General features: G+C 28.4%; 1 protein-coding gene across 12 annotated transcripts; it reads left to right on the top strand.

The window, feature by feature from the left end:
• Positions 1–15,142: 15,142 nt before the first annotated feature.
• laza (lazaro) lies at positions 15,143–47,732 on the top strand. 12 transcript variants are annotated; one of them, XM_075304460.1, is made up of 3 exons: positions 15,143–15,720; positions 33,878–34,184; positions 45,946–47,732. In XM_075304460.1, the coding sequence occupies exon 3, from the start codon at positions 46,399–46,401 to the stop codon at positions 47,509–47,511; it is 1,113 nt and encodes a 370-aa protein (XP_075160575.1). In that variant the 5' UTR covers positions 15,143–15,720; positions 33,878–34,184; positions 45,946–46,398; the 3' UTR covers positions 47,512–47,732. The 12 variants fall into 12 exon arrangements, with proteins under 12 accessions (XP_075160575.1, XP_075160574.1, XP_075160572.1 ...); XM_075304459.1 differs by having other exon boundaries at positions 15,143–16,518; XM_075304457.1 differs by having other exon boundaries at positions 15,143–16,518; positions 33,805–34,184.
• The last annotated feature ends 24,357 nt before the right edge of the window (positions 47,733–72,089 follow it).

Raw genomic sequence — 72,089 nt, 5'->3', positions numbered from 1 at the left:
GAAACTAAATGAACTCTTTCTTGAATAGGCATTTATCGCATTTATCGAATGAGGTGTTAGGTCAACAAATGGAGTATGATGAGTAGTAGATTTTAAATTTCGTTCATCGGAATCATCACTACATTTTTCAGAAGAAACCAATTTCCCAATTCCAATATTACAAATCACAAGCCATTTCTGCTCATTATTTAAAGCCCTTCTAAAATGCTCACCATAATACCGACATTTGACTCTCTAACTTTGTAACACTACGCGTTAGCATTTTATACTCTTTATGCAAAATTTATGATTAATTCATTCAATTAAATTTAAATTAAATAAAATGGAAAACTGAAGATCATATTTAGCATGCAAGTGTCTTTATGTAGAAAGCTTAGATAAAAAGCTTTTAAATAAGCGAAAAACCAACAACTCAGCGTATTTCCCTATAAAATAACATTAACTGTTAATTAACATTGGTTGAAGTTGGTCTGATATCAACAGTTGCTGAGAGTCCATAATACCATCTCACACATGCTACAATAACACCTACAATAGCAGACATCTTCTTGGTTTCCTCATTTCAAATCATCTCATTTAGTCAAGATTTCTTGTAAAATTCCCATTTCTCAGTATAATACCAAGCTCACGTACACAGTTATCCATACAAACTATCCTACTTTTATTTGTCATTGATTGATTTTGTTTCTTTCCTGCCAATGATTTTTTTATTGAAATTGATTAATTCTTCTCAACACTCCCATGTTTACTATTTGATTCGCAATATCAGTGAGTGAACTTTAATATTTGTTGCATTCATTGTTTACATATTTGAATGCAATTGCACCTGTGTTTTATTTACACTTCAAATTAGAGGTGTGCACGTGACACGAAATTGTCGTGACTCACGAAAATTTTCGTGATTCGTGCGTGAGTCGTGAGTCACGCTTATGACAACAGCGTGAGTGTGCGTGAGCGTGATTAACAAACCAAAATGTCGTGCGTGAGCGTGAGTCACGAAAATAATATCTTCGTGAGTGTGCGTGAGTAACGAATTACACTCACGAAAATATTCCTGCTCACCAACATAAAACGCTTAAGAGTTAAATTCAATTACAATTTTAGTGACACCTGGGATGTTAAGAGTTTAATAACACTCTCGATTTTAATAATGCTCATGTTTTCAGACACTTCGGTAAGGTAAATTAATCATAAAATTATTCGTGAGTCACGGTATTTTTCGTGAGTCACGACTTTTCGTGCGTGAGTGTGCATGAGTACAAAATTTTCTTTTCGTGAGTGTGCGTGAGCGTGAGTCCTACCAAAAAATATCGTGCGTGAGTGTGCGTGAGTATGATTTTTCAGTCGTGAGTGTGCGTGAGCGTGAGTAAACTATTACTCACGTGCACAACTCTACTTCAAATGTCAAACTCATAACTGTTAAAGTGTTGGCTTCCTCAAATATTTCTGAGTGGAAAAATGAGTTGCCATATCAACGGTAAAGTAAACCTAAATATGAACAACTTTACAATGAAATAGCGATATTTATAATTACTGTCCAATGCTATAGCAAATTGCAATCATAGTTATTTTTAATTTAGAAAAGTACTGGCAAGCAAAAATAATCTACCAAAAATTGGAGAAAATTTTACAAAAAAAAAAACAAATAGAAAATTTTATTTTATAGAAAATTTTGTCAAAATTTTATTTCTAAAGAAAATTTTGTCAGAAATTTATTTCTATAGAATATTTTATCAAAATTTTATTTTTATAAAAAATTGTTGTCAAAATTTTATTTCATTAGAAAAATTTTGTCAAAATTTTATTTCTATAGAAAATGTTGTCAAAATTTTATTCCTATAAACATTTTTGTCAAAATTTCAATTCAATAGAACATTTTGTCAAAATTTCAATTCAATAGAAAAGTTTGCCAAAATTTTTTTTTCTATAGGAAATTTTGTCAAAATTTTATTTCTATAGAAAACTTTGTCAAAATTTTATTTCTATAAAAATTTGCTCAAAATTTTAATTCTGTAGAAAATTTTGTCAAAATTTACTTCCATTGACAATTTTGTCAAACTTTTATTTCAATAGAAAATTTTGTCAAACTTTTATTTCAATAGAAAATTTTGTCAAAATTTTATTTCAATAGAAAATTTTGTCAAAATTTTATTTCTATAGAAAATTTTGTCAAAATTTCAATTCAATAGAACATTTTGTCAAAATTTCAATTCAATAGAAAATTTTGTCAAAATTTTATTTCTATAAAAATTTGCTCAAAATTTTATTTCTGTAGAAAATTTTGTCAAAATTTACTTCCATTGACAATTTTGTCAAAATTTTATTTCAATAGAAAATTTTGTCAATATTTTATTTCTGTAGAAAATTTTTTAAAAATTTTATTTTATAGAAAATTTGATCTAAATTTCAATTCTATGGAAAATTTGGGTTAAAATTTGTTTCTATAGAAAAAATGGTCAAAATTTTATTCCTGGAGAAATTTGTTTGAAAAATTTACTGGTAGAGAAAATTTTGTCAAAATTTTATTCGTATAGAAAATTTGGTAAAATGTTCTACCTTAAAATTTAAAAATTTTCTTTCTACAGAAATTTTTGTGAACATTTTATTTCTATAGAAAATTTTGTCAAAATTTTATTTCTATAGAAAAATTTGTCAAAATTTTATTTCTATAGAAAATTTAGTCAAAATTTTATTTCTATAGAAAATTTTATCAAAATTTTATTCCTAAAGAAAATTTTGTCAAAATTTTATTCCTAAAGAAAATTTAGTCAAAATTTTATTTGTATAGAAAATTTTGTCAAAATTTTATTTCTATAGAAAATTCTGTCAAAAGTTTATTTCTATGGAAAATTTTGTCAAAATTTTATTCCGAGAAAATTTTGCCAAAATATTATTTCTGTAGGAAATTTTATCAAAATTTTATTTCTATAGAAAATTTTGTCAAAATTTTATTTCTATAGAAAATTTTGTCAAAATTTTATTTCTGTTGTTGTTTTTTGATTTCAGCTTAAAACCATGCATTGGCTAAACTACAAGTGTAGCTTAACCATAGGGCAAAGCCCTATAGACTGCAAGATGGTTGGATGGACGCACGTTTCGGAATTACCACATTCCTCATCAGCATCCTCTATTTGCAGCAAAACTATCAACCAATTATCAGAATAAATTCAGACAGTTCATTAAGCCCAAAAGTAAACCACACTTGAACCGTCCGAAAAAAGGTTTTACATGAATAACAAACCCAGCCAACTGCCCTCAAATCGATGATTTGACGGTGGCAAAGAAAAGGCATATGTTTGTACGAATTTATTTCGGCTTAAGCCGGCTATCATGTAATACCTTTTTTCGGAAGGTTCAAGTGTGGTTTACTTTTGGGTTTAGGGAACTGCCTGAATTTATTCTGATAATTGGTTGATAGTTTTGCTGCCGAAACGTGTGTCCATCCAACCATCTTGCAGTCTATAGGGCTTTGCCCAAATAAATTTGACAAACATTCTTTTCCTCTGTTGGCAAAGCTACAATTGTTGTTTAGTCAATGCATGGTTTTAAGCTGAAATCAAAAAAAAAAAAACAACAAAAACAACAAAGATTAAAGAAAAAACCAACAATAACAAAACAAAACGAAACGAAACGAAAATTTTATTTCAATAGAAAATTTTGTCAAAATTTTATTTCTATAGAAAATTTTGTCAACATTTTATTTCTGTAGAAAATTTTATCAAAATTTTATTTCTATAGAAAATTTTGTCAACATTTTATTTCTGTAGATAATTTTATCAAAATTTTATTTCTATAGAAAACTTTGTCAAAGTTTTATTTCTATAGAAAACTTTGTCAAAAAATGTTTTACTATAAAAAATTTGGTCAAAATTTTATTTCTATAGAAAATTTTGTCAACATTTTTACTTCTATAGAAATTTTTGTCAAACGTCAGTGTTTGACACCAATGAACCATCTATGGACGGACCATTGTATAATCTATGCTCCTAGCTACTTTGAATATCTACCACCTACCTGTTCCAATATTTACTCTCATACTCATCGTTGGGCATTTTCATTAAAAATTCTTCACCAATGTGTCAATTCCAAAACAAACTGTTGCCATGAGTGACAACAACAATCACTTTTAATGAATGCAATTGTCACTTGAGTGACCGGTTGACATTTTCATTCACACAATAACGAAGCATCAAGATGCCATAGGCAACACTACCGTGTGTCAACAATGATGATCGTCAAAAGACAAAAAAATCTTTCCTTTCCCATTTACTATGCCTTCCGGTACAATGAACATTTAACACTTTTTAATGTCGTAAACACCAAGTTTAGGGCTTATCTTACGAAATTATGATAAGCTTGCATTTTACAGACGTATGCCAAAACCCATCACTCTATATTTCAGATAGATAAAAAACAAAAAATATTTTCTTCATAATAATCGTGGTAATTTCCCCTTGCCAATGTTCTTTGATTTGTTATTAATTTGTTTTACAATTTCATTAAATTTTCATGAACATTTGGCAATCTTAATGGGTGTAGAAAAAATAAATGAAGACGTTACGAAATCGTATATTGTCGATTCAACCCACATTTTGCGTTTTTTTATATCTGCTGCACTGTGACGTAGAGATGTCGCCGGAATAGCAGTGGTAAATACTATTGCCGTTTGGTTATCATTATTTATCTAAAGATGTTTTTTTTCGATACGCAGAAATTTTTTTCATACAGTGGGAGATAATTTTGTATAATCGGTGCTAATGTGTATACAATATTTTGACAAAATTTTCTATAAAAATAAAATTTTGGCAAAATTTTCTATAGAAATAAAATGTTGACAAAATTTTCTCAAGAAATAAAATTTTGACAAAATTTTCTATAGGAATAAAATTTGGGCAAAATTTTCTATAAAAATAAAATTTTGGCAAAATTTTCTATAGAAATAAAATTTTGGCAAAATTTTCTATATAAATAAAATTAAAAAAAAAAATCGCTAAGAATAAAAAGTTGAAAAAATTGTCTCCGAGAATAAAATTTTACAAAATTTTCTGTGAAAATAAAATTTTGACAAAATTTTCTATAGAAATAAAATTTTGACAAAATTTTCTCTAGAAATAAAATTTTGACAAAATTTTCCATAGAAATAACATTTTTATAAAATTTTCAATAGAAAAAAAATTTGACAAAATTTTCTATAGATTTTAAATTTTGACAAAATTTTCTATAGAAAATAATTTTTGACAAAATTTTCTATAAAAATAAAATTTTTGACAAAATTTTCTATAGAAATAAAATTTTAATAAAAATTTCTATAGAAATAAAATTTTGAAAAATTTTTCTATAGAAATAATATTTCGACAAAATTTTCTATAGAAATAAAATTTTGGCAAAATTTTCTATAGAAGTAAAATGTTGACAAAATTTTCTCAAGAAATAAAATTTTGACAAAATTTTCTCAAGAAATAAAATTTTGACAAAATTTTCTATAGAAATAAAATTTGGGCAAAATTTTCTATAGAAATAAAATTTTGGCAAAATTTTCTATATAAATAAAATTAAAAAAAAAAATCGCTAAGAATAAAAAGTTGAAAAAATTGTCTCCGAGAATAAAATTTTACAAAATTTTCTGTGAAAATAAAATTTTGACAAAATTTTCTATAGAAATAAAATTTTGACAAAATTTTCTCTAGAAATAAAATTTTGACAAAATTTTCCATAGAAATAACATTTTTATAAAATTTTCCATAGAAATAAAATTCTGACCAAATTTACTATAGAAATAAAATTTTAACAAAATTTTCTATAGAAAATAATTTTTGACAAAATTTTCTATAAAAATAAAATTTTTGACAAAATTTTCTATAGAAATAAAATTTTAATAAAAATTTCTATAGAAATAAAATTTTGAAAAATTTTTCTATAGAAATAATATTTCGACAAAATTTTCTATAGAAATAAAATTTTGGCAAAATTTTCTATAGAAGTAAAATGTTGACAAAATTTTCTCAAGAAATAAAATTTTGACAAAATTTTCTCAAGAAATAAAATTTTGACAAAATTTTCTATAGAAATAAAATTTGGGCAAAATCTTCTATTGAAATAAAATTTTGGCAAAATTTTCTTTAGAAATAAAATTTAAAAAAAAATCGCTAAGAATAAAAAGTTGAAAAAATTGTCTCCAAGAATAAAATTTTGCAAAAATTTTTGTAAAAATAAAATTTTGACAAAATTTTCAATAGAATTTAAATTTTGACAAAATTTTCGATAGAAATAAAATTTGACAAAATTTTCTATAGAAATTAAATTTTGACAAAATTTTCGATAGAAATAAAATTTTCCATAGAAATAATATTTTTATAAAATTTTCTATAGATATAACATTTTTATTAAATTTTTTATAGAAATAAAATTTGACAAAATTTTCTATAGATTTTAAATTTTGACAAAACTTTCCATAGAAATAAAATTCTGACCAAATTTTCTATAGAAATAAAATTTTAACAAAATTTTCTATAGAAATAAAATTTTAACAAAATTTTCTATAGAAAATAATTTTTGACAAAATTTGCTATAGAAATAAAATTTTCGACAAAATTTTCTATAGAAATAAAATTTTAATAAAAATTTCGATAGAAATAAAATTTTGAAAAATTTTTCTATAGTAATAATATTTCGACAAAATTTTCTATAGAAATAAAATTTTGAAAAAATTTCTTATAGATAACATTTTGACAAAATTTTCCATAAACAAAAGATTTTGACAAAATTTTCTCTAGAAATTTTGACAAAAATTTCTATAGAAATAAAATTTTGAAAAAAGTTTCTATAGAAATAAAATTTTGGCAAAATGTTCTATAGAAATAAAATTTTGACAAAATTTTCGCTAAGAATAAAAGGTTGACAAAATTGTCTCTTACTTATTTTCTTATTTTCTGAAAAAATAAAATTTTTAAAAAATGTTCTATAGAACTAAAATTTTTAAAAAATATTCCATAAAAATAAAATTTCGATAACATTTTCTATGGAAATATAGGTTTGACAAAATTTTCTATAGAAATAAAATTTTGAAAAAATTTTCTATAGAAATAAAATTTTGTTGTCAAAAAATGTTTACATCTTCTTTGTCTTCTCTAACAATATTACCATATTTTCTTTGTGTATCCTTTGATCAATTATTCTATTGTCGTTTTGCTACATCTCTTTTCTCTCAGTTTGATCTACATGTCGCTCGGTTTTCTATTGATTTGATTTGTGGTTTTTGCTACATTTCAATACAGATCATTTCAAGTGCAATTTAGATCATCTATCACTTGGGGTATTTCTTTGATAGTTGATATAATGAGTGTACACAATTAGTTTTGCATTGGTGGGTGGATCGAGCGGCGGGGGGGAGCTTCTATCACTTTGGGATTATTATATATATCTGCTATTTGCCTTCAATGTTGTTCTGTTTATTATTGAATATCAATTTGTTCTCAATTTCATAATAATTTGAGTGGTCTATTTCATTATTTGCTGAAATACAGATTGTTCTATAGTGTTGTTTTTTTGTTTTTTGTTGTTTTTGTGGTCTTCGAGATGTTCGAGGCTTGAAATAAACCAGAGAAGCCTTAGAACTAATTTACAACTGAAGACGAGAATACATATGAACTCTTCATAATTAGATAGAGTTTGAATAGCAAATACGTTGAGAGACAGTGGGACAAATGTTGATAACTAGATATTCCCGTAGGGGCTTTTCTTGATAGTCTAGTTATATGGATTTCAACAGACGGACGGACGGACATTGCTAGATCGACTCTGAATTCTACATCACGGCCAAGAATATATGCACTACAGACTCCATCTGAGACCGTTATTTCGATGTTTGATGATGAAAAAAAATCGAAAGGCCAATTTTCCAAAATTTTAAATAAATCGAAAATTTGATTCTTTCATTCTTCATATAATCCCTTGTTTGTATACCCTTCAGTGCTATATTTTCATATTTTGCAATCAGTGAAAATTTGACCCACATTTAGCTAGAAAAATATGAATCATTGGTTTCACCATTTGGTTTCATCGTTAACTTGTCCAAATTCGCCTACAGCGTCTCATGACTTGGATTATTTGCATGATAACCCACTCATTTACTCAAATCAAGGATTGTTACAATTTCCTTATGAATTTGCAAATCAAATAACAGAGACTAGAGTACTACAGCAAATCCGTTTCATTCACTTCATTGCCTTCTTCTTAGTCTTCTCTGCAGCAGTAAGCGTCAAAGTATTTTTTATCACTTTATTCATGCGTCCATTCCTTCCAACGACACGCTGTCTCTGCAGGTGTGGTGAATTGTAATCATTATAAGTCAACACTCTTCTCGCAATGCACTTTCTTGAGAAACTTTGTCTTTTACAACATCTCGTCATTATTTGATGACCGATGGCATGGTGGCGGACATGTAGTCAATCAATTGGTGTTGTTGCACAGACATTTCATGTCAGGAATGTGTTGCAATGTTGACAGATTTTTTGCTTTATGCCACATTCGTGAGTGATGATTAATGACATTTGATTTAATCAATCTCTGCGTCTTACATCTTCTAATCCACGAATAACATAAATTATATGAGTGTTAACAGTTAGTAGCAATAGGGGAAAAAATCATACATGCCGTTTTGTTAAACTTTTAGCATAGTTACAGTTATAGGTCAATCGTAAATTGGTTTTGCAGTCATCAAGTGAAAATATGCCATCGATAAAACGAAGAAATTCTCTCAAAGTCACAGCTCATTCAATTTTAAGACTCTCTCTCGAGAGAGAAAGACAAAGAGATGTCTATCTTAGAAGTAATACCAATTCATGATAACTCTCTAAAAAGACTGCATTACATGTGTTGGAGAACATACGAAGGAGAATCGAGATGAAGCAATGATATCTGCGAGAGTCGTAGAGTGTACTGTGTGGGGTGGGCAGTTGAATGTTAGTATTGAATTATTTGGTGCAAGGGATCTTTAACGATAGAGGAGAAACACATCACAGAATATCTCTCACCAGATATATTGGGGACAATGCGAACAAACAACACCAAAGGTGTGTGCGTTAAAATATCAAAGTGGTTTATTTGAGAGTAAGGTGGTGCTCACCGTTGTAGAGATTTGATGTAAGTTTATCTTCAAAGAGTTGCCAAGAGATATTTTCAATACACTCAGAAAACAGTGAAACCATCAGAAAGGAAACTTATGGATAATTTAAAAAAAATTAGATTAGGTTTCTATAGAAAATTTTGTCAAAATTTTATTTCTAAAGAAAATTTTGTCAAAATTTTATTTCTAAAGAAAACTTTGTCAAAATTTTATTTGTATAGAAAATTTTGTCAAAATTATAGTTCTATAGAAAATTTTGTCAAAATTTTATTTCTATAGAAATTTTTTGTAAAATTTTATTTCTATAGAAAATTTTGTCAAAATTTTATTTCTATAGAAAATTTTTGTAAAATTTTATTTCTATAGAAAATTTTGTCAAAATTTTATTTTATAGAAAATTTGTCAAAATTTTATTTGTATAGAAATTTTGTCAAAATTTTATTTCTATAGAAAATTTTGTCAACATTTTATTTGTATAGAAAATTTTGTAAAAATTTTGTTTCCATAGAAAATTTTGTCAAAATTTTATTTCTAAAGAAAATTTTGTCAAAATTTTATTTGTATAGAAGATTTTGTCAAAATTTTATTTCTATAGAAAATTTTGTCAAAATTATAGTTCTATAGAAAATTTTGTCAAAATTTTATTTCTATAGAAAATTTTTGTAAAATTTTATTTCTATAGAAAATTTTGTCAAAATTATAGTTCTATAGAAAATGTTGTCAAAATTTTATTTCTATAGAAATTTTTTGTAAAATTTTATTTCTATAGAAAATTTTTGTAAAATTTTATTTCTATAGAAAATGTTGTCAAAATTTTATTTCTATAGAAAATTTGTCAAAATTTTATTTGTATAGAAAATTTTGTCAAAATTTTATTTGTATAGAAGATTTTGTCAAAATTTTATTTCTATAGAAAATTTTGTCAAAATTATAGTTCTATAGAAAATTTTGTCAAAATTTTATTTCCATAGAAAATTTTGTCAAAATTTTATTTCTATAGAAAATTTTGGCAAAATTATAGTTCTATAGAAAATTTTGTCAAAATTTTATTTCTATAGAAATTTTTTGTAAAATTTTATTTCTATAGAAAATTTTGTCAAAATTTGACTTCTATAGAAAATTTTGTTAAAATTTTATTTCTATAGAAAATTTTGTCAAAATTTTATTTCTATAGAAAATTTGTCAAAATTTCATTTCTATAGAAAATTTTGTCAAAATTTTGTTTCCATAGAAAATTTTGTCAAAATTTTATTTCTATAGAAAATTTTGTAAAAATTTTATTTCTATGAAAAAATTTGTCAAAATTATAGTTCTATAGAAAATTTTGTCAAAATTGTATTTCTATAGAAAATTTTGCCAAAATATTATTTCTATAGAAAATTTTGTCAAAATTTTATTTCTATAGAAAATTTGTCAAAATTTTATTTCTATAGAAAATTTTGTCAAAATTATAGTTCTATAGAAAATTTTGTCAAAATTTTATTTTCATAGACAATTTTGTCAAAATTGTATTTCTATAGAAAATTTTATGAAAATTTTATTTCTATAGAAAATTTTGTCAAAATTTTATTTCTATAGAAAATTTTGTCAAAATTTTATTTTTTCTTTAGACATTTTCTTCAAAATTTTATTTGCTATTGTAAATTCTTGCAAAATTTTATTTCTATAGAAAATTTTGTCAAAATTTTATTTTTATAAAAAATTTTATTAAAATTGTAATGCACCATGGTGACTCTTAGACTAGGTTCAACATTGTATCCATCTTAATGGAGAATTAATTAATTGCACACGATTGTAATCCTTTAAATTGCAATGATTACCATTAAACCACAACCCCTCATTGGTTGCAAGCTATTTATGGAGCTCAAAAATAGTCTTGGTAAGGTCTTTGTATTTATGGATGATCATAAAAATATTTTTATTGGTTTTATAAATTTTCCAAATAGCTAAGTGGGATCTTGTCATAACCACAATCCGAAAAGGTGAGGCATTTACAACATAGCCACGTTACTTTGTTGCTACGACATCTATCTTCTATTCGAGGTGTAACACACCCCATATTAGTTTGTTGTTTTTTCATACCATTTTCCCCAAAAAAGGAAAATTTTTTTTATGAGATTTTGAAGGTGTTCATTGGATTGCTTACCTAAGAAAACAGAAAACACATAAAAATGTAGTGGCGCCTGCGTAATAAACATGGTAGTTGTAGGGCGCACGTGCATACACATAACAATCGGATGTTTATTGACAACAGCATCAACAAACATAAAGCTGTATAACGAGCCTTAACACGAACATAAATGAATTATATTTACATAGGTGATGACAGTAAAACACCAGCGTTGCCAGTATTAGGAAATTTTACAAGGGTATGGATTTTTTTTCATAGATATTGGATGTTTAGAAAATCATAACAAAAGTTGACAAATTCTAGATGCTTTCCTTGGGAGCCATCGCCATCACAATGAACCCTTGCATACAAAGTGCCAATCCCAGTTTCGACCAAAAACCAAAACGATTTTCAGCGGTTGTTTGTCCCCTCTCAGTAAAATTTTTGACATTTCTGTGTGTTTTTAAGTTGTTTCATCGCAATGTGAAAAGCCGTCTAGAGAAGGTCCTTTGACATTGAGCTAAACGTAGGATTAGACAGCAAAAGTGTTGGGATTAACATCAAATTTTAGAATCAATTAAGATTTTTTCTAATATTGCAATCTTTGGTATAAATTATGGCCTTCAAATAGCCGATGACGACATCACATGCTTTTACAACTACCATCGCTGGCGTATGAGTTCTGGTGGCCTAAATGGCCTAAAGGTCTAAATTTTCAGCTGATCTGCTTGGCAAGTATACCCGATTATTTTCTTTGTTCACAAACTGCCACTAGCCATCGATACCATTTTCAGCTAGCGGAGAGGGAGTTAAAGCCCCCTGTACAAAAATTTTATTTCTATAGAACATTTTTATAAAATTATTTCTTTAGAAAGTTTTTTCAAAATTTTATTTCCATAGGAAATTTTGTAAAAATTTTATTTCTAAAGAAAATTTTTTCAAACTTTTATTTCTAAAGAAAATTTTTTCAAACTTTTATTTCCATAAAAAATTTTGTCAACATTTTATTTCTTTAACAATTTTTGTCAAAATTTTATTTCTTTAACAATTTTTGTCAAAATTTTATTTCTGTAGAAAAATTTGTAAAAATTTTATTTCCATAGCAAATTTTGTCAAAATTTGATTTCTAAAGAAACTTTTTGCAAAATTTTATTTCTATAGAAAATTTTTGCAAAATTTTATATCTATAAAAAATTTTTGTAAAAGTTTATTTCTATAAAAAATTTGTGCAAAATTTATTTTTATGGAAAGTTTTTGCAAAATTTTAATTCTATGGAAATTGTTTTCATAATTTTATTTCTATAAAAAAAAATTTGCAAAATTTTATTTCTATGGAAATTTTTTTCATAATTTTATTTCTATAAAAAAAATGTTTGCAAAATATTATTTCTATAGACAATTTTGTCAAGATTTTATTTCTATAGAAAATTTTGTCAAACTTTTATGCTATAGAAAATTATGTCATAATTTTATTTATATAGAATAATTGTGCAAAATGTTATTTCTGTAGAAAAATTTGTCATAATTTTATTTCTATGGAAATTTTTTTCATAAATTTATTTCTATAAAAAAATTGCAAAATTTTATTTCTATAAAAAAAAATTTGCAAAATTTTATTTCTATGGAACATTTTTTCATAATTTTATTTCTATAAATTTTTTTTTCAAAATTTTATTTCTATAGAAAATTTTGCAAAATTTTATTTCTATAGAAAATTTTGTTAAAATTTTATTTCTATGGAAAAAAAGTTTTATTTCTATAGAAGATTTTGTCAAAATTTTATTGCTAGAAAATTATGTCAAAATTTAATTTTTTTCGAAAATTTTATTTCTATAAAAAAATGTTTGACTACCTCTTAATTGGAGAGGAATATTTTGCAAAATCTACAAGAATTCTACTAAACTGTAAAAAGCTACCAGTTTTTTTGTAGAATTCTAGCAACTGTGGCAACCGTGATTCCTATTCACAAGACAGGGTTGGAAAATGCAATACTATAGTACTTTTTTCAATACTTTTACACCCTGGTAAGTACCGTAGTACTCCTGCAAATGAGTTAGTAACTTTTGTGTAAACATTTTTGTGCCGATATCAGATTTATTGTATACTAGTTTTGACAAAAGAATAATATTTTGAATATTTTGAAAAAAGTCTTTAACAGACTTATTAAAACTACAAAAAAAATATTATTTAGCAAAAATGTTGTCAACATTTTATTTCTACAGAAAATTTAGTTAAGTTTTTTCTTTTGGAAAATTTTGTCAAAATTTTATTTTTTTTCGTCAAAATTTTATTTTTTTTTGTCAAAATTGTATATCTATAGAAAAATTTGTCAAAATTTTATTTTTTTTGTCAAATTTTTTTTTTGTCAAAATTGTATATCTATAGAAAAATTTGTCAAAATTTTATTTGTAATGAAAATTTTGTCCAAATTTTTGTTTCTATAGAACATTTAGTCAAACTTTATTTCTATTGAAAATTTTGTTAAATTTTATTTTTATAGAAAATTTTATCAACATTTTATATCTAAAGAAAGTTTTGTCAAAACTTTATTTCGGTAGAAAATGTTGTCAAAATTTTATTTCTATAGAAAATTTTGTAAAAAGTTTTATTTCTATAAAAAATTTTGTCAAAATTTCATTTCTCTAGAAAATTTTGTCAAAATTTCATTTCTATAAAACATTTTTTTGTTTTTGATTTCAGCTTAAAACCATGCATTGACTAAACTAAAGCTGAAATCAACAACAATGATAAAAGGAAAAAACCAACAATAACAAAGCAAAACGATTGGAAAATTTTATTTCTATAGAAAATTTTGTCACAATTTTATTTCTATAAAAAATTTTGTCAAAATTTTGTTTGTGATGAAAATTTTGTCCAAATTTTATTTCTATAGAATATTTAGTCAAACTTTTATTTATTGAAAATTTTGTTAAATTTTATTTTTATAGAAAATTTTATCAACATTTTATATCTATAGAAAGTTTTGTCAAAACTTTATTTCGGTAGAAAATGTTGTCAAAATTTTATTTCTATAGAAAATTTTGTCAAAATTTTATATCTCTAGAAAGTTTTGTCAAAATTTTATTTCTAAAGAAAATTTCGTCAAAAATTTATTTTTATTTATCTACAGAAAATTTATGAAATACCATGAATTCTACCAATCTACCAAACCGTGATTACAATACTACTGTAATCTTTGTAAGTGGATATAAAACGAAAAAAAAAAAAAAATTATTAAAATTGAGGAGTTGATAAACAAAATTCAGTCTAAAGGTGCTCTTGACAATAATCTTCCAATGGAGTTTTTGTTAAAATTTAGTGAAAAGTACTTTTACGCTCAAAAAAAAAAATACCTTTTTTGTACTTTCTTAAAAATTGTATTTTCCATCCCTGTGTATAGCTTTAAATTCTCTTGTTTATTGACACTCGCTCTTAATAATCATACTCTCATATATCTTTGTACACATATGAATGGACTCTAAGTGATGACTGACCATCACTGTTCTAACTATCAATTATGCCCACTGTTGTTTTTAAAGAGTAATGCTACTCTTGTACTCGTCAGAGCGCGTGTGTTTGTTGATGTGTACTATGTATGTGCTTTCGTAGATTACGACCACCGTATAGCGTCAATGATAACAGAGTCAAATTTCGGAACCAAATAGAATTTAATACCAATACAAAGCTTTGAGAGGGTAAAATATATTAGAAAAAAAATATATAAAAACAAAAATGTTTAAAGACAAAGGCAAAAATAAAATGAAAAAGAAACACCAACCAAGTAAAGACAATCACAAAGAGAAAGCCCTTATGAAAAGTATTCTGGCCTTCCAATGGAGGGCTTTTTTGCTTTGAAAACAAAACGTTCAATACTACTTGAGAAGCCAACGATCCCTCTCCAGACACCAAACAGTCGAACAACTAGAACACTAGACAACGTTGGGTACAATCGATCGATCGGTCGGTCGGTCACTAATAATAATGCTCCCTGCTAACCACAATAAGTCAACCGCGGTGGCATGACTGGACAACGACGACGCAGAATAGAAGAATAAATCTTGGCGCGTCGTAACTCTTGACAAAAATAATAAAGACAAAACAAAAAAACAACAGGCATAAACTCAAAAAAAGACCATTTCAAATCGATTGAATGAAAATACAGCAGACACCAAAAGTCAAATAAATAAAATAACACCACCAATAGTAATAAAGCCAGCCAAAGACAAAAACGAAAAGCCATCATACAATCACAAAGGCGACAGCAAGGCCCGAAGTCGTTGAATATTGCGACGCCGTCATCTGAGCACAACGCATTTTAATGCTAGCTAGCAGCGCTGTAAGCAGCCATATAACAATTGGTTGGAGGGAAAAGCTACCATAATCATAAAGCATTGGAAAAACGTGAGTGGCTCGAGGCAGTTGAAATAACATCTACCGGAATCACAATTTTGCTGGAAACAGCCTAAGAAAAACAAAACCAAACAAAGTAACAATCCTCAAATCTCCAGACCTACTCATCATTAACAGCAACAACTTCTGTCGCAACTCGGGCAACATTTTAGTGTAGTTTGACGTTAACGTTTACCGCAGAAAGCCAAACAAACGCTTGTAGTCTATGCAAGTCTAAGCAGCAATAAGCAGCGGCAGCCTATGCTGATCTCTTACTCCCATAGTACTTTTTTTTTGCAAACATCTCAGCCCCCAAATCAGCATAGGGAAAGAGAACAAACATGCCATGCTAGCTAGTTGTTTTGTGTTGCAAGTCATAGAGACAGTTACAACGTCGCCACCGTGTGTGCGTTTGCTATCACTGACACATAATAAACAGACAGCTCAACAAATTGATCGCGGTAGGACGATCGATCAAATGTTTACGCGTATCACAGAAAAACGAAACTAAGTGCAAGAAGAAATTCGCCACCAAATTCTCATTTGTTTTGAGGATTTTAAGAGGAAAAAAAGGGGAATTGAGTGGGACCATTAAGAGATATTACGTGTATAGAGCTATCTCCGTAATTGTGGTCTATTACCAATTGTTCTCTGATACTCCTGTGTGTGGATTAAAAGGCGGCAATTCGATACATTGTGGTTAATATGATTGTCAAACTATATGGCAAAAGCAAAATGCCGCCATGAGGATTTATGTGGGGGAATGTCAGCGAAACTAAAATAAAACACAAACCCAGTGCTTAACGCGTTTAAATAGTGATCATTGAATGAAAACAATTTTTATTGTGGCGATGATCATCACTGTATAAACAAGATCGTATCGTAAATTCAGACGGTAATCACAAAAGTGTTATGCGTTATACTCCTATAAAAGCTTGAACAAAAATTAAAAAAAAAAGAAGTGGAACTCCAAAGATTTAATACAAATTTTAATGAAAGTGAAATTATCTAAATAGTATCACTATATGAGAATGATGTACACATAAAAAAAAATTATACCCGACGGAAAGAAATATTAGACACAGAAAATAAAGTATTTTTATTAAAATCAAATAAACCACTAAAAAGTGAACACCAAAAAAATATAAATTATAAAAATAGTAAACAAACTGAGAAACAACAAGTATATATGGCCGTAAGTTCGGCTAGGTCAAATCTTATGTACCCTCCACCATGGATTGCGTAGAAACTTCTACGAAAGACTGTCATCCACAATCTAATTAATTGGGTTGTAGTATCTTAAAACTTTTTAACATCGTTTTCTAAATTGTGAGTTAGTCCATATTAGTCAAAAAAGTTATGTATAGGAAAGTCTACAAATAATTACGAATCGATGTGGACTTATGCACGGTACGTAGGGAGCCAGAATTGAAATATGGGGGTTGCTTATATGGGGGCTATATAAAATTATGAACTTGATATGGACCAATTTTTGTGTGATTGCGGATCGATTTATCTGAGGGCTATATATATAGACCGATATGGACCTAGTTAGGCACGGTTGTTAACGGCCATATACTAGAACAATGTACCAAATTTCAACTGACTCGGATGAAATTTGCTCGTACAAGTGGCTCCAAAACCAAATTTCGGGATCGGTTTATATGGGGGTTATATATGATTATGGACTGATATGGACCACTTTTGGCATGGTTGTTAAATATCATATACTACCACCACGTACCAAATTTCAACCAGATCGGATGAATTTTGCTTCTCCAAAAGGCACCGGAGGTCAAATCTGGGGATCGGTTTATATGGGGACTATATATAATTATGGACCGATGTGGACCAATTTTTGCACGGCCATTAGAGACCAAATATTAACACCATGTACCAAATTTCAGCCGGATCGGATGAAATTTGCTTCTCTTAGAGGCTCCGCAAGCCAAATCGGGGGATCGGTTTATATGGGGGCTATATATAATTATTGGCCGATGTGAACCAATTTTTCCATAGTTGTTAGAGACTATATGCTAACAGCATGTACCAAATTTCAGCCGGATCGGATGAAATTTTCTTCTCTTAGAGGCTCCGCAAGCCAAATCGGGGGATCGGTTTATATGGGGGCTATATATAATTATTGACCGATGTGGACCAATTTTTGCATGGTTGTTAAGGATCACATACAAACACCATGTACCAAATTTCAGCCGGATCGGATGAAATTTGCTTCTCTTAGAGGCTCCGCAAGCCAAATCTGGGGATCGGTTTATATGAGGGCTACATATAATTATGGGCCGATGTGGACCAATTTTTGCACGGTCATTAGAGACCAAATATTAACACCACGTACCAAATTTCAGCTGGATCGGATGAAATTTGCTCTCTTAGAGGGTCTGCAAGCCAAATTTGGGGGCCCGTTTATATGGGGTCTATACGTAAAAGTGGACCGATATGGCCCATTTGCAGTACCATTCGACCTACATCAATAACAACTACTTCTGCCAAGTTGCAAGTCGTAGCTTGTTTCGTTCGGAAGTTAGCGTGATTTCAACAGACGGACGGACGGACATGCTGAGATCGACTCAGAATTTCACCACGACCCAGAATATATACTTTATGGGGTCTTAGAGCAATATTTCGATGTGTTACAAACGGAATGACATAGTTAATATACCCCCATCCTATGGTGGAGGGTATAATATTCAATTAAAAATTTAAGTGGTTCAATAATTTTTTGTATTGAAACAAAAATCAATTAAAGTACACACAAAAAATTTTTTTTCTGATTCAATCACGAAATTAATTGATCCAATTAATTTTTTAATTGAAATGACTTCAATCACGAAAATGATAGTATCAATCACAGTTTTAATTGGGCATAGAAAAAATTCTTGATTAAAAAATTAATTGATTTCATTTTAATTGATTCAATTAAAAACTTAATTGATGTTGATTGCAAAACTCAATTAATTTAGTAATTAAACAAAGGTAACTATTTTCAATTACATTCTGAATTGGCTTAGAATTTGTAGTTGGATTAACAATTGATTGTTTGAAAAAAAAAATTAATCAAAAATTTAATCACTTTTATAACTGACTTAGTCTTCCGAATTTGATTAAAAGTTAATTGTATCAATTAACTTTTTAATTAAAAATTTCAAAATTTTCAATCATTGACTAAATTAACTTAATGTTTCTATCGTGATTAAAAAGTTAATTGTGCCAATTAATTTATTAATTGAAAAAAATTTCAACTTCAAAAAATATTTTGGTGATATTTTTTTCTGTGTATTGTTATTAAAGTAAAATAAAGTATTTTTATAAAGAACAAATAAACCCGAATTGCACAAAAAAGTGAACTCTATATGTCACCAAAAAAATATAAATTATAAAAATTGTACACAAACTGAGAAAAAAAATAAAATAAAAATGTTTCCAATTAAATTAATTAACTAATTTAATTGAATTAAAAAAAAAAATATTCAATTAAAAATTTTATTGGTTCAAAATTTTATTTAAATTGAAACAAAAATCAAATAATTTTTTAATTCGAACAACTATTATCACAATATTAAATTGGTGTTTACACAAAGAAAAAATTATTTCCGACGAAACGAAATTTTAGACACCTAAAATGAAATATTTTTTTTTAAAGGAAATAAACCAGGAATTACAGTCAAAAAAAATGTGAACTCTATATGTCGCCAAACAAAAATATCAAAATTATACACAAACACAGGAAAAAATATAATCAACATTTTTCCAATAAAAATTTTAATTGAATTTTTAAAAAAATATTTAATTAAAAATTTAATTGGTTCAAAAATTTAACTTTAATTGAAATAAAAATCTATTAATTTTTTTAATTGGAACAAATATTCTTTAATGAAAGTGAAATTGTCTATATATTATGACAATATCAATTTTGTTAAAAAAAAAATTTAAGTATTTTTATTAAGAGCAAATAAGCCCGAATTACACAAAAAGTGAACTCTATATGTAACCAAAGAAATATAAAAAATATACACAAACACAGAAAAAATATAATCAACCATTTCCAAATAAATTTTTAATTGAATTAAAAAAAAATATTCAGTTAAAAATTTAATTGGTTCAAAAATTTAATTTTAATTGGACCATTTGTTTTTTAATAAAAGTGAAATTATCTAAATAGTATCACAATATGGTATTGCTGTACACACAAAGAAAAAATTATTTCAGACGGAACGAAATTTTAGACACAGAAAATAAAGTATTTTTATTAAGAGAAAATAAACCCGAATTTACCCTCAAAAAAAGTGAACTTAGACAATTTCACTTTCATTAAAAATACTTGTTCCAATTAAAAAAATATTTGATTTTTGCTTCAAATAAAAAAAAAATTGTTGAAGCAATTACATTTTTAATTAAGTATTTTTTTAAAATTCATTTTTTAATATTTTTTTAATAATTCAATTAATCAACAATTTTTAATTAAATTTTAAAAAATATTCAATTAAAAATTTTTAATTGAATTTTAAAAAATATATAATTAAAAATTTAATTGTTAGAACTTTTTTTAATTGAAACAAAAATCAATTAATTTTTTTAGTTGGAACAATTATTTTTGTAATTGACTTTGGTGATTGATACTATAATTTCTGTGATTGGCGACATTTCTATTAAAAATTAATTGGATCAATTAATTTCATGATTGAAGACAAACAATATTTTTGTTCTGCGAATGGAGCATAATGATTTACAAAACTCGTGTCTCCCACAAAATAGTTAAGAATCTCTAAAAATTTGTACATTTTACTAATAACACAGCAAAAAAATTCACGAAACTTTTTCCAATTAAAGTCTTAACCCTTAAATGCACACGGTATCTTTTAAGAAACAACCAGAAAAAAATTCTTATGCCTTAAAATTTTGACCGAGTTCTATGAACCCAAGTTTGTTGTATTTATTACATCATAGCGCTATTTATAAATTGTGGTTTTCCGAGAAATTTGTTGTTCTTCTGAGAAATCTGCAGTCAAGAATAAAACTCCAACTTTAACTAAAAATTAAAAAAAAAACTACAAATTGGAAGGTAACTAATATTTACCAGAGATAAAAGTAATGTTGGTAAAAATGCTGAAAAGTGTAAACATATATCTATTTTCTATTCTCCACTAAAATTATATTGTATATTTTTAAATAAAAACTTAGTTTAATGAGCACCGTATTTTTTAGGATAAAAAAAAACACATACAGATTTTTTTTTTGAAAAAATTGTCCTTGTGCATTTAAGGGTTAATTGAGTTATAACAAGTATATACAGCAGTAAATTCGGCCGGGCCGAATTTTAAATACCCACCACATCAATCAAATATGATAGTTTACTTTGAAAACTCTTCGTCGTAGTGGGTTACTTTATAATATATAGAATTGTAGGGGATTTGATGAGAAATCTTCTCCCAAGGCAGTCAGCTCCCGAAGACAAACTTTAAAGATTCTACCTATGAAGACCAGATAAGATTCTAGATTTATGAGAACCAATTTTGTTTGGGTTTTAGAGAAATTATAAACATATCGTGTATATGATTAAATTACGCCTTGATTTGAAATCTTAAATCTGTAGATTTTTTCTGCCATTATTTAAATAAATACGATGAGTAAAATCTGGAAATTTTACTTTCAGTTTGAAGCAATTTTCAAGATCAGTGCGCCTGCTATATTAGAGAATTTTAGAGTTGAATAAACGAAAATACTTTATAAGAAAAGGAAATTTAGTTTGTCTAAATTTTATTATAGATTTCCAATTTCAGCCAAATTGGGTAAAAACTACGGATTCTAGAAGCCCAAGAAATAAAGCCGGGAGATCGGTGTATATGGGGGCTATACCAAAACATGGACCGATAGGTACCATTTGCTGCTCACATATTTGTGATCTTAAAATACCTCCAGAATTTCAAACAAATCGGCTAGAAAACATAGTCTCTAGACGCCCAAGAAGTAAAAATCGAGAGATCAGTCTATATGGGGGTTATACCAAAAAATGGACCGATATACCTCAATTTCGGCACACTTATTTGTGCTATACCAAAACATGGACCGATACGGATCATTTTCGACACACCTCTTTATAGTCCCACAATACCTCTAGATTTCCAATTTGAGGTAAATCGGATGGAAAATTTAGTTTCTAGACGCCCAAGAAGCAAAATCGGGAGATCGGTCTATATGGGGGCTATATCAAAACATGAACCGATACGGACCATTTTCGACACACCTCCTTATGGTCCTAAAATACCTCTAGATTTTCAATTTCAGACAAATCGGATAGAAAATACTGTTTCTAGACGCCTAAGAAGCAAAATCGGGAGATCGGTCTATATGGGGGCTATACCAAAACATGGACCGATACGGACCATTTTCGACACACCTCTTTATGGTCCCAAAATACCTCTGGATTTCAAATTTCAGGCAAATCTGATAAAAACTACGGTTTTTATAGGTCCAAGACCCCAAATCGGGAGGTCGGTTTATATGGGGACTATATCAAAACTTGGACCGATATAGCCCATCTTCGAACTTGACCAGCCTGCAAACAAAAAACTAATCTGTGCCAAATTTGGGGACGATAGCGCCATTATTGAAGGCTGTAGCGTGATTACAACAGACAGACAGACAGACAGACAGACAGACAGACAGACGGACAGACGGACATGCTTATATCGTCTTAGAATTTCTCCCTGATCAAGAATATATATACTTTATATATTCGGAAATCGATATTTCGATGTGTTACAAACGGAATGACAAACTTATTATACCCCCGTCACCATTTTATGGTGGTGGGTATAAAAAGATTCAATTAAAATTGTAATTGATTCAAAAAAATTTTTAATTGAAACAATAATCAATCACAAAAATTAATAATATCAATTCATTTTTTAATTGGATCAATTAATTTTTTACTTGACTTCCAATTAATTTTTTTATACCCTCCACCATAGGATGGGGGGTATATTAACTTTGTCATTCCGTTTGTAACACATCGAAATATTGCTCTAAAGTATATATATTCTGGGTCGTGGTGAAATTCTGAGTCGATCTGAGCATGTCCGTCCGTCCGTCTGTTGCAATCACGCTAACTTTCGAACGAAACAAGCTATCGACTTGAAACTTGGCACATGTAGTTGCTATTGGTGTAGGTCGGATGGTATTGCAATTGGTCCACATCGGTCCACAATTATATATAGCCCCCATATAAACCGATCCCCAGATTTGGCTTGCGGAGCCTCTAAGAGAAGCAAATTTCATCCGATCCGGCTGAAATTTGGTACATGGTGTTAGTATATGGTCTTTAACAACCAAGCAAAAATTGGTCCACATCGGTCCATAATTATATATAGCCCCCATAGAAACCGATCCCCCGATTTGGCTTGAAGAGCCTCTAAGAGAAACAATTTTCATCCGATCCGGCTGAAGTTTGCTATATGGTCTCTAACAACCATGCACAAATTGGTCCATATCGGTCCATAATTATATATATATGGGGGTTATAAACCGATCACCAGATCTGACCTCCGGAACCTCTTGGAAGACCAAAATTCATCTGATTCAGTTGAAATTTGGTACGTGATTTTATATATATGGCCTCAAACACCCATGCAAAAATCGATCCATAATTATATGTAGGCCATAATTATATATAGGCCCCATATAAACCGATCCCCAGATTTGACCTCCGGAGCACCTTGGAAGAGCAAAATTCTTCACATTCGGTTGAAATTTGGTACGTGATGTTAGTATATGGTATCCAACAACCATGCAGGAATTGGTTCCTATCATTCCATAATTATAAAGGGTGATTTGTTAAGAGCTTGATAACTTTTTTTTTTTTAAAAACGCATAAAATTTGCAAAATCTCATCGGTTCTTTATTTGAAACGTTAGATTGGTCCATGACATTTACTTTTTGAAGATAATTTCATTTAAATGTTGACCGCGGCTGCGTCTTAGGTGGTCCATTCGGAAAGTCCAATTTTGGGCAACTTTTTCGAGCATTTCGGCCGGAATAGCCCGAATTTCTTCGGAAATGTTGTCTTCCAAAGCTGGAATAGTTGCTGGCTTATTTCTGTAGACTTTAGACTTGACGTAGCCCCACAAAAAATAGTCTAAAGGCGTCAAATCGCATGATCTTGGTGGCCAACTTACCGGTCCATTTCTTGAGATGAATTGTTCTCCGAAGTTTTCCCTCAAAATGGCCATAGAATCGCGAGCTGTGTGGCATGTAGCGCCATCTTGTTGAAACCACATGTCAACCAAGTTCAGTTCTTCCATTTTTGGCAACAAAAAGTTTGTTAGCATCGAACGATAGCGATCGCCATTCACCGTAACGTTGCGTCCAACAGCATCTTTGAAAAAATACGGTCCAATGATTCCACCAGCGTACAAACCACACCAAACAGTGCATTTTTCGGGATGCATGGGCAGTTCTTGAACGGCTTCTGGTTGCTCTTCACTCCAAATGCGGCAATTTTGCTTATTTACGTAGCCATTCAACCAGAAATGAGCCTCATCGCTGAACAAAATTTGTCGATAAAAAAGCGGATTTTCTGCCAACTTTTCTAGGGCCCATTCACTGAAAATTCGACGTTGTGGCAGATCGTAAGTCTATTCACGATGAAATGTCAAACCATACTAAGCATCTTTCTCTTTGACACCATGTCTGAAATCCCACGTGATCTGTCAAATACTAATGCATGAAAATCCTAACCTCAAAAGAATCACCCTTTATATAGCTCCCATATAAACCGATCCCCAGATTTGACCTCCGGTGCCTTTTCGAGAAGCAAAATTCATCCGATCTGGTTGAAATTTGGTACTTGGTGGTTTAACAATCATGTGAGTTGAAATTTGTGGATGACAGTCTTTCGTAGAAGTTTCTACGCAATCCATGGTGGAGGGTACATAAGATTCGGCCTGGCCGAACTTACGGCCGTATATACTATCATTTCTGTGGTTGAAAATATTTCAATTAAAAATTAATTGGATCAATTAATTTCGTAATTGAAGACAAAAAATATTATTTTGTGTGAACTTTGTATGACATTAAAGACATTTTTGCGATATTTAACTCCAAATTGTTCTCTTAAACTATGATGTTTTCTTTAGCATGTGCAAAAAAATTATGTTTTTTATTTAAGTTTGTTGAGAAATATTAACTTATTTTTGTGAAATCGTCGTGACATCTGTGTTTGTAATACATTTTAGTTAAAATTTTCTAAAATTAACCTCATTTTTCTAATTTTAACCAAAATCTTCCTTTCTGCTGGGTTCACTTTAGTATGACAACCCATGCAACAATTATCTCCATTATTTTTTATTTGCCTCTAAAGAATTGTTTCTTTTGCATCTTTTCCAAAAAAAATTAATTTGTTTAAAATTCCCTTCCTCCGAAAAAAGAAACCTCATCTTTCAGTGTAGAGTAATATTCGAGCAACAAAAAAAAAAAAAACAAAAAAAAAGACTCAACTTGCAACAATTTTCAAAATTAAAATGCAAAAACATAAAACCAAACTGTGGCATAATAAAATACAAAACAAATTGAAATTTACAAATGCTTTATCAGAAACAAAAGCATGTAATAAAGACAAGTGCAAATGTGGCTCTTTAAAAAAAATCATAAATTTTTAATTTTTAGTATAAACAAGCATTTCAAGTGAATGACTTTTTGGCGTAAGATCAATGAAGTCAAAAAATAAAAGAAAAAAAAATATGAATCAATACAGAAATGTCTCAAGAGTCAGTGGAAAAAAAAACATTGATAAACAGAAAAAAACAGTAAACAGTTTTATGGGGAAAAAATAAGTACAGGGTAAATGATATGTAATGTTACAAAAGAAGATACTATATTCAAAAGCAAGGTTGGGTTAGGTTAGGTTATGTGGCAGCCCGATGTATCAGGCTCACTAAGACTATTCAGTCCATTGTGATACCACAGTGGTGAACTTCTTTCTTATCACTAAGTGCTGCCCGATTCCATGTCAAGCTCAATGACAAGGGACCTCCTTTTTATAGCCGAGTGCGAACGGCGTTCCACCTTGCAGTGAAACCAGTTCGAGAGCTTTGAAACGCTCAGAAATGTCACCAGCATTACTGAGGTGGGATAATCCACCGCTGAAAAACGTTTTGGTGTTCGGTCGTAGCAGGAATCGTACCCACGACCTTGTGTATGCAAGGCGGGCATGCTAACCATTGCACCAAAAAAAAAAAAATGTAGCAAAAAAAATGATGTTATTCCAATTTTGTGAATCAGTATAGATTTGCTCGACTAGGCCACCTCTGGCATGAATGTGGTAGTTTGGTCCAGTCCCTGTTTTGTCTTGATATGATCGACACTTTGATATTTTTAGGGCCACCCTTACTCTCCCAGATAGCGCAACGTATTGAGATTCGAAGATTTTAAAATTCATTGCTCAAAAGCAAAAAATGTCAGACATAATACATTTTTTTAGAATCAGTTCGTATTTATTCGAGTTAGTTACTTTTGTCATAAATTATGGTCTTCAAACGGTCGACAAAGCTGCACGAATGTGGCTATGCGTACTCCTGGCACAGCGCTGTTTTGAGATGATCGGCCCTTTGGTATTTTTTAGAGCCAACTTTACTCTCCAATATGACCCAGGCACAAAAGTCCAATGGATTGAGATCCGGAAATTTTGGTAGATATTTTAAAGTCATTCTTGGTTGATCGCACTCAGTGATGATACTGAGTTTTGTTGGAATTTTTATGGTCGGCGGCCAAGTTCTGCCTAAGGCTTCAGAACCTTACGTTCCAAAATTCCACAGGCACAAAAGTCCTGCGGATTGCGAACTAGAGTTTGTTTTTGGTGGCCGTTGTGTGATAACATCCTTTTTAAGTGATTCTTGGTTGACACGTGCTGAGCGCGATGATGATGAGTACCGATGGAATTTCCATAGTCTGCGGCCAAAACGTCTGTCTGCCCAAGGCTTCTGGACAGTTTCCTGATTATATTCGGTGTTTATATTGAATCCACAGGGAAGCCGAAGAAGAGGTAGACCAGCGAACACGTGGAGAAGACTAGTAGATGCCGAAATACACAATGCGGGATACACATGGCGAGAACTAAAAAATTTAGCCAATGACAGAACAAAATGGAATGCATTTGTTACGTTGTTGACCACACGGTCGATGAATATAAGCTAGAAGCGACAATCGCCGATTGAATTCTGGTGGCCAATCGAATGTGTACATGTTCTGCTTACCTCCTTGGCAAGTAAATGGTATATTAACTTTGTCATTCCGTTTGTAGCACATCGAAATATTGCACTAAGACCCCATACAGTATATATATTCTGGGTCGTGGTGAAATTCTGAGTCGATCTAACATGTCCGTCGGTCCGTCCGTCTGTTGAAATCACGCTAACTTCCGAACGAAACAAGCTATCGCCATGAAACTTGGCCCAAGTAGTTGTTATTGATGTAGGTCATATGGTATTGCAAATGGGCCATATCGGTCCAATTTTACGTATAGCCCCCATATAAACCGATCGCCAGATTTGGCTAGCGGAGCTTCAAAGAGCAGCAGATTTCATCCGATCCGGCTGAAATTTAGTACTTGGTGTTAGTATATGGTCTCTAACAATCGTGCAAAAATTGGTTCACATCGGTCCAAAATTATACATAGCCCCCATATAAACCGATTCCCAGTTTTGTCTTGCGGAGCCTCAAAGAGAAGCAAATTTCATCCGATCCGCCTGAAATTTGGTACATGGTGTTGGTATATGGTGTCTAACAATCGTGCAAAAATTGGTTTACATCGGTCCATAATTATATATAGCCCCCATATAAACCGATCCCCAAATTTGGCTTGCGGAACCTCTAAGAGAAGCATATTTCATCCGATCCGACTGAAATTTGGTACATGATATTGGTATATGGTATCTAACAACCATGCCCCCATATAAACCGATCCCCAGATTTGGCTTGTGAAGCCTCTAAGAGAAGCATATTTCATCCGATCCAGCTGAAATTTGGTACTTGGTGTTGGTATATGGTGTCTAACAATCGTGCAAAAATTGGTTCACATTGGTTCATAATTATATATAGCCCCCATATAAACCCATCCCCAGATTTGGTTTTGAAGCCTCTTGAGGAGTAAATTCCGATTAAGTTGAAATTTGCTACATTGTGCTAGTATGTGGCCTTTAGCAACCATGCCTCATTACATCCATATCGGCCTTTAGTTATATATACACGCAAGGAAAAAAAACGGTTGGAAAACGTGTACCGAAAACGTTTTTCTTTTTTTAGAGTTTTTTGAATTGCTTTGAAAAATATACACTTTTATCACCAAAAAAATTCGTTTGGTACAAAAATTTTATTTTTTCAATAAAAAAAGTTATTTTTGAACCAAAAACACAGTCCATTTCGTTTATCTCAAAAACTGTTCTTTTCTGACTTTAGGTCTTTAATAAGACACATTTTAAAGTTCATAGTAAAAATTTAATATAATAGAATGTAATGTTGAACATTTTTTCGGAATCTTCCGACCATATCTAGAATATATGTAAAAAAACTTTGGACGAAGCAGGGATCGAACCCACGACCCTTGGCATGCAAGTCGGACGTAGCAACCACTGCTCCACGGTGCCCAACTAAATGCATTTTTCTGTTAAATAAACTTTGTTTAATCGGCTGGTGGGCGCCGCAAGCTATGCTATATAAATATAACTTATATGGGTAATTGTCTATTGATGACAATAACGGCTACATAGCTCAGTGGATGGTGTGTTGGCTTACATATTGCATGGTCTGCGGTTCGATTCTCCGTCAGGCGAAACGTACACAAAAAATTTATAAAATCGTATAATTTCTTCTACATTGTTTGTATTACAGAAAAAGGTGCTAAGACCTAAAAAACTTCGTGGAAGTGAGAAAGATGTGAGGGAAATGCAATTAGCCAGAAAAAAAAATTTTTTTTGAGTTAGTCTTTATGAAATTGTTATTACATCCTGGAAAATAATAAACGTTTATCACAAAAAGTATATACTTTTCTTCCAAATACACTTCGTTTCAACGAAAAGCAAATGAGAAACGAACTTTGTTTGTCTAAAATTTCGTTTGGGAGGAAAGAATTATTTTTTTGCGTGTAGCCCTCAGAAAAACCGAAGACGATGTTAAGTAGTTTTATGATACCTTGCCATCGGAAAGTATGTCCACAACCCAAGTAATTCGACTGTGGATGACAATCTTTCGTAGAAGTTTCTACGCAATCCATGGTGGAGGGTACATAAGATTCGGCCTGGCCGAACTTACGACCGTATATTTGTTTTACAAGCTGCTCACTTTGGTACGATTTCTCATAAGAAGAAACCAAATTCGGCAACCAGTCACTTTCGTGCAAGCAAATTAACACTTTGGCTCTTTCCAGTCTAAGTTTTTTTGTACATCGGCAAGCTCTTGGTTTTTTTGGAAATTCAATGGCTTCAGCCTAAGCTCATTTTTCAATATGTATTGCCTTAATTCTCGCGATATGTTCAACACTCGAGCAAGTTTTCTAACAATGCGGTTAAGATTTCGAACAAATCTGACCTTCAATTTTCGGATCATTTCTGATGTTGTGTCAGGGTTATGAGCAATGGTACTAGAAACGAAATATTTATTCACATTTACATAAATGCTGTCTACCTGTCTGTTCTACTGACGCTATGGAAAATCTCTTCCCTTTGTTTCAATAGTTCTATTTATTTTGTGTGTTTCGAAGCACTGTGCATGAATAGCTTCGTATTCATTCATTCATTGTCTTAACAAACGGAGTCTGAAATTACAACAGCCTCGCAACCCTTTAACTATATTGTAGTATTACGTGTAAATCTTGTAAATTTCAATAACGTGACTTGGCACAGACATTGCAAAAACATTTCAGAGCATTTTTATTCCATTAATATTTGAACTTTATTAACAAGGGCAAAAAATTATAGCGCCACTGCACAGTGGCTGCATTTAACGAAAATGATTTGATGAAAGTAATTAACAGTGATGTACACCTATAGAAAAAATCATGAACGGCGTGCACGTTTCAAAACGATCTGTTCATGAAAGTGAATCCATATCGGTCCACTTTTACGTGTAGCCCCCATATAAACGGACCTCCAAATTTGGCTTGCGATTGCTCTAAAAGAAGCAAATTTCATCCGATCAGGCTGAAATTTGGTACATGGTGTTGGTATATGGTCTCTAACAACCATGCAAGAATTGGTCCATATCGGCTCATAATTATATATAGCCGATCCCCAATCACACAAAAATTGGTCTATATCGGTTCATAATCATGGTTGCCACTCGAGCCAAAAATAATCTACCAAAATTTGATTTTTATAGAAAACATTGTTAAAATGTTATTTCTATAGAAATTTTTTTTTGCAAATTTTATTTCTATAGAAAATTTTGTCAAAATTTTATTTCTATAGAAAATTTTTTCCAAATTTTATTTCTATAGAAAATTTTGTCAAAATTTTACTTCTATAGAAAATGTCAAAATTTTATTTTGTAAAAATTTTATTTCTATAGAAACTTTAAACATAATTATATACATATTTAATCGGCCTTTTTATACCCTCCACCATAGGATGGGGGTATATTAACTTTGTCATTCCGTTTGTAACACATCGAAATATTGCTCTAAGACCCCATAAAGTATATATATTCTGGGTCGTGGTGAAATTCTGAGTCGATCTAAGCATGTCCGTCCGTCTGTCCGTCTGTTCGTCTGTCCGGCTGTCCGTCCGTCTGTGGAAATCACGCTAACTTCCGAACGAAACAAGCTATCGACTTGAAACTTGGCACAAGTAGTTGTTATTGATGTAGGTCGGATGGTATTGAAAATGGGCCATATCGGACCACGTTTACGTATAGCCCCCATATAAACCGATCCCCAAATTTGGCTTGGGGAGCCTCCCGGAGCAGTAAAATTCATCCGATCCGGTTGAAATTTGGTACGTGGTCTTAGTATACGGTCTCTAACAACCATGCAAAAATTGGTCCATATCGGTCCATAATTATATATAGGCCCCATATAAACCGATCCCCAGATTTGACCTCCGGAGCCTCTTGGAGGGGCAAAATTCATCCGATCCGATTGATATTTGGTACCTGATGTTAGTATATGGTCTCTAACAACCATGCAAAAACTGGTCCATATCGGTCCATAATTATATATAGTCCCCATATAAACCGATCCCCAGATTTGACCTCCGGAGACTTTTGGAGGGGCAAAATTCATCCGATCCGGTTGAAATTTGGTAATTGATGTTATTATACAGCCTCTAACAACCATGCAAAAATTGGTCCATATCGGTCCATAATTATATATAGCTCCCATATAAACCGATCCCCAGATTTGACCACCGGAGCCTCTTGGAGGAGCAAAATTCATCCGATCCGGTTGAAATTTAGTATGTGGTCTTAGTATACGGTTTTTAACAACCATGCAAAAATTGGTCCATATCGGTCCATAATTATATATAGCCCCCATATAAACCGATCCCCAGATTTGACCTCCGGAGCCTCTTGGAGGGGCAAAATTCATCCGATCCGGTTGAAATTTGGTACCTGATGTTAGTTTACGGCCTCTCATAACCATGCAAAAATTGGTCCATATCGGTCCATAATTATATATAGCCCCCATATAAACCGATCCCCAGATTTGAACTCCGGAGCCTCTTGGAAGAGCAAAATTCATCCGATCCAGTTGAAATTTGGTACATGGTGTTAGTATATGGTCTCTAACAACCATGCAAAAATTGGTCCATATCGGTCCATAATTATATATAGTTCCCATATAAACCGTCCCCAGATTTGACGTCCGGAACCTCTTGGAGGAGCAAAAGTCATCCGATACGGTTGAAATTTGGTACATTTTGTCAATATGTGGCCTCTAACAGCCATGTAAAAATTGGTCCATATCGGTCTTTAGTTATATATAGCCGATGACTTATTACACAAAAATTGGTCCATATCGCCAAAAATAATCTACCTAAACTTTATTTCCATAGAAAATTTTGTCAAATTTTATTACTATAGAAAGTTTTGTTAAAATTTCATTTCTATAGAAAGTTTTGTCAAAAGTTTATTTCTATAGAAATGTTTGTCAAAATTTTATTTCTATAGAAAATTTTGTAAAAAATTTATTTCTGTAGAAAATTTTATTTCTATACAAAATTTTGTCAAAATTTTATTTCTATACAATATTTTGTCAACATTTTATTTCTATAGAAATTTTTGTCAAAATTGTATTGCTATAGAAAATTTTGTCAACATTTTACTTCCATAGAAAATTTTGTCAACATTTTATTTCTATAGAAAATTTTGTCAAGTTTTTATTTCTATAGAAAATTTTGTCAAATTTTTATTTCTATAGAAAATTTTGTCAAAATTTTATTTCTATAGAAAATTTTGTCAAGGTTTCATTTCTATAGAAAATTTTGTCAAAATTTTATTTCTATAGAAAATTTTGTCAAACTAGATTATATACGTATTTAATCGGCCTTTTTTGTTTAATATATACCCCGTATGGGCAATCTTACAATTTAGAAGACAGTGTTATCGCAGTTTTAGACATCGGCTAGTGTTATCGCAACCCAAGTAATTCGATTGTGGATGACAGCCTTTAGTAGAAGTTCCTACGCAATCCATGGTGGATTCGGCCTGGCCGAACTTACGGCCGTATATACTTGTTTAGTTTAATATATACCACGTATGGACTATGTGGTATATATTACGGTGTTAGGAAGTTTTAAGATACCTTGCCATCGGTTTCAGTAGAAGTTTCTACGCAATCCATGGTGGAGGGTACATAAGCTTCGGCTTGGCCGAACTTACGGCCGTATATACTTGTTGTTTTTTTTTTTAAATCATTGAATAAACCAACAATAAAAAACACAACAAATTAGCCTAAATTTTCTAAAATTAACCGAAATTTTCCTTCCTGTTGGGTTCACAGTTTTTTGAGTGTGGTTCAATAAGATAGTCCAGTTTTTTTTGTTTTTTAACCAAGAAAACCCGACATTCTCATTAATCTGTGTTTCGATAGCTGTAGCTTTAATTGAAACACTTGAAATTAGAAATTAATTGCATCAATTTTTTTTGTTTGAAATAAAAAAAAATATTTTTTTTCCAACCACTGTGCACTGTGATATTCTTCGCAATTACCCTCTATAACTGCCTTACAACTTCTTCCATTCATTGATAGTTAAATACATGATCTCACGTTTATCAATTGTGTACTTTGATATATTCGGCTAACAAAGAAATACAAAAATTCAATACTGGCCACCCTAATGTCTACATATATAAAATTTTTGTTTTATATAAATACTCGTAGCTACAAAAAAAAAAGAACACATACCAACTTTCTATCAGATTCATGGGACATTTCTGATAGCAATGGCGTGGAAATAAAAATAAAAGTCAATTGCATTAGAGGTGATTAATCAGTTTCTTTATTAACATTGCCTGTATAAAATATTTAATAAATAAATAAAATCAACGACAGGAAAAAAGGTGTCATCTAATGTGAATACAAAAAAAAAAATAAAAAATAAACGAAGAAAACTGCTTGTTAGGCTTTTTAATATACAAAGTAAATTAAAAAATAAAAAGAAAAACAAAAAAAAAAAAATAAATGATACCTAACATTCTATATTACATACAAAAATAAGACAAGATAATTAAAAAAAAAAAAGTAAAACAAAAACTGAAACCTCCCCTAAAAAGTTCTTATCTTTTTGCAAACACTCGACGAATATAAGATTGCCAAAAAAAAAACAAGTCGTTTAGTGATAACAATTTTTTGAATGAAAATGAAAATACTCTAATATTTATTTTTTTGTTTTTGTATAATTAATAAAAAATAAACAACGCAAAATCTAAACAAATAAATAGTTGCCAAATATTTTAACAAAAAAGAAATTAAATATGCACTAGAAAACTATTTCACAATTGTAGTTTCGCTGATAAGGTCTTTGCTGGAGATCAACCCAAAAATATAAGCTTAATAATAAAAACATCACTACAAATTAAAAAATACACAAAAACTAAAAAAACGTGACAATTTTAAGTATACTACAGAAAAATCACTTGAAAAATTATGACGAAAAAAAAATTGCCAATTAAACAGGTTTCGATTTGAAATTTAAACATTTTCAATAAAATACCATAATAATAACCATAATAATTAATGCTCGTTAAAGTGCTTACACAGTGTGTCTATGTTAATAATTTACATATTGAGACTTTCCTCGAATTGGAGGAAGCAACTAAAAAAAACAAACCAAACAAAAACCACAAAAAACAAAAACAACAAAAAAGCAACTAACCATGCAACCAATTCGCATGTAAAGAATTTATGTTGAATATGACTTTAGAAAAACAAATTTTGCTAAATGTCCAACAACTCTTCAATAACTGAAATCAGGTCAAAAAGTGCGCCTCTAAACAATTTGAAAAAAAGTCTTTGTGGACTTTATGGAAAAACTTTAGGAGTAAGTGTATGCATATGTAAGTATGTGTGTGTGTGCAAGAGATCTCTGCTAATAAAGGAAATGCATACGCATTTATGCAGAGAGAATAACAGAGAGTGGCAGATAAAAGTGAGCGCAGTAATGAGAAGAGAGACAAGCAATGCTCCTATTGAAACATTTAAGAAGAAGAGTTAATAGAAATTAGTTAATAAAGCAACTTAATATTAAATATCATAAAATGACAATAAATATTAAATTAAAATTTTCCATATAAAGGGTGATTCTTTTGAGGTTAGGATTTTCATGCATTAGTATTTGACAGATCACGTGGGATTTCAGACATGGTGTCAAAGAGAAAGATGCTCAGTATGCTTTGACATTTCATCATGAATAGACTTACTAACGAGCAACAACGTCGAATTTTCAGTGAATGGGCCCTAGAAAAGTTGGCAGAAAATCCGCTTTTTTTATCGACAAATTTTGTTCAGCGATGAGGCTCATTTCTGGTTGAATGGCTACGTAAATAAGCAAAATTGCCGCATTTGGAGTGAAGAGCAACCAGAAGCCGTTCAAGAACTGCCCATGCATCCCGAAAAATGCACTGTTTGGTGTGGTTTGTACGCTGGTGGAATCATTGGACCGTATTTTTTCAAAGATGCTGTTGGACGCAACGTTACGGTGAATGGCGATCGCTATCGTTCGATGCTAACAAACTTTTTGTTGCCAAAAATGGAAGAACTGAACTTGGTTGACATGTGGTTTCAACAAGATGGCGCTACATGCCACACAGCTCGCGGTTCTATGGCCATTTTGAGGGAAAACTTCGGAGAACAATTCATCTCAAGAAATGGACCGGTAAGTTGGCCACCAAGATCATGCGATTTGACGCCTTTAGACTATTTTTTGTGGGGCTACGTCAAGTCTAAAGTCTACAGAAATAAGCCAGCAACTATTCCAGCTTTGGAAGACAACATTTCCGAAGAAATTCGGGCTATTCCGGCCGAAATGCTCGAAAAAGTTGCCCAAAATTGGACTTTCCGAATGGACCACCTAAGACGCAGCCGCGGTCAACATTTAAATGAAATTATCTTCAAAAAGTAAATGTCATGGACCAATCTAACGTTTCAAATAAAGAACCGATGAGATTTTGCAAATTTTATGCGTTTTTTTTTAAAAAAAAGTTATCAAGCTCTTAACAAATCACCCTTTATATATCAATTAAATAAAATGACATAAAATTATTTAAATAAAATCATTTAATTAAAATTCATTGGAATTATCTTGAATTTAACCAAGGCTCACTTCTTGGTTAAATTCAAGATAATTCCAATGAATTTTAATTAAATGATTTTATTTAAATAATTATGTTTAATTAAATTTAAAATTACAAAACTTTTGTGAATAATACTACTGTGGGCAAATATTAACATAATTTAAAATTTCCGCTAATATCCACTCATCGTAAGTCTCTTTTTCCCAACATTGACTAGCAGAGCACAAAAATGATATGACTAGCAGAGCACAAAAATGATAGTTCGGGTAATTAAAATTTCAAGGGCCGATGTTGATTTTGAATAAAACACAAACTATTTAGGAAATTATTGTAATTTTATTTTATTATGATATATTGGTATTACTCAATTATGTATGAAACAAAATATCGGCCAAATGGGCGCCGCCACCTCGGTGGCACACCTTCATTCGATGGTCCAAATTTTCGATGACGCTGAGGCATAATGGAGGTTCTATACCATTAATGTGCCGAATTATCTCATCCTTTAGCTCTTGAATTGTTGCTGGCTTATCGACGTACACCTTTCCTTTCAAATAACCCCAAAGAAAAAAGTCCAACGATGTCAAATCACATGATCTTGGCGGCCAATTGACATCGCCATTACGTGAGATAACACGGTCATTGAATTTGTTGAGCAAAAGAGCCATTGTTTCATTAGCTGTGTGGCAAGTGGCACCGTCCTGCTGAAACCACATATCGTCCACATCCATATCTTTCAATTCGGGCCATAAAAAGTACGTTATCATCTCACGATAGCGAACAGCATTCACAGTAACTGTCTGACCGGCCTCATTTTGGAAAAAATACGGCCCGATGATGCCGCCAGCCCATAAACCGCACCAAACAGTCACTCTTTGTGGGTGCATTGGTTTTTCGGCAATCACTCTTGGATTCTCATTCGCCTAAATGCGGCAATTCTGTTTATTGACGAATCCACTGAGGTGAAAATGTGCCTCATCACTGAAGATGATTTTCTTCGAAAATTGATCATCCACTGTTGCCATTTCTTGGAACCATTCTGCCCATTCACGACGTCCATGGTTCAAATTGAATAAGTCTGAAATAGAAAAATGTCAAATAAAATTCGGAAAAAAAACTTGGCGTTTAGGTGTGGTTTACATTCAACATTGGCCCTTACAATTTAACCATCCTTTATTTGACATGGACTGCTTAAAGAATCTGTATATTATAGTCCATGTTAGACAAAATAGAGAGATTAAATACCTGTCTAGTGTGCTAATCATCTAAATTTTAGTCCTTTAGAATTTTTTGTCAGAATTTTATTTTTTATAGAAAATTTTGTCAAATTTTATTTCTTTCGAAAATTTGTAAAAATTTAATTCTATCGTAAATTTTGTTAAAATATTATTTCGTTAGAAAATTTTGTCAAAATTGTAATTGTATAGTTTGTCAAAATTTTACTTATATAGACAATTTTGTCAAAAGTTTGAATTCTTTAGCAAATTTTGTCAAAAGTTTGAATTTTTTAGAAAACTTTGTCAAAATTTAATATAGTAATTTAGTTAAGATTTTGTTTTTTAGAAAAATTTGTCACAAATTTATTTCTATAGAAAATTTTGTAAAAATTCCCTTCCAGCACAAAATTTTGTCAAAAATTTTATTCCTATAGAAAATTTTGTCAAAATTTTATTACTATAGAAAATTTTGTCAAAATTTTATATCTTAAGAAATTTTACTAAAATTGTATTTCTTTAGAAAATTTTGTCAAAATTTTATATCTTAAAAAATTTTACTAAAATTGTATTTAGAAAATTTTGTCAAAATTTTACTAAAATTGTATTTCGTTTGAAGATTTTTCAAAATTTTATTTCTATGGAAAATTTTGTCAAAATTTTTTTAAAGAAGTTTTGTCGAAATTTTATTTCTTAAAAAAATTTTACTAAAATTGTATATCTTTAGGAATTTTTGTTAAAATTTTATTTCTATAGAAAATTTTTTCAATATTTTTTCCTATAGCAAATGTCAAAATTTTATTACTGTAGAAAACATCATTTTTTTATATAAAATATTTTGTCGCAATTTGTTTCTATAGAAAATTTTGTCAAAATTTTATTTCTAAAGAAAATTTTGCCAAAATTTAATATCTATAGAAAATTTGGCCAAAATTTTATTTTTATAGCAATTTTTGTCAAAATTTTATTTTTATAGAAATTTTTGTCAAAATTTTATTTCTATAGAAAATTTTATAAACATTTTATTTCTATAGAAAATGTTGTCAACATTTTACTTCTATAGAAAATTTTGTCAAAATTTTATTTCTATAGAAAATATTGTAAAAATTCGGTTTCTGTACAAAATTTTATTTCTTAAGAAATTTTACTAAAGTTGTATTTCTTTAGAAAATGTTGTTAAAATTTTATTTCTATAGACAATTGTGTCAAAATTTTATTTCTTAAGAAATTTTACTGAAATTGTATTTCGTTAGAAAATTTTGTCAAAATTTTATTTCTATGGAAAATTTTGTCAACATTTTTTTAAAGAAATTTTTTCAAAATTTTATATCTTAAAAAATTTTACTAAAAGTGTATTTATTTAGAAATTTTTTTTAAAATTTTATTTCTATAGAAAATTTTGCCACAATTTAATTTCTATAGAAAATTTGGCCAAATGTTATTTATATAGAAATTATGGTCAAAATTATTTATATAGAAAATTTTGTTAAAATTTTATTTGTATAGTAATTTAGTTAAAATTTTGTTTCTTTACAAAAATTTGTCACAATTTTATTTCTATATAAAATATTGTAAAAATTCGGTTTCTGTACAAAATTTTGTCAAAATTTTATTTCAATAGAAGATTTTGTCAAAATTTTATTTTTTAAGAAATTTTACTAAAATTGTATTTCTTTAGAAAATGTTGTTAAAATTTTATTTCTATAGACAATTTTGTCAAAATTTTATTTCTTAAGAAATTTTACTACAATTGTATTTCGTTAGAAAATTTTGTCAAAATTTTATTTCTATGGAAAATTTTGTCCAATTTTTTTAAAGAAGTTTTGTCAAAATTTTATTTCTTAAAAACATTTTACTAAAATTGTATTTCTTTAGGAAATTTTGTTACAAGTTTATCTCTATAGAAAAATTTTTCAGTATTTTTATACCCTCCACCATAGGATGGGGGTATATTAACTTTGTCATTCCGTTTGTAACACATCGAAATATTGCTCTAAGACCCCATAAAGTATATATTCTGGGTCGTGGTGAAATTCTGAGTCGATCTAAGCATGTCCGTCCGTCCGTCCGTCTGTCCGTCTGTCCGTCCGTCCGTCTGTCCGGCTGTCCGTCCGTCTGTGGAAATCACGCTAACCTCCGAACGAAACAAGCTATCGACTTGAAACTTGGCACAAGTAGTTGTTATTGATGTAGGTCGGATGGTATTGAAAATGGGCCATATCGGACCACGTTTACGTATAGCCCCCATATAAACCGATCCCCAAATTTGGCTTGGGGAGCCTCCCGGAGCAGCAAAATTCATCCGATCCGTTTGAAATTTGGTACGTGGTCTTAGTATACGGTCTCTAACAACCATGCACAAATTGGTCCATATCGGTCCATAATTATATATAGCCCCCATATAAACCGATCCCCAGATTTTACCTCCGGAGCCTCTTGGAGAGGCAGAATTCATCCGATCCGATTGAAATTTGGTACCTGAAGTTAGTATATGGTCTCTAACAACCATGCAAAAATTGGTCCATATCGGTCCATAATTATATAGCCCCCATATAAACCGATCCCCAGATTTGACCTCCGGAGACTTTTGGAGGAGCAAAATTCATCCGATCCGGTTGAAATTTGGTACCTGATGTTAGTATACGGCCTCTAACAACCATGCACAAATTGGTCCATATCGGTCCATAATTATATATAGCCCCCATATAAACCGATCCCCAGATTTGACCATCGGAGCCTCTTGGAGGAGCAAAATTCATCCGATCCGGTTGAAATTTAGTACGTGGTCTTAGTATACGGTTTTTAACAACCATGCAAAAATTGGGCCATATCGGTCCATAATTATATATAGCCCCCATATAAACCGATCCCCAGATTTCACCTCCGGAGCCTCTTGGAGGGGCAAAATTCATCCGATCCGGTTGAAATTTGGTACCTGATGTTAGTTTACGGCCTCTAATAACCATGCAAAAATTGGTCCATATCGGTCCATAATTATATATAGGCCCCATATAAACCGATCCCCAGATTTGACCTCCGGAGCCTCTTGGAAGAGCAAAATTCATCCGATCCAGTTGAAATTTGGTACATGGTGTTAGTATATGGTCTCTAACAACCATGCAAAAATTGGTCCATATCGGTCCATAATTATATATAGTTCCCATATAAACCGTCCCCAGATTTGACGTCCGGAACCTCTTGGAGGAGCAAAAGTCATCCGATACGGTTGAAATTTGGTACATTTTGTCAATATATGGCCTCTAACAGCCATGTAAAAATTGGTCCATATCGGTCTTTAGTTATATATAGCCGATGACTTATTACACAAAAATTGGTCCATATCGCCAAAAATAATCTACCAAAACTCTATTTCCATAGAAAATTTTGTCAAATTTTATTACTATAGAAAGTTTTGTCAAAATTTCATTTCTATAGAAAGTTTTGTCAAAAGTTTATTTCTATACAAATGTTTGTCAAAATTTTATTTCCATAGAAAATTTTGTCAAAATTTTATTTCTATAGAAAATTTTGTAATCTACCAAAACTTTATTTCCATAGAAAATTTTGTCAAATTTTATTACTATAGAAAGTTTTGTTAAAATTTCATTTCTATAGAAAGTTTTGTCAAAAGTTTATTTCTATAGAAATGTTTGTCAAAATTTTATTTCTATAGAAAATTTTGTAAAAAATTTATTTCTGTAGAAAATTTTGTAAACATTTTATTTCTATACAAAATTTTGTCAAAATTTCATTTCTATACAATATTTTGTCAACATTTTATTTCTATAGACATTTTTGTCAAAATTGTATTGCTATAGAAAATTTTGTCAACATTTTACTTCCATAGAAAATTTTGTCAACATTTTATTTCTATAGAAAATATTGTCAAGTTTTTATTTCTATAGAAAATTTTGTCAAATTTTTATTTCTATAGAAAATTTTGTCAAACTAGATTATATACGTATTTAATCGGCCTTTTTTGTTTAATATATACCCCGTATGGGCTAACTTACAATTTAGAAGACAGTGTTAAAAAGTTTTACGATACCTTGCCATCGGCAAGTGTTATCGCAACCCAAGTAATTCGATTGTGGATGACAGCCTTTAGTAGAAGTTCCTACGCAATCCATGGTGGAGGGTACATAAGATTCGGCCTGGCCGAACTTACGGCCGTATATACTTGTTTCCTGTAGAAAATGTAAAAATTTTATTTTTGTAGAAAACACTATTTTTTTATATAAAATATTTTGTCATAATTTGTTTCTATAGAAGATTTTGTCAAAATTTTATTTCGATAGAAAATTTTGCCAAAATTTACTTTCTATAGAAAATTTGGCCAAACTGTTATATTTATAGAAATTTTTGTCAAAATTTTATTTCTGTAGGAAATTTTGTCAAAATTTTATTTCTATATGTTGTCAAAATTTTATTTGTATAGAAAATTTTGTCAAAAATTGATTTCTTTAGAATATTTTGCCAAAATTTTGTTTGTATAGTAATTTAGTTAAAATTTTGTTTCTTTAGAAAAATTTGTCACAATTTTATTTCTATATAAAATATTGTAAAAATTCGGTTTCTGTACAAAATTTTGTCAAAATTTTATATCTATAGATAATTTCGTCAAAATTTTCTTCTTAAGAAATTTTACTAAAATTGTATTTCGTTAGAAAATGTTGTCAACATTTTCTTTCTATGGAAAAATTTGTCAAAATTTGATTTCTTAAGAAATTTTGTCAAGATTTTATTTCTTAAGAAATTCTACTAAAATTGTATTTCTTTAGAAAATTTTGTTAAAATTTTATTTCTTTAGAAAATTTTGTTAAAATTTTATTTCTATAGAAAATTTTTTCAATATTTTTCCTCTAGAAAATGTCAAAATTTTATTTCTGCAGAAAACAAAATTTTTTTATATAAAATATTTTGTCACAATTTGTTTCTATAGAAAATTTTGTCAAAATTTTATTTCTATAGAAAATTTTGCCAAAATTTAATTTCTATAGAAAATTTGGCCAAAATGTTATTTTTATAGAAAATTTTGTCAAAATTTTATTTCAGTAGAAAATTTTGTGAAATTGTATTTCGTTAAAAAAGGTTGTCAAAATGTTATTTCTATAGAAAATTTTGCCAAAATTTAATTTCTATAGAAAATTTGACCAAAATGTTATTTTTATAGAAAATTTTGTCAAAATGTCAGTAGAAAATTTTGTGAAATTGCATTTCTTTAAAAAAGTTTGTCAAAATTTTATTTGTATAGAAAATTTTGTAAAAATTTTATTTCTATAGAAAATTTTGTCAAAATTTTATTTATATAGAAAATTTTGTCAAAATTTTATTTCTGCAGAAAATTTTGTGAAATTGTTACTTCTATAAAAAAAATTTGTCAAGATTTTATTTCTGTAGAAAATTTTGTCAAAATTGTGTTGCTCTAGATTTTTTTTTTTTCTTCAAAATAGGATTTTTCAACCAACGATAAAAGAATCACAGTATCACCATTAAATTCAATCACGAATAACTTTATTTCTGAATGTAATAGATCAAAATGCTTTTGTAAGCAAAAGCTTTTGTATGCAAAAGTAATTAACTCTTTCTACATGGAAAGCCTATTTGGAAGTTAGTTTTGCGAGATCTAAACCCTTTTTACTCTCAGACCGCCAAAAGGCGTCTAGCTCTTTAGTATCAATACTTCAGCGATAATTTTTTGTTTTTTTTGGAAAGAAGTATGTGTGGTATTAGGGCTTCCTCGCTGATAATTTCTACCAATTGTTGCATTAAAATATTTCCTCATAATCGAATGTGTCAATTTGGTATGCTTACAATTTGCGTACTTATAGTCGTCGTTCCATCAATTGTGTGTTAATAGAAGAACACATTCATTTGCTATCTTATTCGACGACTGGCGATAAGATAAGTTTGTTTTGTATAATGCCTCAGTTAATAGGTATTTCAGGGGCATTTACCTTATTGTAAGAATTCCATTTAAGTTTTTTTTATTTATATGGGTGGAGTATTTGTTTTTTATTAATTTCGTTAAAAACAAAATTACTCAAAGAGTAGCTCGGAGAATTGGAATATTTCTCAATTTATGTTAGAAATTCAATCTACACAAAAAATTTTTATGATTCAATCACAAAATTAATTGATCCAATTAATTTTTTAATTGAAATGTCAATAAATTAGCTGATCCAATTAAACAATTAATTGATACTATTAATTTTTTGTGATTGATATTTGTTTCAATTAAAAAATTTGTTGAAGCAATTAAATTCTTAATTAATTTCTTCATTAAGACTTGGAAAAAATTTCGTGAAATTTTTTTTGTGTAGTATAAATTGAAATTTAATTTTTTTTTATTTATTTAGTTTTATTTTACATTATTTAATTTAATTTTGTTTTATTTTAGTTTTGGATTTTTTTCTAATAGGCTTTTTGGTCAGTAGTTTTTAATTTTTTAGTAAATAAAACGATGTGTTTTCATTTTATTTTTATACCCACCACCATAGAATGGTGATGGGGGTATAATAAGTTTGTCATTCCGTTTGTAACACATCGAAATATCGATTTCCGACTATATAAAGTATATATATTCTTGATCAGGGAGAAATTCTAAGACGATATAACGATGTCCGTCTGTCCGTCTGTCTGTCTGTCTGTCTGTTGTAATCACGCTACAGTCTTCAATAATGAAGCAACCGTGCTGAAATGTTGCACAAACTCGTCTTTTGTCTGCAGGCAGGTCAAGTTCGAAGATGGGCTATATCGGTCCAGGTTTTGATATAGTCCCCATATAAACCGACCTCCCGATTTGGGGTCTTGGGCTTATAGAAATCGTAGTTTTTATCCAATTTGCCTGAAATTTGAAATCTAGAGGTATTTTATGACCATAAAGAGGTGTGCCAAAAATGGTTAGTATCGGTCCATGTTTTGGTATAGCCCCCATATAGACCGATCTCTCGATTTTACTTCTTGGGCTTATAGAAACCGCAGTTTTTATTCAATTTACTTGAAATTGGAAATCTAGAGGTATTGTAGGACCACAAATACGTGTGCCAAAAATTGTGAGTATCGGTCCATGTTTTGGTATGGTCCCCATATAAAACGACCTCCCGATTTGGGGTCTTGGGCTTATAGAAATCGTAGTTTCTATCCAATTTGTCTGAAATTGGATATCTAGAGGTATTTTAGGACCATAAAGAGGTGTGCCGAAAATGGTGAGTATCGGTCCATATTTTGGTATAGCCCCCATATAGACCGATTTCCCGATTTTACTTCTTGGGCTTCTAGAATCCGAAGTTTTTATCCTATTTGCCTGAAATTGGAAATCTAGAGGTATTTTCGGGTCATAAAGAGGTGTGCCGAAAACGGTGAGTATCGGTCCATATTTTAGTATAGCCCCCATAAGAACGATCTCCCGATTTACCTCCTTGGGTTTCTAGAAACCGTAGTTTTTATCTGATTTGCCTGAATTTGTAAATATTCTGATATTTTAGGCTCACAAAAACGTGTATCGGATTAAGTTTTTATCGGTCCATTTGATAATGCCTCCATATAGACCGACTTCACTTCTTGACGGTGTAGAAGGCGCACTGATCATGAAAATTACTTGAAACTCAATGTAAAATTATTACTTTATTACTTTACTTCCACAGATTTAAGATTTCAAATTAAGACGTTATTTTATAATTTTCTTGCACACTTACAAGAGATGTTAATGATTCCTCTAAAACTCAAACAAAAATGGTTCTTATAAATTCAGAATCTGATATAGTCCTCATAGGTGAAATCTTTAAATTTATCTTCGGGAAGTGTCCTCAAGTCCTCAAGCCCTCCTGAAATTTCAAAGGAAACCCTAATATTTGGTTCATGGTGGTGGGTATTTAAAATTCGGCCCGGCCGAACTTAGTGCTGTATATACTTGTTTCTCGACGTTTCGCTGGTATGGGTTTTCAGCTTCATCAGGAGAGTGTATTTATTTTGGATTTTAATTCTGTTACATTATAAAAATTACTTATATTACTATAAAACTGGACAACACGACACTAATAATATAATAATATAAATAATTGCACAATGTGAGGGAGTCAAGTCTAAACTTAATACTATATCACAGAATGTTCCTTGTCAAGTTATAGCGATGGAATATTACAGTTTTATTTTGTTTTATTTTATTTTGTTTTAATTTATTTTATTTTGTTTTGTTTTATTTTATTTTATTTTATTTTATTTTATTTTATGTTATTTTATTTTATGGTATGTTATTTTATTTTATTTTATTTTATTTTATTTTATGTTATTTTATTTTATTTTATTTTATTTTATTTTATTTTATTTTATTTTATTTTATTTTATTTAAGTTTATTTTATTTTGTTTTATTTTATTTTATTTTATTTTATTTTATTTTATTTTATTTTATTTTATTTTATTTTATTTTATTTTATTTTATTTTAACAAATGATTTGAATTCTCTGCTGGTGTTTTTGTTTAATTTTTTATAATATTTTTTTATTACTTTTTTTATTGTATATTATTTTAGTTTAATTAATTAATTTTATTTTACTTTATTTTATTTTATTTTTTATTTAATTTTATTAAAAAAAATTATTTGAATTATATTGAATTCTCTGCTGGTGTTTTGTTTGTTTTTTTTTTTTACTTCAGGTCAATTTCAATTTCAATTTTTGAATTCGTCTTTATTAGTCTTCATTTCTCATTATAATTACAATGTTTGGATGAGATTTTATCTTTTAGATATTGCTATAAATAAGATTATTCATCAGAGATACTTCAGGTTATTTTATTTTATTTTATTAAAAAAATTAATTTAATTATTTTGAATTCTTTGCTGGTGTTTTGGTTTATTTTTTTATTTTATTTTACTTTACTTTACTTTACTTCATTTTATTTTATTTTTTTTTTTTTAACAAAAAAAATTAAATTGAATTATATTTTATTTCATTTTGTTTTATGTTATTTTATTTTATTGTATTTTTTTCTACCTTATTTTATTAAAAAAATAAATAAATTGAACTCTTTGCCCACTGTAGCCTTTTTTGGGATTTGCTCTAGGATTTTATCAGTAGCTTTTATGGCTTAGCTTAATTACATTAACTGCAGCCATGTGGTGCATGTAATATCTTCGCGATAAGCAAAATGGATCCTTTGATCATTACTACCATCACTTTTGTCTGCCACAGTATGGAGGTCTTTGAGGTTACAAAGATTCCGTCTTCCATCAATTCAAAGAAAACCCATTTGTTTTTCTTCAAATTTTTATTTATTTATGTTTTTTGCTTTTTGTTGCATGTACCCAAAGAAGGCATCTGTTTCCATAGTGAGACGCGGGCATGGACCAAGAAATGAATTATAAAGACAAACGTTACAAGAAAACTCTACGAAAAAAAATGTGCAGTTTTCCCGTGAAACACTAAAAACGCAAAACTCAAAGCAAACCATTGTCGTGAGGGCCAGACCACTCCAAAGTTAAAATCGTGGACAAAATATCATCTTCATCATCATCACCATTGCCACCCAGGAAAACTAACCAGTGAAGTAAAAAGCGAAGGGGAAATTCCATTTCAAATAACAAAATCGCATAAACAAAAGCTTAAAGAAAATCTAAATATTTACAAAGTGATTGTCAGCAGCCAACACTATTGGTCGGGTGGTGGTGCTCTAAGTGAACGGATTTTAGCCCCCCCCCCCCCCCCCCCAATAAACATTGAGTCTAACTCAAGCCCGCCGCAAGCTTTGAACCACAACGGCAAATATGCGAACCTATCAGCGCGGTTTCTTTTGTTCGGATCTCAGCATTAGGTATCCATATCATGAATGCACTATCACGGTATCCATGCTGCTGGTTTGCATGCTACTGTTGCCCATGTTGTTCCTAGGCGTAGTGGAGATTATGCGCCTGTGCCATAATTTCCGCTTGCGCCAATATCTCAGAAATGCCTTCTTTAGCATGGCATGTTTTAGTTGCGGCTTCATTGCCACCTACCTGAGTACAGAGCTGGCGAAAAATGTAGTGCGCCGTCTGAGGCCCCATTTCTACATGGCCTGTAGGCCGCAACTCAACGATGGCTCGACATGTGAAGACCCAAAAAATCGCAATTTATTTGTTGAACTCTACTATTGTTCCAATCGCGAATTGTCGGCGAGTCAAATGCGCGAATTGTATGTCTCATTTCCCAGTGCCCATTCGTCGCTGTCATTCTATGCAATGCTGTTTTTGGCCTTTTATCTGCATGCCATCTGGCGGGGTGGCCGCGGTGTTAATCGTGTCTTACGTCATTTGCTGCAATTTCTGTTTCTATCGTTGGCCTGGTTTATATCACTGAGTCGTGTGGCCGATTACTGGCATCATTGGTCGGATGTTATGGCCGGTGCCATAATGGGTGTTATCTATGCCACACTTACCTCGGTCTATGTGGGCAGATTTCTAAGCTTCAAAACATCGCCAAAGTCACCGTACATGTTGGCGGCCCCGGCACCGACGTCAGCCGCTCTAATTCCCCATGGCAAGCAATCGTCTGGTCTACATCAAACATCGAACAATCGTAAGACTTCATTGAAGCAATCCATGCAACATGTTGCATCTACAGTAAGCTTTCAATCCAATTCGTTGAGTCATGACATGACACAGCATCAGCAACAGATACGACAACATCACCAGCAGCATCTACAACAACAACAAACGCCACACCAGGCCTACAGCGATCAAACATCATCGACCACATCAACGACAGCATCGTCTGGTGCTGTTTTAGAAGCTGTGGCAGCAACAGCTCCTACCCTGGTCGAGGAAGAGCTGGTAACATTGACATCGGCCAAAGAACATCTTATAGCGTCTAATGAATGCATATGGAAATCGGGTACATAATGACGACAAAAGTCGATAAGATACAACCACCGCCCCCAAAGAGGCCTCCTTGTCAGCGACCAACCGTATCGGTAGATTTGTGATAGTCGATACCATAGTAATTACACACAGCTACAAGAAATGCAGTTTTTTTTGTTACAATTGAAAAAAGGTTGAGTGTCAAAATTTTATTTCTATCGAAAATTGTGACAAAATTTTATTTCTATGGACAATTTTGTTAAAAAATTTATTTCTATAGAAAATTTTTTCAAAATTTTATTTCTATAGAAAATTTTTTCAAAATTTTATTTCTATAGAAAATTTTTTCAAAATTTTATTTCTATAGAAAATTTTTTAAAAATTTTATTATTATAGAAAATTTTGTCAAAATTTTATTTCCAATTTTTTTTTGTCCAAATTTTATTTCTATAGAAAATTTTTTAAAAATTTTATTATCATATAAAATTTTGTCAAAATTTTATTTCCGTAGAAAATTTTGTCCAAAATTTATTTTTACCGAAAATTTTGTTTGTCTTTTCGTGTTTGTTCTTATCGGCATGGCTTCCCGTCACGTCAAACTATCAATGACGGAGTTGTCCTCCTTAAATTTAACACAGAATCGTTATTTGTTATAGATCGATGTTTTTACTTTCTGGAGCTCAAAGAGTACTGTAGACTCCCATTTGTCAAAATTTTAATTCTCTAGAAAATTTTGTCAAAATTTTATTTCTATAAAAAATTTTGTCAAAATTTGATTTCTATAAAAAATTTTGTCAAAATTTTATTTCTATAGAAAATTTTCTCAAAATTTTATTTCTATAATCAATTTTTATTATTATATTGAAAATTTTTTAAAAATTCTATTATTATAGAAAATTTTGTCAAAATTTTATTTCCATAGAAAATTTTGTCCAAATTTTATTTCTACCGAAAAGTTTGTCAAAATTTCATTCCCATTTGTCAAAATTTGAATTCTCTAGAAATTTTTGTCAAAATTTTATTTCTATAGAAAATTTTTCAAAAATTTTATTATTATATAAAATTTTGTCAAAATTTTATTTCCATAGAAAATTTTGTAAAAATTTCTTTTTATCGAAAATTTTGTCAAAATTTCATCTATAGAAAAATTTGTCAAAATGTTTACTTCTATAGAACATTTTGGCAAAATCTTGTTTCTATAGAAAATTTGATCAACATTTTATTTCAATGGAAATTTTTGTCAAAATATTATTACTATAGAAAATTTTGTCAAAATTTTATTTCTACCGAAAATTTTGTCAAAATTTCATTCCCATTTTTCAAAATTTGAATTCTCTAGAAAATTTTGTCAAAATTTTATTTCTATAGAAAATTTTGTCAAAATTTTATTTCTATAGAATTTTTTTTAAAAATTTTGTTATTATATACAATTTTGTCAAAATTTTATTACCATAGAAAATTTTTGTCCAAATTTTATTTCTACCGAAAATTTTGTCAAAATTTCATTCCCATTTGTCAAAATTTGAATTCTCTAGAAAATTTTGCCAAAATTTTATTTGTATCGAATATTTTGTCAAAATTTTATTTCTATTGAAAATTTTTTAAAAATTTTATTATTATATAAAATTTTGTTAAAATTTTATTTCTATAGAAAATTTTTTCAAAATTTTATATCTATTGAAAATTTTTTAAAAATTTTATTATTATAGAAAATTTTGTCAAAATTTTATTTCCATAGAAAATTTTGTCCAAATTTTATTTCTACCGAAAAGTTTGTCAAAATTTCATTCCCATTTGTTAAAATTTGAATTCTCTAGAAAATTTTGTCAAAATTTTATTTCTATAGAAAGTTTTGTCAAAATTTTATTTCTATAGAAAATTTTTTAAAAATTTTATTATTATATAAAATTTTGTCAAAATTTTATTTCCATAGAAAATTTTGTCCAAATTTTATTTCTACCGAAAAGTTTGTCAAAATTTCATTCCCATTTGTTAAAATTTGAATTCTCTAGAAAATTTTGTCAAAATTTTATTTCTATAGAAAGTTTTGTCAAAATTTTATTTCCATAGAAAAATTTTTAAAAATTTTATTATTATATAAAATTTTGTCAAAATTTTATTTCCATAGAAAATTTTGTCCAAATTTTATTTCTACCGAAAAGTTTGTCAAAATTTCATTCCCATTTGTTAAAATTTGAATTCTCTAGAAAATTTTGTCAAAATGTTATTTCCATAGAAAATTTTGTCAAAATTTCTTTTTATAGAAAATTTTGTCAAAATTTCATCTATAGAAAAATCTATAGAAAATTTTGTCAAAATGTTTACTTCTATAGAACATTTTGGCAAAATTGTGTTTCTATAGAAAATTTAATCAACATTTTATTTCAATGGAAAATTTTGTCAAAATATTACTATAGAAAATTTTGTCAAAATTGTATTTCTATCGAAAATTTTGTCAAAATTTCATTCCCATTTTTCAAAATTTGAATTCTCTAGAAAATTTTGTAAAAATTTTGTGCCTATAGAAAATTTTGTCAAAATTTTATTTCTATAGAAAATTTTGTCAAAATTTTATTTCTATAGAAAATTTTTTAAAAATTTTATTATCATATAAAATTTTGTCAAAATTTTATTTCCGTAGAAAATTTTGTCCAAAATTTATTTCTACCGAAAATTTTGTCAAAATTTCATTCCCATTTGTCAAAATTTGAATTCTCTAGAAAATTTTGTCAAAATTTTATTTCTCTAGAAAATGTTGTCAAAATTTTATTTCTACAGAAAATTTTTAAAAAATGTTTTTATTATATAAAATTTGGTCAAAATTTTATTTCCGTAGAAAATTTTGTCCAAAATTTATTTCTACCGAAAATTTTGTCAAAATTTCATTCCCATTTGACAAAAATTTAATTCTCTAGAAAATTTTGTCAAAATTTTATTTCTATAGAAAATTTTGTCAAAATTTTATTTCTACAGAAAATTTTTAAAAAATTTTTTTATTATATAAAATTTTGTCAAAATTTTATTTCTATAGAAAATTTTTTTAAAAATTTCTTTTTATAGAAAATTTTGTCAAAACTTTATTTCTGTAGAAAATTTTTGCAAAATTTTATTTCTACAGAAAATTTTGTGAAAATTTTATATCTATAGAAAATTTTGTGAAAATTTTATATCTATAGAAAATTTTGTCAAAATGTTTACTTTTTTAGAACAGTTTGGCAAAATTTTGTTTCTATAGAAAATTCCATGAAAATTTTATTTCCATGGAAAATTTTGTAAAAATTTTATTACTATAGAAAATTTTGTCAAAATTTTATTTCTACCGAAAATTTTGTCAAAATTTCATTCTCATAGAAATTTTTGTCAAAAATTGATTTCTATAGAAAATTTTATCAAAATTTAATTTTTGTAGAAAAATTTTTCAAAATTTTAGTTCTGTAGAAAATTTTTGTTTCTATAGAAAATTTTTTCGACATTTTATTTCCCTAGAAAATTTTGTCAAAATTTTAATTTTACAAAAAATTTCGTGAAAATTTTATTTCTATAGAAAATTTTGTCAAAATTTTATTTCTGTAGAAAATTTTGTTAAAATTTTATTACTAAAGAAAATTTTGTCAATTTTTTTTTTTTGTTAACTGGATGAATAATTTTGTATTTGAAAAATGCTTTGCAAATTTTCAAAAAGAAGTTATATCACTTTTAAAATTCTTGTAGCCGAGTGTAATAAGTGTAAAAAATCCAACAGTCTACTTTGGAACCTGCACATACATAAATCTACCATTACGTATCTTACGGATGATTCTGCATCGATATACAGGATGATAATGACAATTATGATCATAATGATGACGATTTCGATGGCATTGTCGTTGGCTCTTGGCTGCTGGAAGATTGGTTCGATGCCTCTTTGTTTTTGTTGTTGTTGTTGGTGGACTCCTTCGCTATAAAGCAGCTTTATTGTTTTTTTTTTGTACAATTACTGTAATTGAGAAATTATTATTATGATATGTATTGAAATGTGATAACTTTTTATTTTTATTTTTTGCTATTTATATTTGTATCTTTCTCCTTTTCAATCCGATGCTATTTTGTTTCGTATTTATGTTATGTATGAATATAATAAGAATTAATGTAGATATCGATAAGTTATTGTCATAATAGACTAAGTACTAAATTAAATAATTTTATCCAAAGTATAATAATGGATTAGAGATATATGAATAAAAAAATGTATAGAAAAGCGAATTTTACTAAAATATCTATGGAAATTGGATAAAGCTAAGTATGGTATTCGTAGAGGTGGAAGAGGTTTGGAAAATGTCTGAAATATAGACCCCTTTATCAAAAGCTTCAACTGAAACTTGTATAAAGCCAAGTAGAAGAGGGCTGGAACAAAAAACGGCTAGGCTGAAAATTTTGAAACATTTCCCCCTATTTAAAATAAATTAATTTGATCAAGTTCAAAGTTCTTCACTGTAAAATCGGATAAATCCAAGTAATTCATAGAGGTGTATGTTAAGAGGTCTGTAACTAAAATCGTCTGGGCCGAAACATTTCCCCCACTCACAATTGATAAAAATAATCAAAGTCTTCTATAAAAAATTGGATAAATATGGAATTCATGGATGGTATGATGGAAGAAATCTGGAACTATGTTCGGCCGGCTCATTTTCCATGAACGATTAGAGTCTTCGATATGAAATCAGTACTGTCAGAGACCAGATTTATAAAATTTTAACAATAAATCAATGGTGGAATATTCTATCAAATGTCTCTAGAAATATTGAGAGAGAGGTGATTATATTCCTTCTCTTCGTGAGAAGAATTGATTAATGAGGTTCTGTGTCATCGATTAGAACAAATGGCAATCAGAAAGTGCTGTGTCTGATCTATACGATGCACAATGCTTCGAAAACGATCAATATTTGATTTCTATAGAAAGTTTTGTGAACAGTTTTATTCCAATAAAAATATTGTCAAAATGTTATTTCTATAGAATTTTTTTTTCAAAATTTTATTTAAATAGAAAATTTTGTCATAATTTTGTTTCTATAGAAAATTTGGTCAAAATTTTATTTCTATACACAATTTGGTCAAAATTTTATTTCTATAGAAAATTTTGCCAAAATTTTATTTCTATAGAAAATTTTGCCAAATTTTTATTTCTATAAAAAATTTTGCTAATTTTTTATTTCTATAGAAAATTTTGTCAAAATTTTACTTCTATAGAAAATTTTGTCAAATTTTAATTTCTATAGAAAATTTTGCCAATTTTTTTTCTATAGAAAATTTTGTCAAAATTTTATTTCCGTAGAATATTTTGTTAAAATCTTATTTCTATAGAAAATTTTGTCAAAGTTTTATTTCTATAGAAAATTTTATCAAAATTTTATTTCTATACAAAATTTTGTAAAAATTGTATTTCTATAGAAAATTTGGACAACATTTTATTTCTATAGAAAATTTTATCAACATTTTATTTTAATAGAAAATTTTATTTGGACACCATTTTATTTCTATAGAAAATTTTATCAATATTTATCAATTTTATCAAAATTTTATTTCTATAAAAAATTTTGTCAAAATTGTATTTCTATAGAAAATTTGGACAACATTTTATTTTAATAGAAAATTTTGTCAAAATGTTATTTCAATAGAAATTGACAATTTTCTAAAAATAGAAAATTTTGTTAAAATTTTATTTCTATAGAAAGTTTTGTCAATATTTTATTTCAATAAAAATTTTGTCAAAATGTTATTTCTATAGAAAATTTTGTTAACATTTTATTTCTATAGAATACTTTGGCTAAATTTTATTTCTATAGAAAATGTTGTCAAAATTTTATTTCTATAGAAAATTTTGTCAACATTTTATTCTAATAAAAATTTTTGTCAAAGTTCTATTTCTATAGAAAAATTTGTCAACATTTTATTTCTATAGAAAACTTTGGCTAAATTTTATTTCTATAGAAAATTTTGTCAAAATTTTATATCTATAGAAAATTTTGTCAAAATTTTATTTCAATAGAAAATTTTATCAAAATTGTATTTCTATAGAAAATTTGGACAACATTTTATTTCTATAGAAAATTTTGTCAACATTTTATTTTGATAGAATTTTTTTCAAAATTTTACTTCAATAGAAAATTTTGTTAAAATTGTATTTCTATAAAAATTGTGTCAACATTTTATTATAAAAGAAAATTTTGTCTAATTTTTTTTTCTATACAAAATTTTGTCAACATTTTATTTCCATAGAAAATTTTGTCAAAATTTTATTTTTTATAGAAAAATTTGTCAAAATGATATTTCTATAGAAAATTTTGTCAAAATGTTGCTTCTATAGAAAAATTTATCAAAATTGTATTTCTATAGAAACTTTATCCAAGTTCTTTATACCCTGCTCCACACTGTGGAACAGGGTATTATAAGTTAGTGCATATGTTTGCAACACCCAGAAGGAGACGTGTCTATCTCACATGGTGTCTTTGGCAAAAATGCTCAGGGTGGGCTCTTGAGTCGATATAGCGATATCCGTCTGTCCGTGAACACATTTTTGTAATCAATGTCTAGGTCGCAGTTTTAGTCCAATCGACTTCAAATTTGGCACAAGTATGTGTTTTGGCTCAGACCGATTTCTTCCAAAATCAATAGGGATCGATTTTGGAAGAAATCGGTTCAGATTTAGATATAGCTCTCATATATATATTTCGCCCGATATGGCCCCAGAAGCCAGAGTTTTATCCTAATTTAATTAAAATTTTTCACAAGAAGAACAATTAGAACTATAGTCAAGTGTGCGAAATTTTATTGAAATCGGTTCAGATTTAGATATAGCTCCCATATATATCTTTAGCCCGATATGGACTAATACGGTCCCAAACGCCAGAGTTTTACCCCGATGTGGTTGAAATTTTGCACAGGGAGTAGAATTAGCATTGTAGCTATGCGTGCCGAATTTGGTTGAAATCGGTTCAGATTTAGATATAGCTCTCATATATAGCTTTCGCCCGAGTTACACTCATATGACCACAGAGGCTAATTTTTTGCCCCGATTTAGTTGAAATTTTGCACAGGGAGTAGAATTAGCATTGTAGCTATGCGTGCCAAATTTGGTTGAAATCGGTTCAGATTGAGATATATCTCCCATATATATGTTTTTCTGATTTCGACAAAAGTGGTCAAAATACCAACATTTTCCTTGTAAAATCGCCACTGCTTAGTCGAAAAGTTGTAAAAATGACTCTAATTTTCCTAAACTTCTAATACATATATATCGAGCGATAAATCATAAATAAACTTTTGCGAATTTTCCTTTAAATTGCTTCAGATTTAAATGTTTCCCATATTTTTTACTAACATTGTGTTCCACCCTAGTGCATTAGCCGACTTAAATTTTGAGTCAAATTCTGTCCAGATCGAGTGTTATTTAAATGTATGTATTTGGGACAAACCTTTATATATAGCCCTCAACACATTTGACGGATGTGATATGGTATCGAAAATTTAGGTTTACAAAGTGGTGCAGGGTATAATATAGTCGGCACCGCCGGACTTTAGACTTTCCTTACTTGTTTTTCTATAGAAAATTTGGTCAAAATTTTATTTCTATAGAAAATTTGGTCAAAATTTTATTTCTATACAAATTTTTTGTCAAAATTTTATTTTTATAGTAAATTTTGTTAAAATTTTATTTCCAATTTAGGGGTCGAATTTGCTATTTAGTGGACAAGAACCTTGACATATTGAGAGCAAAAAACATGTTGCTAAACACTTCTGGCAAATGACAAATACTGGAAATGAAATCTATGGTTATGACATGAATATAGTCTCAGCATTGCCCCATGTGTATATCCTGGCGCAATAGAAAAACGATCAAAACATTTACCGTGTCCATCTGTAGATATTCCCATATATTGACCATAAAATCCCATTTAGCTTACTTCGGAATTAAGGGCTTTTAATGTAAATGCTACTCTATTTAAGATCACCCCAACCACTGCAGTATGTGTCCATTCTTATGTCCGTCTTAGGGTCTAGTTCTCCAAATGCAAAAACAATTTTTTAATGATGCATTTTATAATAAAAAATGAATCTACGAATAAGTGTCTGTGTGTTTCAATTTTTTCTGTTATAAATCGATGGCATTGTATTTTTCTCTTATTTTTGTTGTATTTATGATAGCACTAAATAATGCCATAGGGTATAGGAGAGTAGCCTGTAAGTGGTATGGATGTGTAATGCAGGGTTTCTTGTCTATTTCGTTTTTCTGTTTTTTTTTTTTTTTGTTTATATGCCAATTTATGATGCATATTATTTTTTATGATAATTTTTATATAGATTTCGATGTTATGGTGTCTACTCCTCCGTCAACATCGTTGTCACTGTCAATGCATTGGCCGCCACATAACGACGCCGCTGCAGCCAACTGGCACCGTCGTTATGAAGATATAAATTTTATAAACAATGTACTCTTTTTTTTTTGGATGTATTTGCGACTCTTTTTTTTTTTTGTCTCTCTCACATGTCCATTGGAAGAGAATGAAATAACAATAACAAAAACTGTTGGATATAATAAGCGCATAAATTTGTGATTCCCATGAGAATTTATTATAGCCGAAGAATTATATTACAACAAAGTAACGTATAATACTAAATAATAAAAAAAAAGTAAAAGAAAAAAATGAAATCGAATATGATCACTTTGTGACTTCTAATGATGAAGTCGTTTTGTATTTTTTTTTTTTGCATTTCAAAATGAGGATGTTCATACAGAAGTTTTGAAGACCGGAAAAAGAGTCTGGTATTGCATGACTAATACCGTCACAGTGTCAGCAAAGATGCACATTTTCTTGCATTTTATTCTAGCTTGAAGTTTAATTCCTGTATAATTAGCATCTAGAGTCTAGATTCTAGACTGAATGAAAATATTTGGCGGTTTGTGATCAAAGGGATGCCCAGTGGTACAACAGATTTGAGTGGAGAAAAATGAAATGAAAAACGAAAAAAAAAATGATTTAGAGCAAAAATTGTATTTCTATACAAAATTTTGTCAAAATTGTATCTCTATAGAACAAATTTCCTTTTCTATAGAAATTTTTGTCAAAATTTTATTTCTGTGGAAAATTTTGTCAAAATTTTATTTCTATAGAAAAATTGTTATATCTATTGAAAATATTGTCAAAATTTTATCTCTATAGAAAATTTTGTCAAAATATTATTTCTATACAAATTTTTGTCGAAATTTTATTTCTATACAAAATTTTGTCAAATTTTTTATTTCTATAGAAAATTTTGTAAAAATTTTATTTCTATAGAAAATTTTGTCAAAATTTTATTACTTTAGAAAATGTTGTCAACATTTTGTTTCTGTATGAAATGATGTTAAATATTTTTTTATAGAAAATTTTGTCAAAATTTTACGTCTAGAAAAATTTGTCAAAATTGTATCTCTATAGAACAAATCTACTTTTCTGTAGAAATTTTTGTCAAAATTTTATTTCTATTGAAAATTTTGTCTCTAAAATTTTGTCAAAATTTTATCTCTATAGAAAATTTTGTCAAAATATTATTTCTATACAAAGTTTTGTCAAAATTTTATTTCTATAGAAAATTTTGTTAACTTTTTTATTTCTATAGGAAATTTGGTCAAAATGTTATTACTTTAGAAAATTTTGTCAAATTTTTATTTCTATAGAAAATTTTGTCAAAATTTTATTTCTATACAAAATTTTGTCAACATTTTGTTTCTGTAGGAAATGATGTTAAATATTTTTTATAGAAAATTTTGTCAAAATTTCACGTCTAGAAAATTTTATCAAATTTTTAATTTCTATCGAAAATTTTGTCAAAATTTTATTTCTATAGACAATGTTGTCTAAATTTTTTAGTTCTGTAGAAAATTTTGTCAAATTTTTATGAAAATTTTGTCAAATTTTTATGAAAATTTTTTCAAAATTTTATTTCTATAGCAAAATTTTATCAAACTTTTATTTCTATAGAAAATGATGTTACAACTTTTTCTATCAATTTTTTTTTTCAAAATTTCACTTCTATAGAAAATTTTGATCAGAATTTTATTTCTATGGAACATTTTGTTAAAATTTTATTTCTATGGAAAATTTTGTCAACATTTTATTGCTATAGAAACATTTTTTCAAAATTTTATTTCCATAGAAAATTTTGCCAAAATTTTGTTTCTATACAAGATTTTGTCAAAATTGTACTTCTATAGAAAATTTTTTTCAAAATTTTATTTTATAGACAAATTTTGAAAATTTTATTTCTATAGAAAATTTTATATACATTTTATTTCTCTCGAAATTTGTTTCAAAATTTTATTTCTCTCGAAAATTTTGTCAAAATTTTATTGTTATAGAAATTTTTTTCAAAATTTTATTTCTATAGAAAATGATGTTACAATTTTTTTCTATAAACATTTTTTTGTCAAAATTTCACTTCTATAGAAAATTTTTGTCAGAATTTTATTTCTATAGAAAATTTTGTAAAAATTGTATTTCTATAGAAAAATTTTTTAAAAATTTTATTTCCATAGAAAAATTTTTTAAAAATTTTATTTCCATAGAAAATTTTGTCAAAATTTTGTTTCTATAGAAACTGTTGTCAAAATTGTACTTCTATAGAAAAATTTTTTTCAAAATTTTATTTTATAGACAAATTTTGACACTTTTATTTCTTACAATAATTTTAAATTTTATCTACATTTTATTTCTCTCGACCGTTTTTTCAAAATTTTATTTCTCTCGAAAATTTTGTCAACATTTTATGTTTATAGTAAAGTTTGTTAAAGTTTTATTTCTATAGAATATTTTGTTAAAATTTTATTTCCATAGATAATTTTGTCAAAATTGTATTTCTATAGAAAAATATATTTCTATAAAAAAAAATTCAAAATTTTATTTTCATAGAAACTTTTGTCAAAATTTTATTGTTATAGAAAATTTTGTCAAAATTTTATTTTTATTATTTTGTTAAAATTTTATTTTGAAAGAAAATTTTTTCAAAATTTTATTTTTATAGAAAATTTTGTCAACATTTTATTTTTATAGAAAATTTTGTGAACATTTTATTTCTATCGAAAATTTGGTCAAATTTTTAATTCTATAGAACAATTTTGTCAAAATTTTATTTCTATAGAAAATTTTGTCAAATTTTTAATTCTATAGAACAATTTTGTCAAAATTTTATTTATATAGAAAATTTTGTCAAATTTTTAATTCTATAGAAAATGTTGTCAACATTTTATTTCTACACGCAAAGAAAAAAAAAACGTTTGGAAAACGTGTACCGAAAACGTTTTTCTTTTGTTAGAGTTTTTTGAACTGCTTCGGAAATGTTAAACTTTTATCACCAAAAAAATTCGTTTGTTACAAAATTTTTATTTTTTTCAATAAAAAAAAGTTTTTTTTTGAAACAACAACACAGTCCATTTCGTTTATATCAAGGTTAGGTTAGGTTAGGTTAGGTGGCAGCCCGATGTATCAGGCTCACTTAGACTATTCAGTCCATTGTGATACCACATTGGTGAACTTCTCTCTTATCACTGAGTGCTGCCCGATTCCATGTTTAGCTCAATGACAAGGGACCTCCTTTTTATAGCCGAGTCCGGACGGCGTTCCACATTGCAGTGAAACCACTTAGAGAAGCTTTGAAACCCTCAGAAATGTCACCAGCATTACTGAGGTGGGATAATCCACCGCTGAAAAACGTTTTGGTGTTCGGTCGAAGCACCGCATGGTCCGCGGTTCGATTCTCCGTCCAGGCGAAAGGTAAAAAAATTAAAAATTTAAAAATTTATAAAATCGTATAATTTCTTCTACATTGTTGGTATTACAGGAAAAGGTGTTAAGAACTAAAAAACCTCATGGATATGAGAAAGATGTGAGGGAAAATGCAATTAGACAGAAAACAATGTTTTTTTTTTTGAGTTAGTCTTTATGAAATTGTTTTTACATCCTGCACGGATGAAAAAGACTGTTTTTCATATGTTTGGATATAAACATTATATGTTTGGAAAACAAATTTTTAAACACAATATTTTTGAGTGCAAGCATATAATGTTCATAAACTAGCATAACATGTTTGGGACATATATGTTAATATGTTAGAACATATTATGTTTGGGACATAAAATGTTTGTAAATATAATATGCTTGGATGCAAACATATATTAATTTAGAAATAGCCTATAAACATATATGTGTTTAGTAGCTTGGAGCGCTATTTAACAGGGAGCGATATTGAATTAAGTTGGTGGATGTTGCTTGTTATTACAAAATTAACATTTTATTTTTCCTTGGGCAATTGATCAGCTACTTCTTTGATCCTTACAAACTGTGTGGTCCGCTGTTCGAATCTCCGTCCGGCAAAAGGTAAAATTAAAATAAACAAGTATATACGGCCGCAAGTTCGGCCAGGCCGAATCTTAATGTACCCACCACCAGTGTTGCCAACTCCCCATGGCCAAAAAGCACCAAAAATATTTTATAAATACTAACATACCATCTTCCACCACAAATTGAAAATTAATACCAAAAAAAAAAAAAAAAAACTTCAAAAAAAAAACTTCCGAAGATGTATTATAGAACTTTTGTGAATTGAATTTTATGAAGTTAAGGTGGGTATTAAGGTCGAGTTTAGCTTCTAAAATATTAATTTTTTCACAATTACTTTTCTTTAATAATTCATTTTAAGGAATACAAACTTTGTGAAAATTTGCTTTTGGCTATACCCCATCAAGTTATAATAAAATTTGCAGCAACTATGCATAATTTTATGCCTTTTTTACTGATATAGTTTTCACTTTAGCGGCACAACTCAAACTTAGTACTCACCATTATGAACCGCTATTCAAGTATACACTTTGATCAGTTTTAATGCTTTCGTCCAATTCATTTTGATCAGTGATGTTTTTCAACTTTCAAAATATTAATATATGGAACGAGTCCATTGCTTATTTCAGTTGTGCGTGCTTTTGTGAATTTAATACAAACGTTTTTAATGACATCTTTACTAAATTCAAAAATTCGGCACTCATCGTTCGACTTTCCTACAGAATTTTGTATCAATTACTTAATACTGTTCAAAATAAAAGCACCAAAAGCACTAAATGAAAATGCCAGAAAGCACCAAGTTGGTGCTTTTTTTGAAAAGGCACCAAAAAGGCAATTTGGTGCTTTTTAGAAATCAAAAAGCACTAAATTTGGTGCTAAAAGCACCAAATTGGCAACACTGCCCACCACCATGGACTGCGTAGAAACTTCTACGAAAGGCTATCATCCACAATCGAATTACTTGGGTTGTGGTATCTTAAAACTTCTTAACATCGTTTTCTAAATTTTGATTTAGTCCATACATGGTATATATTAGAAAAAAAAGTTATGTATAGTTAAGTCTACAAATAATTACGAATCGATATGGGCTTTTTGTACGTAGAGAGCCAAAATTGAAATATGGGGGTCGCTTATATCGGGGCTATATTCAATTATGAACTTGATATGGACCAATTTTTGTGTGATTGAGGATCGATTTATCTGAGGGCCATATATAACTATAGACCGATATGGACTTAGTTAGGCATGGTTGTTAACGACCATATACTAGCACAATGTACCAAATTTCAACTCACTCGGATGAAATTTGCTCCTCCAAGAGGTTCCAAAACCAAATCTCGGGATCGGTTTATATGGGGCTATGTACGATTATGGACTGATATGGACCACTTTTGGCATGGTTGTTAAATATCATATACTACCACCACGTACCAAATTTCAAGCAGATCGGATGAATTTTGCTCTTCCAAGAGGCCCCCGAGGTCAAATCTGGGGATCGGTTTATATAGGGCCTATATATAATTATGGACTGATTTCGACCAATTTTTGCATGGGTGTTTGAGGCCATATATTAACACCACGTACCAAATTTCAACTGAATCAGATGAATTTTGCTCTTCCAAGAGGCTCCGGAGGTCAAATCTGGTGATCGGTTTATATGGGGGCTATATATAATTATGAACCGATGTGGACCAATTTTTGCATGGTTGTTAGAGACCATATACTTACACCATGTACCAAATTTCAGCCGGATCGGATGAAATTTGCTTCTCTTAGAGGCCTCGCAAGCCAAATCGGGGGATCGGTTTATATGGGGGCTATATATAATTATGGACCGATGTGGATCAATTTTTGCATGGTTGTTAGAGACCATATACTAACACCATGTACCAAATTTCAGCCGGATCGGATGAAATTTGCTTCTCTTAGGGGCCTCGCAAGCCAAATCGGGGGATCGGTTTATATGGGGGCTATATATAATTATGGACCGATGTGGATCAATTTTTGCATGGTTGTTAGAGACCATATACTAACACCATGTACCAAATTTCAGCCGGATCGGATGAAATTTGCTTCTCTTAGGGGCCTCGCAAGCCAAATCGGGGGATCGGTTTATATGGGGGCTATATATAATTATGCACCGATGTGAACCAATTTTTCCATGGTTGTTAGAGACCATATACCAACACCATGTACCAAATTTCAGCCCGATCGGATGAAATCTGCTTCTCTTAGAGGCCTCGCAAGCCAAATTGTGGGGTCCGTTTATATGGGGGCTATACGAAAAAGTGGACCGATATGGCCCATTTGCAATACCATCCGACCTACATCAATAACAACTACTTGTGCCAAGTTTCAAGTCGATAGCTTGTTTCGTTCGGAAGTTAGCGTGATTTCAACAGACGGACGGACGGACGGACGGACATGCTCAGATCGACTCAGAATTTCACCACGACCCAGAATATATATACTTTATGGGGTCTTAGAGCAATATTTCGATGTGTTACAAACGGAATGACAAAGTTAATATACCCCCATCCTATGATGGAGGGTATAAAAAAATTAAAAATTGAAAAATTTATAAAATCGTATAATTTCTTCTACATTGTTGGTATTACAGGAAAAGGTGTTAAGAACTAAAAAACCTCATGGATATGAGAAAAATGTGAGGGAAAATGCAATTAGACAGAAAACAATGTTTTTTTTTTGAGTTAGTCTTTATGAAATTGTTTTTACATCCTGGAAAAGAATAAACGTTTATCACAAAGAGTATATACTTTTCTTCCAAATACACTTCCTTACAGCGAAAAGCAAATGAGAAACGAACTTTGTTTGTCTAAAATTTCGTTTGGAAGGAAAGAAAATTTTATTTTTTATGATTTTTTATCTCATAATCTCGACTATAGATCTATAAATTAAACTTGAAATTGTTGGTTTCTTGTTTTTTTATTTTCCGATATTTCGGTTGAACCGTTTTCAAGGATTTTCTCCGCTGTCTAGTTACTTCGCTGTCTGTTATTTCTATAGAAAATTTTGTCAAAATTTTATTTCTATATTTTTACTACTTTCTTGGTTAATTGGTAACTTCTTCTTCTACATTCAAACTCTTAGCATTATTTTATGAATTCAACAACATTTGTTTACCCATTATTTGTTTTAATTTATTAATGTCAACAAAATAATAAATACATTTTTTTTATTCATTTAAATTTTCAGTAAAAATAATTTGTTGTTGGTTTGTAATCGTTTAAACATATTGATATTTACTAGAGAAATTCCACAGTTGCCAAATCAATAAAAAACAATAAAAAACATAGTCATGCAAATATGTAAATTTGTTATTCAATAATAAATCTATATGTAATTGTTGTTATTGATTTTAGGGGAGTTTCGCTTTGCGAATTTTATGATAAATATTTGGGTTAATGTTAATAAATTGTCTCTCTAAATAATAGCCTCTAGTTTATTTGAAAAGAATTTTTGATATATTTATCTGTGATTCAGAATTTAAATACCCGTTTCTTTCTTCAGAAAAAAATGTCAGTTTTTTTTCATATTCCCTGCACATTCTCTTGAGTGCGTGACAATCTATTCAGGTACCTGAATATGACTTTGCCATATAAATAAAGTTTTCAATAAAGTTGGGAAAACTCTTGAAAATTGTCATCATGCGAATAAATAAAACTGCAATGAAATTCATTTCAATTTCAATTGTGTCAAATATACATATGAGGTAACAGAATTTCTTCAATTGTTTCACGAGCAGAGAAATTCTAATGAAATTTCGTACAAAAATGAAAAGCTACAAAAGGCGAAGCAAAGCAACTATAAAGCTGAGTTCCTTTTAGAAAATGGGACAGCAACTCTTTGTATTTCAAAGAGACTGTAAAGAAATGAACAAAAGATGAAAGTGAAATAAAGTTATCAGCATCCATAGTTATTGGAATGCTAGAGAATGCAATGCATCTTTGATAAATTCCATAAAGTGAAGACGGATGTCGGGGAATACAGGAGACCTCTTCTATATATTCATCCTTCCTCATCTTTCAACCTGTTGGGATCATTGTTAGTGGTTTACTAACAAAGTTCTTGTTTCTAGGAGGAAAGATTCATTCTTCTAACTCATCTCTATTCAATATATATAGAGCATCCCATGTGGTGTTGCTATATTCGTTGTTGGAAAATTTTTAGAATCAACTCTTAGGTTTCGTTTAGAATTTCTTTCATTACTACTTTTTCATTTCCATGTGAGTTGAAATAGAAAACGGGTGTTTGCAAGGGGTTTTTCATATGAAAATAAAATCGCATCCTTTTGCCCGGGCATGTCGTTAGTTGTGAAGAGCTTTGTTGTTCATGCTGAATATCCTTGATCATATGAAGCGTCACAAGGGTGTAGTAATACAAGTGATTCATTTTGGCACATGGTGCAATTATCACATTTTACAATTCGTTAGATACACTATGGGATATAGGAAGGAATCTTTGTTATATCATTTGCATTTTGCCAATTGGCAAAAATTTAAGAAAATTAAGCAAACTATGAATATGGATCACGGTAGCCACAGTTGATAGAATTCTACCAAAAATGGTAAATTTTTTACTATAAAATTTTGACAAAATTTTCTATAGAAATAAAATTTTAACAAAATTTTCTATAGAAATAAAATTTAGACAAAATTTTCTAGAGAAATAAAATTATGATAAAATTTTCTATAGAAAAAAAAATTTTGACAAGATTTTCTATACAAAAAAATTTTGACAAAATTTTCTATTGAAAAAAAAATATGACAAAATTTTCTATATCGAAATACAAATTTGACAAAATTATCTATAGAAATAAAATTTTGCCAGAATTTCCACAGAAAAAAAATTCTTAAAAAATCTATTATAGAAATAAAATTTTGACAAATTTTTCTATAGAAAAAAAAAATTTGACAAAATTTTTCTATAGAAATAAAATTTCCACAAATTTTTTCATTCAAATAAAATTTTGCCAAAATTTTCTATAGAAATAAAATGTTGACAAAATTTTCCATAGAAATAAAATTTTTATATACAATACAATAGATACACAATTTTGAAAAAAAATTTTTTAGAAATAAAATTTTAACAAATTTTTCCTTAGAAATAAAATTTTGACAAAATTTTCTATAGAAATAAAAATCTTAAAAAAGTCTATTATAGAAATAAAATTTTGCCAAATTTTTCTATAGAAAAAAAATTTTGACAAAATTTTTCATTCAAATAAAATTTTCACAAATTTTTTCATTCAAATAAAATTTTGCCAAAATTTTCTATACACAGAAAAAATTATCACGAAAAATTTTCCAATTAAAATTTTAATTGAGTTTTAAAAAATGTTCAGTTAAAAATTTAATTGATTCAAAAAATTTTTTAACTGAAACAAAAATCAATCACAAAAATTAATAGTTTCAATTAATATTTTAATTGGATCAATTAATTTTTTAATTGACTTCCAATTAATTTCGTAATTGATACTATCATATCGGTGATTGAAGACATTTCAATTAAAAATTAATTGGATCAATTAATTTCGTGATTGAAGACAAAAAATATTTGTTTGTGTGTAGAAATAAAATTTTGACAAAATTTTCTATAGAAATAAAATGTTGACTAAATTTTCCATGGAAATAAAATTTTTACAAAATTGTCTATAGAAATAAAATTTTAACACAAATTTCTGTAGAAATAACATTTTGACAAAATTGTCTATAGAAATAAAATTTTAATACAAATTTCCATAGAAATAAAATTACAAAAAAAATGTCTATAGCAATAAAATTTTGACGAATAAAATGTTGACAAAATTTTCTATAAAAATAAAATTTTGACCAAATTTTCTTTATAGAACTAACATTTTGACAAAGTTGTCTATAGAAATAAAATTTTGACACAAATTTCTATAGAAATAATATTTTGACAAAATTTATTATAATTTTGACAAAATTTCCTGTAGAAATAAAATTTTGACAAAATTTCCTATAATTTTGACAAAAGTTCCTATAGAAATAAAATATTGACTAAATTTTCTATAAAAATAAAATTTTGACCCAATTTTCTTTATAGAACTAACATTTTGACAAAGTTGTCTATAGAAATAAAATTTTGACACAAATTTCTATAGAAATAATATTTTGACAAAATTTATTATAATTTTGACAAAATTTCCTGTAGAAATAAAATTTTGACAAAATTTCCTATAATTTTGACAAAATTTCCTATAGAGATACAATTTTGACAAAATTTTCTATAGAAATAAAATGTATACCAAATTTTTTATAGAAATAAAATGTATACCAAGTTTTCTATAGAAATAAAATTTTGATAACATTTTCTATAGAAAAAAAAATTTTGACAAGATTTTCTATAGAAATAAAATTTTGATAGAATTTTCTAAAGAAATAAAATTATGACAAAATTTTCTATATAGAAATTAAAATTTGACAAATTTTTCTATAGAAATAAAATTTTGCCAGAATTTTCTATAGAAATAAAATTGTGACAAAATTTTCTATAAATATAAAATTTTGACAAAATTGTCTATAGATATACAATTTTGACAAAATTTTCTTTAGAAATAAAATTTTAACAAAATTTTCCTTAGAAATAAAATTTTGACAAAATTTTCTATAGAAATAAAATTCTTACAAAATCTTCTATAGAAATAAAATTTTGACCAAATTTTCTATGGAAATAAAATTTCCACAAATTTTTTCATTCAAATTAAATTTTCTATAGCAATAAAATTTTGACAAAATTTTCTGTAGAAATAAAATGTTGACAAAATTTTCCATAGAAATAAAATTTTGACAAAATTGTCTATAGAAATAAAATTTTAACACAAATTTCTATAGAAATAAAATTGTAAGAAATTTTCTATAGACATAAAATTTTGACAAATTTTTCCATACGAATAAAATGTTGACAAAATTTTCTATAGAAATAACATTTTGACAAAATTGTCTTCAGAAATAAAATTTTGAAAACCTTTGTTGTTAGTACCTATCTCATTTAATATCATTATTTATTGTGGTTTTAAATTCTTTAATAAATAAAATTTTGACAAAATTTTCCACATAGAAATAATTTTGACAAAATTTTCTATACGAATAAAATTTTGACACAAATTTCTATAGAAATAAAATGTTGACAAAATTTCCTATAGAAATAAAATTTTGACAAAATTTCTTATAGAAATAACATTTTTACAAAATTTTCTATAAAAATAAAATTCTGAACTGAAAATTCTGAATATATCACTTGCTTTCCATATGTACTGTAAAGTTATAGTCAGATCATCTTTATTCAAGTGATAGTTGTTTAAGAGCTCGTTGCTTTTTTGGTGGCTTCTTCCAAAAACAAAAACAGCGATTGCATTGAATGGATTTTTTTTATCATATCTCCTCTATAATTGATTCATGCTCAGTCACTACAAATTGAATTGCAATTGAAGTAAATTGAAAATAATAAGACAGGATTTAAGTGCGTTCATTATTATAAAAAAGCATACAAACATCAACGTTTTTTTTTTTGTGCTTTATTTTATGCAACCAATATCCATTCATTTGAGATATTTTATCAAGAATCCTCTCGTGATAGTGTGGCCGTTGAAGTATTCTGTGCAGCTGCCCTTATATGTCCTTGCCGAAGAGGTGAAATGTATTTAATGCATAAAGGATATCTCAATAAGTAAACGTGTGGTATAAATTCAATGAGGAAATTCTTTTGTGAATCGTTTGCAAAATTTACGAATTATTCTCAATGCCAAAGGACCATGTGAATTGGTCATGCCATAAGAAAAGTTAATGATTTACTCGAGTTTTCAATGCAATATAAGATAAATATAAAGCGTGAAAAATTGGAAAAGAGCTTAAATGGTCTGAGCACCATTTTTGTTTAAAATACAAAACAGATTGTCCACGTATTTTATAATTATTTTTGGTTTGGTGATCAAGTTTTCCACCAATAGTACTTCCATTGCTATATCGGCGATAATCGGTAAGGCTGGAATTCTATAGAAAATTTGGTCAAAATTTTATTTTTACAGAAAATTTTTTTAAAATTTTATTTTTATAGAAAATTTTTTCAAAATTTTATTTCTATAGAGAATTTTGTCAAAATTTTATTTTTATTAAAAATTTTGTCAAAATTTTATTTCTATAGAAAATTTTGTCAAAATTTTATTTTTATTGAAAACTTTGTCCAATTCATTTTTTATAGAAAATTTTGTCGAAATTTTATTTCAATAAAAAATGATGTCAACATTTTTTGGCAATAAAAAAAATTTGCCAACATTTTAATTGTACAGAAAATTTTGGCAACATTTCATTTCTATAGAGGATTTTGTCAAAAGTTTATTTTTATAGAAAATGTTGTTAAAATTTTATTTTTATAGAAAATTTTGTCAAAATTTTATTTCTATAGAGAATTTTGTCAAAATTTTATTTGATGAATGATGAAAATTTTGGCAACATTTCATTTCTATAGAGAATTTTGTCAAAATTTTATTTTTATAGAAAATTTTGTCAAAATTTTCTTTTTATAGAAAATTTTGTCAAAATTTTATTTTTATTAAAAATTTTATCAAAATTTTATTTCTATAGAGAATTTTGTCAAAATTTTATTTTTATAAAATTTTTTGTCAAATTCATTTTTTATAGAACATTTTATCGAAATTTTATTTCTATGAAAAATGATGTCAAAATTTTATTGCAAAAAAAAATTTTTTCCAAAATTTTAATTCTATAGAAAATGTTGGCAACATTTCATTTCTATAAAGAATTTTGTCAACATATTATTTTTATAGAAAATTTTGTCAAAATTTTATTTTTATAGAAAATTTTGTCGAAATTTTATTTCTATGAAAAATGATGTCAAAATTTTATTGCAATAAAAAAAATTTGCTATAGAAATTTGATTTGTTTAGAAAATTTTAGTCAAAATTTTCTTTCTATAGAATATTTTGTCAAACTTTTATTTCTAAAGAAAATTTTGTCAAAATTTTATTTCTATAAAAAAATTGTCAAAATTTTATTTTTATAAAAATTTTGTCAAAATTTCATTTCTATAAAATATTTTGTCAAAATTGTATTTCTATAAAAAATTTTGTCAAAATTTTATTTCTATAGAAAATTTTGGTGAAAATTTTATTTCTATAGAAAATTTTGTCAAAGTTTTATTTCTATAGAAAATTTTGTCAAAATTTTGGTGAAAATTTTATTTCTATAGACAATTTTGTCAAAATTTTATTTCTATAGAAAATTTTGTCAAAATTATATTTCTAAAAAAAATTGTCAAATTTCTTTTGCTATAGAAAATATTATCCAAATTTTCTATAAAAAATGTTGGTCAACATTTTATTTCTGTAGAAAATTTTGTCAAATTTCATTTTCTATTGATTTTTTTTTTAATTTTATTTCTATAAACAATTTTGTCAAAATTTTATTTCTTTAGAAAATTTTGGTCAACATTTTATTTCTATAGAATATTTTGTCAATTTTTTTTTTTCTATAAAAAATTGTCAAAATTTTATTTTTATTAAAACTTTGTCAAAATTTTACTTATATAAAAATTTTATCAAAATTTTTAATTCTACAGAAAATTTTGTCAAAATTTTATTTCCTTAAAAAAAATTTGCCAAAATTTTATTTTTATTGAAAATTTCAAATTAATTTTTTATAGAGAATTTTGTCGAAATTTTATTTCTACAAAAAATGATGTCAAAATTTATTGCACTAAAAAAAATTTTGCCAAAATTTGAATTCTATAGAAAATTTTGGCAACATTTCATTTCTATAGAGAATTTTGTCAAAATTTTATTTTTATAGAAAATTTTGTCAAAATTTTATTTTTATAAAAAATTTTGTCAAAATTTTATTTCTATAGAGAATTTTGTCAAAATCTTATTTTTATTAAAAATTTTGTCAAATTAATTTTTTGTAGAAAATTTTGTCGAAATTTTATTTCTATAGAAAATTTAGACAAAATTTTATTTTTATAAAAAATGTTGGTCAACATTTTATATCTGTAGAAAATTTTGTCAAATTTCATTTTCTATTGATTTTTTTTTGTTTCTTTTTTATTTCTATTTATTTCTATAAACAATTTTGTCAAAGTTATATTTCTTTAGAAAATTTTGGTCAACATTTTATTTCTATAGAATATTTTGTGAAATTTTTTTTTCAATAGAAAATTTCGTCAACATTTTATTTCTATAAAAAAATTGTCAAAATTTTATTTTTGTTAAAATTGTGTCAAAATTTTATTTTTATAAAAATTTTGTAAAAATTTTAATTCTATAGAAAATTTTGTCAAAACTTTATTTCCATAAAAAACTTTTGTCAAAATTTTATTTTTATACAAATTTTGTTAAAATTTTAATTCTATAGAAAATTTTGTCAAAATTTTATTTCCATAAAAAATTTTTGTCAAAATTTTATTTTGTCAAAACTTTATTTCCATAATAAAATTTTGTCAACATTTTATTTTTATACAAATTTTGTTAAAATTTTAATTCTATATTTTAACTTCTTTCTTGGTTAATTGGTAACTTCTTATTCTACATTTAAAAATAGAAATTTCTGTAAAATTTTTATTGCTTTAGAAAATTTGAAGAGGATTATTTTGCAAAATCTACCAAAACATCAAGAATTCTACCAATCTACCAAACATTACAAAATCTACCATGTTTGGTAGAATTCTACCAACTGTGGTAATGTTTTTCATCTTTATTTCATAATTGTCTACGGACAATTATATAAGATATTTTTTGGTGTCTGTGTCAAATATGGATTTTCCTTTTTTTATGTTTTTCACTTAAAAATAATTGCACATCAAATGAAAACTTTTTCAAGCCAAATGAAACCATTTTCAATACGAATGAAATCTTTTTAAAATCAAATTAAAATCAGCCTTTTTATCGAGCATAGACTCCATATGGACGAACTTACGGTTTAGAAGACAATGTTGAGAAGATTTAAGATACCTATCCGTTATACTCTAACTTTTGTCTGTGAGCGTTTCGTCGAAATAATGGTATCAGTTCCGTATTCTTAGTCATGATGAAATTCTTTTTTGATCCAAAGATATTTAGCCGTTCGTCTGTTGATGGACAGGATTTAAGTGTAAACCATTTTTCTTCGTCCATTTGTCAGTCATCCGGAGGGCTCTCTATATAATATCTTTAAATGTGGATGGAAATTTTCCCCTGACTGATATCCTTTCATTTTCTAGAGAAACCTGAAGGTTCTTTATAGCTATATTCCAAAGAAGAGGTTATAGAACTCTTAGAGTTGCTCAATACTGCCACAGAAAAAGGAGCCCCGGTAGTTTTGGTCGTGATGAAGTTCTGTGTCGGTGTAGTGATGTCTGTCCGTCCGTCTCTTGCAACGAACTATCAGCTTGAAACTTGGCACAAGCAACTCTTATTTATGTAAGTCTGCTGAAATGGCAAATGAACCATATCGGTTCCATACAAACTTGATCTCCAGCTAGGGTTTCTGGCAGCTCCTCCATCTCCTCAAACTCATACCCGTGGAGTAGTGCCTTACCTTCTTTGTATTATTGATCATAAGATTATTCTCTAAATGAATTAACAAGCATTTCCTTATGAGTAATCCATTCTCCTGCTTTTACTTTATTTTCCATCATATCGAACGTTTAATTTGATATCTTGTCATTTTCACAGATATTCCATTCAATTCACTTGAATCCTTCATTACCCTTTTGTGATTGACATTGGTTAAATATACCGATATTATTTGTGCTATGAAAATGGAGATTTATTTTCTGTAAAACAGAAACCTGAGCATAATTCATTCAATTAAAAAGAATAAATTTAAATGCAAATTAAATGTTGGGCATTTTATGAAACTTGAAACGCAACATTGTCCGCAACGACAACAAAATGGTCCTTTAAATCGGGCCAGCAATTAAGGGACTGAAAAAGCAGGAAGGACATAATATATATATATATATAAAAATATTTATATACATATAGCAGCAGGAGAATATATTGATGTTGTATGATTTTTGTTTGTCATACAAGTATGTCCAACGAATAATTTGCAAAAATATGAATTCTATAGACAACTTATGACAGTGGTTTTGTGTATTTTATACGGAGGAAAAAGAGTGTTTTTCATATGTTTTTGCAAAAATATCTATAGTTTGGACCCAAATTATTAATGCATTTTATTTAAGTATAAACATCTAATGTTCATCAACTAATATAAAATGTTTGGGACATAT

Source organism: Haematobia irritans, chromosome 4 (genome assembly GCF_050003625.1).
Source record: "Haematobia irritans isolate KBUSLIRL chromosome 4, ASM5000362v1, whole genome shotgun sequence".
Taxonomy (NCBI): Eukaryota; Metazoa; Arthropoda; class Insecta; order Diptera; family Muscidae; genus Haematobia; species Haematobia irritans.
Note: the sequence above shows the minus strand (reverse complement) of the source record. Positions and strands in the feature narration are given on the sequence as shown.

Coding starts and splice junctions, on each gene's coding strand:
- laza (XM_075304460.1), top strand. CDS start 46,399: ATGCGAACCTATCAGCGCGGTTTCTTTTGTTCGGATCTCAGCATTAGG.